Source organism: Ovis canadensis, chromosome 15 (assembly GCF_042477335.2).
Source record: "Ovis canadensis isolate MfBH-ARS-UI-01 breed Bighorn chromosome 15, ARS-UI_OviCan_v2, whole genome shotgun sequence".
Classification (NCBI taxonomy): Eukaryota; Metazoa; Chordata; class Mammalia; order Artiodactyla; family Bovidae; genus Ovis; species Ovis canadensis.
Genome location: NC_091259.1, coordinates 87,393,177 through 87,465,265, shown reverse-complemented (window position 1 = coordinate 87,465,265; position 72,089 = coordinate 87,393,177). Strand labels below are relative to the sequence as shown.

Below are 72,089 nucleotides of genomic sequence, written 5' to 3'. Positions count from 1 at the left end.
TGTGATTGGAGAAAGGCTTACTGCAGTGGTTTTTCAAGTCAGGAGCTGAATTGCTAACTTGCCCTTTGAATCCTAGTTATTGTCCACCCTGATAAACACTGTCTCAAAGAGAGAGGTCAATCTTTCAGAGAAGCAGTAGTTTTAGTGAATTTAAGTTCATCAGCAGCAACTTAGGAGAAGAGCTTGCAAGCAATCCTTCACAGAGACCTTATAGGCACTTTGTGATTTATGTTCTAACTTGACTCAAAATCCTTTTCATTTCAGTTGCTGGCAAGTTCATCAAGTGAAGTCCTTCAATCTGAGCAGAGAACCACTTACAACAGTGGTGTTGAGCTTATATGTGGCCAGTCCCACATTAGCAGCCAAGGTCTAGAATATCCAGCTTTAACTTAACTGGCAGGAAGAAAGCAGTGATTCTCCCTTTTGTGTTTGAGAACATCATCACTGAGGCAGGAAAGAGAATCTTCTACCTCTAGCAACAGAGACTAGTCAACCATCATTTGGATGTATTAATACTTTTGGATGTGCTTAGTACTCTTGCCTGGAAAATCCCATGGACAGAGGAGCCTGGTAGGCTGTAGTCCATGGGGTCGCGAAGAGTCAGGCACAACTGAGTGACTTCACTTTCACTTTTCACTTTCATGCATTGGAGAAGGAAATGGCAACCCACTCCGGTGTTCTTGCCTGGAGAATCCCAGGGACGGGGCAGCCTGGTGGGCTGCTGTCTATGGGGTCGCACAGAGTCAGACACGACTGAAGCGACTTAGCAGCAGCAGTGGCAATCAAGTCTGGCCCCAGGAGGAAAAGCAGGTCCCAGGCTCAGTTGCAGCCAGTGGCCAAGAAGGTTTCAGGGATCTTCTGAATGCTAGCCAGGGCTGAAAGGGAAATATTTGAATAGGGATAGGTAGGGATGAGTTATAGAGATGGAGCCAAAAGATATTTCCTATCATTGTTTTAGCATTTCACTTTTAATTGTCCCCTCATGGATGAGGAAGTACAGGTTACATACGTGAGTACAGCATTAATCTCAGCTGAATTGCTAGAATTCTGTGCTTATTTCAGGGACACCTGAAATCAGCCAAGGTGCTGATCCTGGCTAACCCGGGATGAAGTCAAGTAGCTAGTGATAGATATTCCCATGCCAGGGACTGAGAGAGACATGGTGTGTAGTCTGTGCTAGTTTCTTAATGTTGGTCATAAGAACAAACAAACAAAAAAGAAAAAAAAAACAAAAAACAAAAAACAAAAAACGCTTGCTTGCCTGGTGGCTCAGAGGTTAACAATCCACCTGCCAGTGCAGGACACACATGTTCAATGAACCTCAACTTTTGAGCCTCTGCTTTAGAGCTTCTGAGCCACACAAAGAGAAGCCACCGCAATGAGAAGCCCACTTACCACAACTAGAGAGTGGCTCCCACTTGCTGCAACTAGAGGAGAGCCTGCATAGCAATGAAGACCCACAGCCAAAAGTAAATGAAGTTATTCAACAAACAGACAAACAATGAAACTGAGGATGATTCACACCCAGTTTCTATAATTGTACCCAAACAGGAACCTATGTGTCCTTCCAGGGACTGGCTTTCCCTTATGTTATGCACTTCATCATCTCTCCAGAAGTGTCTTTTTATAGATAACAGTATCAGATGGGCTTTACCTGACTTGTTTTACAGATGGGAAAGCCCCTACCAAATAGAAGATTTTAACTACTTGATGACCATGAGCACATAGCCCCAGGGCCTTCTTGAGCTTAAGAACTGATAGAGTTAACCTCTGGGACATCACCCTGCTAGCTCCCATCAGCCAGTTGGAGAACAGTGCATGAGCTGATCAACACAACCTACCCTGCGACCTGCCCCATCCCACACCTGACATTTGAAAATGCCTGGCCAAGCCCTTCAGGGAACTCAGGGCTTTTTAGGTCATGAGCCACCTGTCTCCTTGAGTGACTCTGCAATAAACTTTTCTCTGCTCCAAAATCCAATGTTTTGGTTTGTTTGGCTTCTCCGTGCATCAGACACATGAACTGGGTCTCACATTAGGTGTTCTTGGTTTCTTCTGTTGCTCTTGGTCTCTTGGTCAGGCGGCCTAATTTTGGCCACCCAGCCTTCCCTGGACATTAATGTGGCTTCCCTAAGTCCAGGACGTGTAAGCATCTGGTAATTCGTGATTAAAAATACAAAGAGCATCCTATGCCCCTGAGGGAGGAACTTGGGAGCTGTGTCTCAAAGTCCTGGACCTCACCGATATTTGTCTGTGCTGTCTCTTTCCTCGTTTGTTGGAGTCTCGTTTCAGTGATTCAGCACTGTGTGACTGATGCTTTATGCTAGTTTTGTATTCACTTTGGAATAAGATACAGTTATAAGTCTATACACATTGTCAGCTCCTGTCTCAAGCAAATCTCAGGTGTCACTGGATGAGGTCAGAGGAGCAGCTGACAGCCTTGAATACGTGATTTTCGGCCCTCCTCTTCCTCCTCTCTCCTCACCCCCCTCAGACTAGAATTCCCTCATCTTTTCCCTTAGCATTCTTTCTTCAGATCTGTCTGTGTTTTGAACTGTTCCTGGTTGCTTTGTTCAGTCGCTCAGTCATGCCCGACTCTTTGCGACCCCATGGACTGCTGCACCCCAGGCTTCCCTGTCCTTCAGCAACTCCCGGAGTTTGCTCAAACTCATGTCTATCAAGCTGGTGATGCCACGTAACCATCTCATCCTCTGTCGTCAGCTCCTTCTTCTGCCTTCAATCTTTCCTAGCATCAGGGTCTTTACCAATGAGTTGGCTCTTCACATCATGTGACCAAAATATTGGAGCTTCATCTGCAGCATCAATCCTTCCAATGAATATTCAGGACTGATTTCCTTTAGGACTGACTGATTTGATTTGTTTGTATTCCAAGGGTCTCTCAAGAGTATTCTTCAACACCACAGTTCAAAGGCATCAGTTCTTTGGCACTCAGCCTTCCTTATGGCCTAAGTCTCACATCCGTACATGACTACTGGAAACAATCATGGCTTTGGCTAGATGAACCTTTGTCTGCAAAGTAATGTCTTTGCTTTCTAATATGCTGTCTGTCTTTGTCGTGGCTTTTCTACCAAGAAGCGAGTGTTTTTTAATTTCATGGTTGTAGTAACCATCTTCAGTGACTTTTGAGCCCATGGAAAGACAGTCTGTCACCGTTTCCATTGTTTCCCCATATATTTACCATGAAGCGATGGGACAGTATGCTATGATCTTAGCTTTTTGAATGTTGAGTTTTAAGCCAGCTTTTTCACTCTCCTCTTTCACTTTCGTCAAGAGGCTCTTTAGTTCCTCTTCACTTTCCACCAATAAGGGTGGTGTCATCTGTGTATCTGAGGTTATTGATATTTCTCCTTGACATACTCTTTCCCCAATCTTGAACCAGTCAGTTATTCCATGTCCAATTCTAACTGTTCCTGAAAACATTCCTAATTTTCCCCTACCCTGTCCCTACTAAATAAAACTAGTTTCCAGTATCTGCATAGCAAGAGCATGTCTTCACAAAACTCCTATGACTCATCACATTGTATTATATCCTTTTTTCTCCCAATAGACTAAAATTTGTGAACACAGCAATTCTTTTTATTCATTTGCATGATTCCACCAACTTTTAGCAAGTCTCTTAAAGAAGTATGTACCCATTAAATACATGACCAAATAAACTAATGAATTAACAAATATCTCGTTAGAGAGAAAAGAGTTCCTTCACTTTGAAGAGTTGCTGAGTGCTTACAGACTCATAAGAATCTCCCAGGTATATTTGCATTCCAAATGTAGTAGGTGAATAAAACCTTAAGCAAATTGATGCTGTTTAAATCATGCCATATCAGATATCGCAGGTGTGTAGGTGAGTCAAGCGAGCAGGTGTGGGCATATATTCTTAAGTGGGGGCACCAGGAACTTTCACCGAGATGTCAAATAATGTCCTGTGGTTGATTGTGACTGTGAATACACTTTGGAACCTGGAATGATCAGTGAACATTAATCTGGCTTAACTCGGCGTCAATTCTACCCTTGATAAAATCTCAGTCTTATTTCTCTTGAGATCATTTATCATGGAACTAATCTCCCATTTGTCAACCTGCAGCTTTGCCACCAAATGGTTACAAGACCACATGTCATATGACTTTTGTGAAACCTTCATTTGTTTATTTGCAAAATAAAGTTTTCTATAATCTCTGGAGTGCCCTTTAGGTAAATATTTTTTCTGACCATGGCTAACGCATTACCCATATTCACTTGACTAGAAAGGCAAATATTTTGTGTGAAATCAGTGAGATAATAATCTTTCACTATCTTGACAAATGAAAGAAAGTAGCTGTGTCATGTAGGATTAACAGGTCACAATTGGGAAGGGAAAAACAAAAAAAAGACAAACGTGATTGTAACAGATTTTTAGTTTTCAACTTATTTATCCTAAACTATATTATACCCAATTTGCTTCTCTTTGGAATCAACTTTACTAATTGATACCATCCAATTATATGATCGCCCATATGGCTCGGAAAGAGACTACCTGGCAAGTTAATAACCATCACTAAATCTATGATGTACTCAGGTGACCATTTATTTCCACCCCTGCAGAGAATGGAGATAAGAGTACATGTGTAAGTCAGCTGGGATATTCACCAAAACAGACTCATTAATGTTTGAAAGTTTAGTCCATGGACTTAAAGTACCATGAGAGAAAGATGAGGAATTGCCCAAAATTCTTACAAAAATATTTATTTCAGACACTACTGAATCTATGTTGTCAAGTACAGAATATTCATGTTAAGGAAAATTGGATTGATGGTTTTCACTTGAACTAAACAATATCACAGGACAATGATATCTAAAAGCCTCCCCAAACTCACCAAAGGATAATACATGAAAGTAGAGTTTATGATTTTATTACTCATTTATGATTTTATCATCAGATATGTATGTTGGCCACCTGATTCAAGCTGCCAACTAATTGGAAATATACAGGCAGGAGGAGAAGGGGATGACAGAGTATGAGATGACTGGATGAGCAAACTCTAGGAGAGAGTGAAAATCAGGGAAGCCTGGAATGCTGCAGTCCTTGGAACTGCAAGAGTCAAACATGATTGACTGAACAACAAATGTAGCTTCTATAGATAATGAAACACATGACCTCATTCATTCAGGCCCCCTGAAGAATATCTACACATTTGTGTGTGGGGGGTATATGCTAGCTTTGAGCTTGCCTGGTGGATATGGAAATGGGTAAAGGAGGGGAGGCTAAAGTTTGATTATTTAGTGGCATCTGATTAAGCTGCCTTAAGAATGATAATCCAGAGTTCTTTACTCCATATTACACGTTTGCAATGGAACTTTCACCTATAGCCTGATTTTAGAAGGTTAAGTGTGTGTGTGTGGTTGTGTTACTGGTCAACTCCTCTTCTAACGAATGTACTCTCTCTTTAGATAAAGCAATAATTTAATCGTATTTTTGTCCAATGTAACAGGTTGGGCTTTTCAAAAGTGACTGGATATTTTCTTGTCCTCAATTATTTTCCACTCACTTATATTTTTACTCTCACAATGGGCAACCCTAATTTCCTTCTATTGCAAATACATTAATTTTTGGAGGAGAGGATTTCTGGAGGTGCAATTGAGGAGCTGTAATGATATCCCAAGGGGCTTTCCATGTGGCAGAGTGGTAACAAAATCCAATTGCCATTGCAAGAGATGCAAGAGATGGGAGTTCTATCCGTAGGTAGGGAAGTACCCTGGAATAGGAAATGCAATATATTTAGTATTCTTGCCTGGAAAATTCTGTTGATTAAAAAATATAGTTACAACCTGAAAGTAAAGAGTCATTTCATTTGGTGGGAATGTATAGGACTCTGGACCCAGTAGACAGCACCTCAGCAACTCTGAGAAAACTGCTCCACGGAGGCGAAGTCAGGGTATATAGTAGTTTGCAACAAAGGGAACAGGCGATGTGAACATCAAAGATTGTGCATCAAGTTAAAAAAAAATAGCATTCTGTGTATGGGGAGATGCAAGCTTTCTGGACTCACTGAATTCATTCCTTTCATATGCACCTCAAAATTCTCCAAGTCAGGCTTCAACAGTAGGTGAACTGTGAGCTTCCAGATGTTCCACTTGGATTTAGAAAACTCAGAGGAACCAGAGATCAATTTGTCAACATCCACTGGATAATAGAAAAAGCAAGAGAATTACAGAAAAACATCTACTTTTGCTTATTGACTATGCCAAAGAGTTTGACTGTGTGGATCACAACAAACTGTAAAATTCTTCAAGAAATGGAAATACCAGACCACCTTAACCTGCCTTCTGAGAAATCTGTATACAGGTCAAGAAGCAAAAGTTAGAACTGGACATAGAACAACAGACTTATTCCAAATGGGGAAAGGAATATGTCAAGGCTGTGGGATCACTGCTCTCTTCTCCTGGGTCCTGGTGCACACAAGGTTTTTTGTGCCCTCCACGGGTCTGTTTCTGCAGTCCTGTGTAAGTTCTGTAAGCAAGTCCCACCATCTTCCAAAGTCAAATTTGGAACAGTATGAAAAGGCAAAAAGATACGACACTGAAAGATAAATTCCCCAGGTCAGAAGGTGCCCAATATGCTACTGGATGAGAGTGCAGAAATAACTCCAGAAAGAATGACGAGATGGAGACAAAACAAAAAGAAACAAACAAACAAAACCCACCCAATTGCAGATGTGACTAACAATGGAAGTAAAGTCCAATGCTTTAAGAACAATACTGTATAGAAGCCTGGAATATTAGGTCCATGAATCAAGGTAAATTGAAAGTGGTCAAACAGGAGATGGTAAGAGTGAACATTGACATTTTAGGAATTAGTAAACTAAACTGGACTGGAATAGGTGAATTTCATTCAGATGACCATTACACCTACTACTACAGGCAAGAATCCCTTAGAAGAAATGGAGTAGCCCTCAGAGTCAACAAAAGAGTCCGAAATGCAGTACTTGGGTGCAATCTCAAAAACAACACAATGATCTCTGTTCGTTTCCAAGGTAAACCATTCAATAACACAATAATCCAAGTCTATACCCCAACGACTAATGGCAAAAAAGCTGAAAGGTTGTGTAAAGACCTAAGACACCTTCTAGACCTAACACACACACACACAAAAAGATGACCTTTACATCATAGGGGACGGGAATGCAAAAGGAAGAAGTTAAGAGATACATGGAGTAACAGGCAAATTTGGCGTTGGAATACAAAATGCCAGGCAAAGACCAATAGAGTCTTCCCAAGAGAACACACTGGTCATAGCAAGCATCTTTTTCCAACAACACAAGAGAAGATTCTACATGTGGACATCATCAGTTGGTCAACACCGAAATCAGATTGATTATATTCTTTGCAGACAAAAATGGGGAGCTCTAAACAATCAGCAAAAACAAGACTGGAGGCTGACTATGGCTCTGCTCATGAACACTTAATTGTAAAATTCAGACTTAAATTGAAGAAAGTAGGGAAAACCACTGGACCATTCAGGTATGACCTAAATCAAACCCCTTAATACTATACAGTGGAAGTGGGAAATAGATTTAAGGGACTAGATCTGATAGACAGAGTGCCTGATGAACTATGGACGGAGGTTCGTGACATTGTACACGAGACAGGGAGCAAGACCATCCCCAAGAAAGAGAAATGCAAAAAAGCAAAAATGGCTCTCTGAGGAGGCCTTACAAAAAGCTGTGAAAAGAAGAGAAGCAAAAAGCAAAGGAGAAGAGGGAAGATATATCCATTTGAATGCAGAGTTCCAAAGAATAGCAAGGAGAGATAAGGAAGCCTTCCTCACCAATCAGTGCAAAGAAAGAAAGGAAAACAATAGAATGGGAAAGATTGGATATCTCTTCAAGAAAATTAGAGATACCAAGGGAACATTTCATGCAAAGATGGGCTCAATAAAGGATAGAAGTGGTATGGACCTAACAGAAGCAGAAGGTATTAAGAAGAGGTGGCAAGACTACACAGAAGAACTGTACAAAAAAAGCTCTTCATGACCCAGGTAATTACGATTGTGTGATTACTCACCTAGAGCCAGGCATCCTGGAATGTGAATTTAAGTGAGCCTTAGGAAGCATCACCATGAACAAAGCTAGTGGAGGTGATGGAATTCCAGTTGAGCTATTTCAAATTCTAAAATATGATATTGTGAGAGTCGTGCAATCAATATATCAGCAAATTTGAAAAACTCAGCAGTGGCCACAGGACTGGAAAAGGTCAGTTTTCATTCTAATCCCAGAGAAAAGCAATGCCAAAGAATGCTCAAACTACTGCACAATTGCACACATCTCACATGCTAGTAAAGTAAAGTTCAAAACTCTCCAAGCCAGGCTTCAACAATATGTGAATTGTGAACTTCCAGAGGTTCAAGCTAGTTTTAGAAAAGGCACAGGAACCAGAGATCAAATTGTCAACCTGCTGGGTCATCATAAAAAGCAAGAAAGTTCCAGAAACACATCTATTCTTGCTTTATTGACTATGCCAAAGCTTTTGACTGTTTGGATCACAAAAAACTGTGGACAAATTTGAAAGAGATGGGAATACCACACCCCTGACCTGCCTCTTGAGAAATCTGTAAGCAGATCAGGAAGCAACAGTTAGAATGGGGCATGGAAAAATGGACTGGTTCCAAATAGGAAAAGGAGTAAGTCAAAGCTGTATATTGTCATCCTGCTTATTTAACTTATGTGCAGAGTACATCATAAGAAACACTGAGCTAGATGAAGCACAAGCTGGAATCAAGGTTGCAAGGAGAAATATCAATAACCTCAGATATGCAGATGACACCATCCTTATGGTAGAAAGTGACGAAGAAATAAAGAGCCTCTTGATGAAAGTGAAAGAGGAGACTGAAAGAGTTGGCTTTAAGCTCAACATTCAGAAAACTAAGATCATGGCATCCTGTCTCATCACTTCATGGCAAATAGATGGAGAAACAGTGGAATCAGTGACAGATTTTATTTTTGGGGGCTCCAAAATATCTGCAGATGGTGACTCCAGCCATTAAATTAAAAGACTCTTACTCCTTGGGGGAAAAGTTATGACCAAACTAGAGAGCATATTAAAAGACATTATTTTTTTTTTAAAAAAAGTCCATTTAGTCAAGACTATGATCTTTCTAGTAGTCATGTATGGATATGATAGTTGGATTATAAAGAGAGCTGAGCACCGAGGTAGTGATGATTTTGAATTATGGTGTTAGAGAAGAGAGAGTCCCTTGGACTGCAAGGAGATCCAAACAATCAATCCTAAAGGAAATCAGTCCTGAATATTCATTAGAAGGACTGATGTTGAAGCTGAAATTCCAATACATTGGCCACCTGATGGAAAGAGCTGACTCATTTGCAAAGACCCTCATCTTGGGAAGGTTTGAAGTCAGGAGGAGAAGGGGAAGACAGGAGATGAGATGGTTGGATGGCATCACCGCCTCAATGAGTAAAGTCCTGAAGCTGGTGTGGACAGTGAGGCCTGGTGTGCCGAGGTTTATGGGGTCACAAAGAGTTGGACACGGTTGAGTGCCTGAATTGAACTGAACCAATATATATTTGACTGACTCGATGGACATGGGTTTGGGTGGACTCTGGGAGTTGGTGATGGACAGGGAGGCCTGGCATGCTGTGGTTCATGGGGTCGCAAGGAGTCGGACATGACTGAGTGACTGAACTGAATGGAACTAATATATATTTTATTTTTTCTGCTGATCCATGGAATTGGACTTTTATTTTTTTATTTTTTTATTTTTTTACTTTAACAAATTTCTTTCTTTTTTTTTTTTTTTACATTTTAAAATCTTTAATTCTTACATGCATTCCCAAACATGAACCCCCCTCCCACCACCCTCCCCATAACATCTTTCTGGGTCATCCCCATGCACCAGCCCCAAGCATGCTGCATCCTGCGTCAGACAAAGACTGGCGATTCAATTCACATGATAGTATACATGTTAGAATGTCATTCTCCCAAATCATCGCACCCTCTCCCTCTCCCTCTGAGTCCAAAAGTCCGTTATACACATCTGTGTCTCTTTCTCTGTCTTGCATACAGGGTCGTCATTGCCATCTTCCTAAATTCCATATATATGTGTTAGTATACTGTATTGGTGTTTTTCTTTCTGGCTTACTTCACTCTGTATAATCGGCTCCAGTTTCATCCATCTCATCAGAACTGATTCAAATGAATTCTTTTTAACGGCTGAGTAATACTCCATTGTGTATATGTACCACAGCTTTCTTATCCATTCATCTGCTGATGGACATCTACGTTGTTTCCATGTCCTGGCTATTATAAACAGTGCTGCGATGAACATTGGGGTACATGTGTCTCTTTCAATTCTGGTTTCCTCGGTGTGTATGCCCAGAAGTGGGATTGCTGGGTCATAAGGTAGTTCTATTTGCAATTTTTTAAGGAATCTCCACACTGTTCTCCATAGTGGCTGTACTAGTTTGCATTCCCACCAACAGTGTAGGAGGGTTCCCTTTTCTCCACACCCTCTCCAGCATTTATTGCTTGCAGATTTTTGGATCGCAGCCATTCTGACTGGTGTGAAGTGGTACCTCATTGTGGTTTTGATTTGCATTTCTCTAATAATGAGTGATGTTGAGCATCTTTTCATGTGTTTGTTAGCCATCCGTATGTCTTCTTTGGAGAAATGTCTATTCAGTTCTTTGGCCCATTTTTTGATTGGGTCATTTATTTTTCTGGAGTTGAGCTGCATAAGTTGCTTGTATATTTTTGAGATTAGTTGTTTGTCAGTTGCTTCCTTTGCTATTATTTTCTCCCATTCAGAAGGCTGTCTTTTCACCTTGCTTATATTTTCCTTTGTTGTGCAGAAGCTTTTAATTTTAATTAGATCCCATTTGTTTATTTTTGCTTTTATTTCCAGAATTCTGGGAGGTGGATCATAGAGGATCCTGCTGTGATTTATGTCGGAGAGTGTTTTGCCTATGTTCTCCTCTAGGAGTTTTATAGTTTCTGATCTTACATTTAGATCTTTAATCCATTTTGGGTTTATTTTTGTGTGCGGTGTTAGAAAGTGATCTAGTTTCATTCTTTTACAGGTGGTTGACCAGTTTTCCCAGCACCACTTGTTAAAGAGATTGTCGTTAGTCCATTGTATATTCTTGCCTCCTTTGTCAAAGATAAGGTGTCCATATGTGTGTGGATTTATCTCTGGGCTTTCTATTTTGTTCCATTGATCTATATGTCTGTCTTTGTGCCAGTACCATACTGTCTTGATGACTGTGGCTTTGTAAAACTCTCACTGTTTGCAGATGACATGATCCTCTACATGGAAAACCCTAAAGACTCCACCAGAAAATTACTAGAGCCAATCAATGAATATAGTAAAGTTGCAGGATATAAAATCAACACACAGAAATCCCTTGCATTCCTATACACGAATAATGAGAAAGTAGAAAAAGAAATTAAGGAAACAATTCCATTCACCATTGCAACGAAAAGAATAAAATACTTAGGAATATATCTACCTAAAGAAACTAAAGACCTATATATAGAAAACTATAAAACACTGATGAAAGAAATCAAAGAGGACACTAATAGATGGAGAAATATACCATGTTCATGGATTGGAAGAATCAATATAGTGAAAATGAGTATACTACCCAAAGCAATTTACAAATTCAATGCAATCCCTATCAAGCTACCAGCCACATTTTTCACAGAACTAGAACAAATAATTTCAAGATTTGTATGGAAATACAAAAAACCTCGAATAGCCAAAGCAATCTTGAGAAAGAAGAATGGAACTGGAGGAATCAACTTGCCTGACTTCAGGCTCTACTACAAAGCCACAATCATCAAGACAGTTAGGTACAGGTTTTAGTTTCAAATGATGAAATAATAATTCTGGAGTTGGATGGCAGTAGTGGTTGTATGACGGTGTTATTTACTTAATGTCACTTATACATTGTCAATTATGTATAATGTTAATTATACATTGAATCATTATATACATGTTTATATTATTTTACTAAGATTTTTAAATGAAGTTGATTGACAGGATTTGTACTGAATAAGGGTGTATGTTCTGCCTTAAAGAAGTATCCAGGTCTCTACCTTTTCTCTAAAAAAATAAAAGAAAATTAAAAACGAGAACCTCAAAATGATTTTTAAATGGCTTTTATGAATTTCATCCTTAAAAGTACAAGCTTTGGGCTCAGATGCACCTGGCTATAGATGGTATGATCAACTACTAAAATAATCATTATTCTCTGTTGAATATTTAAGCCCAATGAACTGTAACATTATATCCTATGTATAAAACTATTTTTCAGATATTACCAGTCTTAAACAAGTGTTTATAAACCATGAAAATATTATTCTCTGGCTAAATATGTAGTAAAAAAATAAAACATTATAGATATTTTCAAAACACTAAACAAGGGGGAAAGTTTTAAAACAAGGAAGATCAGAAATGAACCACCTAACTTGTAGCAGTTATATTTGTGTGATGAGATCATTGAAAAAAAATGATGTTTCTGTGTTGTTTAAGCTTTTTTAATGAGTATGTCTCTATAACGTCTACTTAAAAAGGATCCTAGAATATCCTTAAGAATGTCCACTTAATTCTTTACTGTTCTTTTCAAGGATAGTAACTCTCCTTTTATTTATTTTTAACTGAAATTTGGATTTGAAAATAAGCCTGTTTAACATACTTATTATTCAGTATCAGTCAACAGCAGTGCTTTAAGCATTCCCTTGATAATTTATAGCCTTCCGATTTTTAATTTACTATTTACTGGTATAAAAGACACATACACCATTCTCATCTCATACTTTGATTTACCTGGTTTTAAACTTGAAGCCTCTGTGGCATGGGTTTTTCCCTTGAGGTACTTCTAAGGGCTTTTAGGAGATTCTGGGCTTTTGGACCCTTTGGTGGGAAAACAAACAAACAAACAATGGGAATAGAAGAGAGGACTGGGGAAGTTAAATGACTATAATCTTTGCATAGTTTTACTTGTAAAATTGAGATGAAACTGAGAGGGTGACAGGCAGGAAGGCCAGGGGTCTCCAAACAGAGGAAATAGCCTGCAAGTGTCAGACATTTCTATCTCTCTTAAGGGGCAGGAGGAAACAAACTCGTGATATTTTTTTCTTCTCTATACAAATTTAATAGGAGGTTTCTCTTAAAATACTGTGTTGCCATAATGACACCTGGTTTCACTTGAAATTAACCAATGCCTTTTTCTTATGGAAATGTTTATCTTAAGCTATGCTAATGTACTATGCATTTACCTCAAACTCTGTCTTCATGTTGGTTTGGCCTCTTGGCTCAGAACCTACTTGACAAACCAGTATGATATACTCAGATATTGTTCCTTCAATCTATGTAAATGAAACTATTTGTATGGTGACCTGCCCTTCTTCAAGATTCAAGTTAATCATTTTATGGCCCAGGATGAACCATTTGGTGCCAAGATTATCCCAAAATGCATCTTATGGGTGAGGGGCCTGGTGCCATTCTGAGTTTTAAGCCATTCCTTTCTTTCATTAACAGGCTGCTTGTGACTATATAACATCCATCTGAAGATTAGCAGGGGGGTACTCTTTCTGCCCCCTTCTGATGCCTATGCCTGAAGCTTTCTCTATCTCCTTTATACTTTAATAAAACTTTACTACACAAAAGCTCTCAGTGATCAAGCCTCATCTCTGGCCCCAGATTGAATTCTTCTCCTCCGGGGGCCAAGAATCCTGGTGTCAAGATTCAACAACAACCTTTCAAAACTAATACTCTTGCAAATGTGTAAGAGTTTATGTGGTAAGCCTGAGAGCACATGGACTGTTGACAATGTTAACAATACAGAACCGGTGATCTTGTCCCAGTAAGATTAAGAAGATATTGGTTTGGGAAGCTTACCAGATAGGAAGTCAAAGGGGAGAGTATCAGACTGAACTTTGTTGTTAATTTTTCTTTAACCTCCAGAAGCTACCTTGCTTCTAGGAGGGCTTGATTTTTCACATTTATAAAATAGAATTACAACCATTTCTGAGCAACAAAATAGGGCTTATTTACTAAAGTTAAAATACTATCATTTGTTGGCCTTTACTGTTGCTATTAATAAAAATAACCAGGAAAATATAGTTTCTATCCTTAGGAAAGTCTCAATCAAATAATGCACGGTTAAAGTATAATGACCAAAACCTATGACAGAATTGTTAATAGTCATGAGAAGGAGACACAGGGTTTGATGAAGACTCAAAGGAAGGAAGGGAAGAAGGAAGGAATTCTCACTGTGTGTTAGACTAGGCAGTAAATAGTCGTTGTGGACGAGGTGCCCTTTGAGATGGGCCTGAAGGTAGGGTTTGGATGTCCAGCTGTGATGAGAGGATAGCAGGTGACGGGAATGACCCGAGGAGGGGCCTGATGACGTGACAAAATAGGAGTCACGTTTAGCTGAGATTATGGGAACGGTGAAGTCGCGTGGTGTGGGATGTGAGTAGAAAAATAGACGGAGTCGTATCTAATTGGTTTAGTGAGTTGGAACATTATTCTCTAGAAAGAGGCTAATTTTTGTCACGTTAGGGCTACCCTGTTGGAAAGGTGGCTTAGTGTAGGATGGTCAGAGCGTCTAGAGGGGATGCGACCAGGTAGAAGCTAGTGCAACAGCCTGGGAGAGAAGAGTAGTGATGGTTAAGCAGGAAGGAGACGTAATATTTATTGAGCGCTTGCTCTCCTCTAGGCACATTATGTACACTACCCCATGTGACTCCTGACTGTGGGCACCACTAGCTTGCAGCTACGCTTGAAGAAACAGAAACTCGGGGGTTTTAAGTAACTTGCTGGAGATCAAGAGCTGGTGTTCCAACCTAAAGTGTCCTCCTGCGGCACACACACTGTTTTGTTTTTGTTTTTAATTAAGTTTTTATTTTGAGATAACTGTAGATGAAATAGTGAGAAATAACTCTGAGGAATATGAGACAGAAGTATGAGGAATAATACAGAGAGAGCCCGTGCACTTTTTTCTTAGTTTTTCTAATGTGACGTCTCTGCGCTTCACCTACTTTATGTATCTACCCTCCTCCAAACCCCGGACAATCAGTGATCTTTCTCCGTCTGTACATTTCTGCCTTTTCTATAGTGTCATGTAATGGGAATAACAAAATATGTAGCTTTTGAAGACTAGGACCCATGTTCCCCAACTAGCAAAGAGTTTGAATTACAGCCTTTTCTATATCTTCTGATTTTTATAAAGGAATTGAATCTTCCACCTTTGCCAGTTTTTGCTAAATGGGAATAAATTTTTCATTTGTTTTGTAAGGCAAACAATCTAACTTCAAGAAACTAGGATAACAATCAATAAACTTCCAGTGCTAGAAAGAACTAGTCTGCACCTTACATTAATTTACAAAGACATTGTGATTCCCCCGGGGTCAGTTCTTTACTGCCTCACTGTATCAGGCATCAAGAGCTACATTTCAGAGTTGAACAGCAATTATCAACCAAGAAGTTTTTTTATTTACAACTGTCTTCATTAATTAGTTCCTCTGAAACTTGTTTAGGAGTGAGGCAAATCATTTATTCCAATGTTAGTAATCGCCCATCTCTGGACACTCAATCAGTCTTAATAATGCCCAAAGCATCTTGTTAGAGAGAAGATTAATTAATATATTGGGTCTTGGAGTCTGTCTCACACTGGGATAAAAAACTTAAGTTAGTTTTTTGCTGTAATAGCTTCTCCGAAGATTAAACTACTGATTGCTCAGGTTTGAAACTCATTCAAAGTTTTTCTGAATCCCAGAAATGTTAGAAGTGAAAACTGCCTTAGCGATAATCAGGGCTGATCCTTCTGTTTGTGAGATGAGGGAACTAATAAATAAAGAACTGACTGTCTCAGGTCATGGAGGTAGAAGTGCAATATTAAGAACCTGGTCCTCCTGATGGTTAGGGAGGTTACACCTTGCAGGGTCCCATGATATTATAAAAAACAGAGGAAAGAAGCAAGGAGGGAGGAAAATAAAGCTCAAATAACGAATCACACTGAAAGAGAATATTAAACATTTTATGATTAACTCATGACTATTCCCAAAGGACATTCTATTAAAAAAGATAATCATATTCTGGTGGAATTTCAGAAATATGTGATAGAGAAGCAAAGAATTTTTAAAAAAGAAAGTCAGTGCTTCCTGGTACTTTTTGACAGAGGCCGTAAGGGGAAAGAAATAGTCTTGAAATTCAGGGAAATAAAGACCCTTGCTCTCAACTAAATCAAATCAACTTTGCTTTGTTTTCTGGCCAGCTTTTTTTTTTTTTAATGAATCTTTTCTCTGAGAGATAGTTGACTGATATAATCAGCTGAATGGGTATAACAAACATATGCAAATATACTTTATATAGTTTCAATACATGTAAACTTTGTATGTGTATCAGTTCAGTTCAGTCACTGTACTGTATCAGCTCAGTTCAGTTCAGTCACTCAGTTGTGTCCGACTCTTTGCAACCCCATGAATCCCAGCATGCCACGCCTCCCTGTCAATCACCAACTCCCGGAGTTCACTCAAACTCACATCCATGGAGTCGGTGATGCCATCCAGCCATCTCATCCTCTGTCTTCCCCTTCTCCTCCTGCCCCCAATCCCTCCCAGCATCAGAGTCTTTTCCAATGAGTCAACTCTTCGCATGAGGTGCCCAAAGTAGTGGAGTTTTAGCTTTAGCATCAGTCCTTCCAAAGAACACCCAGGGCTGATCTCCTTTAGAATGGACTGGTTGGATCTCCTTGCAGTCCAAGGGACTCTCAAGAGTCTTCTCCAACACCATAGTTCAAAAGCATCAATTCTTTGGCGCATAGCCTTCCTCACAGTCCAACTTTCACATCCATACATGACCACAGGAAAAACCATGGCCTTGACTAGAGGGACCTTAGTCGGCAAAGTAATGTCTCTGCTTTTGAATCTAGGTTGGTCATAGCTTTCCTTCCAAGGAGCAAGCCTCTTTTAATTTCATGGCTGTAGTCACCATCTGCAGTGATTTTGAAGCCCCCAAAAATAAAGTCTGCCACTGTTTCCACTGTTTCCCCATCTATTTCCCTTAAAGTGATGGGACTAGATGCCATAACCTTAGTTTTCTGAATGTTGACCTTTAAGCCAAATTTTTCACTCTCTTTCACTTTCATCAAGAGGCTTTTTAGTTCCCCCTACTTTCTACCATAAGGGTGGTGTCATCTGCATATCTGAGGTTATTGATATTTCTCCCGGCAATCTTGATTCCAGATTCTACTTCTTCCAGATCAGCGTTTCTCATGATGTACTCTGTATATAAGTTAATTAAGCAGGGTGCCAATATACAGTCTTGACATACACCTTGTCCTATTTGGAACGAGTCTGTTGTTCCATATCCAGTTCTAGCTGTTGCTTTCTGACCTGCATATAGGTTTCTCAAGAGGCAGGTCAGGTGGTCTGGTATTTCCATCTCTTTCACAATTTCCCACAGTTTGTTGTGATCCACATAGTCAAAGGCTTTGGCATATACTGTATACACACACATAAACACACTCAGAGAAAATGTATGACCGGGGAAGTCCTGAATTGATGAAGTAATTTTGAATAGGTATTACAAGGCATAACAATGCTGTTTTAAGATAAAAGTGAGAGGACTGCAATAAAAAGCCATGAGTAATTATGCAAAAGAGAAATATGGGTGGGCCCCTGCTGTTACAGCACACGCAATAGTCAACCCCAAATAGATTAGAGACTTAAATGTAACACTTTATACTGTAAAAACTAGAAGGAAACATAGAGGGAAATATCCTTGACATTGGCGATGATTTTTTGAATGTGGCACCAAAAGCCCAGAAATCAAAAGCAAACATATACAAGTGGACTTTATCAAAATGCTTCTGCACAGCAAAGAAAACTATCATCATCATGGAAAGACAACTTGTACTTGGAAAAATACTTGCAAATCATGGATGTGATAAGGAGTTAATGTCCAAAACATGTGAGGATCTCAAACATCCTAGTAGAAGAAAATATCAAAGTAGTTGATTTAAAAAATGGGAAAAGGACTTGAATAGGCTTTTTTTTTTTCCAAGGAAGACATACAAATGACCATTAGGTATATAAAAATATACTCCACATCACTGGTCATCAGGAAAGCGGAAATGAAAACCATAATGAGGTATGGACTCAGACTTGTTGGAATGACTATTGTCAAAAAGACAAAAGATAACAAGTGCAGTGAAAGATGTAGAGAAAAAGGACCCTCATGCATGTTGGGGAAGGAACATTGCCATAGGCTTTATGGAATAGAGTTTGGAGGTTTCTCTAAAAACAGAAGTACCATATGATTCAGTAATTTCATTTCTGAATATGTAACCAAAGAAAATGAAATTAATACGTTGGATATTCTAAACGTCCATTGACGAATGAACGGGTAAAGAAACTGCACCACATCTTTATCTGTCCCTATAATTTTAGAATGAAGGGAGCCTGGGTTTTGCAACAACATGGGCGGATCTGGAGGATAGCGTGCTCGGTCCCCGAGCACAGTTGTGTCCGATGCATTGCGACCCCGTCAGCCATAGCCCCCCAGGCTCCCCTGACCAGGGGATTTCCCAGGTGAGAATCCTGGAGTGGGCTCCTCCTTCAGGCGCCTCCCGTCCCAGAGCCTGAGCCCGCATATCTTGTGTCTCCTGTTTTGCAAGCGGATTCTTTATCGCAGTTGCCACCTGGTAAGCCCCTGGAGGACATTATCCGAAGCGAATGAGCCAGGCACAAAAAGACAAACACTGCAGGATCCCACTTACATGTGAAATCTCAAAAAGCCAAATTCATAGAAATAGTGAGTAGAGCAGGGACAGGGAGGTGTGGGAAACAGGGAGATATTGGTCGAAGTGTGTGAAGTTTCAGTTATGAAGGATGGATGAGTTTGAGAAACCCAAAGTGCTGCATGGTGGTCACGGTTAACGGTTATATTATATTGGAAGCTTGCTAAGAGAGTAGACCTCAGGCGACCTCCACACACACACACACACACACACACACACACACACACATGCACACACGCATACACACACGCACACACGCACACACACACACACACGATGATGTGAGAGGGCGGATGTGCTATTAGCGTGGATATAGTGCTCATTGCACTGTGTGTGTGTGTGAAACACTGTGCTTTACTTCACGCCGGCTCAGTCATGTCTGACTCAGGGCAAAAATCACCCAGTGTTCCTGGGGTTTGTGGTTTAGAGAACAGACAAGAAAATAAACAACTGCAAATATATGTAAATTATTCAGCATTATAAATACTACAAAGTGAGGATTCTAGATTATGGATACTTGGAAGGGTATGGATTCTATTAGTGACTAGGGCAGGAGAGCCTGGCTAAAGGACAGTGCTTCTTGTTGAGCACATGTGTGAATACTTTAAGCACAGTATTATTTTTAGACACCACAAGGTGGCAAGATTTATCCAACAAAAGCATCTTTTCTTGTTATGCTGAAGTCGGACTGCTTTTTTTATGACTTTACACATATGCACACAAATAATTATATAGGAAAAAAATTTAAATCATTCATAAACAATGTCATCAATTATATTTAATATGTTTATAGATGGAAATAATTCTTTTAAATTTCTATTAGAAGGCTGTATTAATTCATGTCTGTTACTAAAAAGAGTCAAAATCCCTTAAGTATATAGAAGGAAAATAAAAACTCCATTCAATGTACTCCTTTATGTTTAACCTGCTTCAGGTTCAACTGATGACCCAGAGGGATGGGATGAGGAGGGAGATGGGAGGGGGGGTTCAGGATGGGGAACACATGTACACACATGACTGATTCATGTCAATGTATGGCAAAAACCACTACAATAGTGTAAAATAATTAGCCTCCAATTAAAATAAATACATTAAAAAACATAACAAACAAACAAAAAAACCCAATCACCTTCTTTCATCTTTTTAAATAGACTAATATTTTTTTAAGGTTAAGTTTAATTTCAGGACAAAATTTCTTGGAAAGTACAGAAGATAAATCCTTTTAACAATTTTTTTTTCTTTTAAATTTGCCTGCAAAAGAGAGAGTACTATAATGTTGTTGTTCAGTCACTCAGCCGTGTCTGATTCTTTAGTGACCTCACAGCGAGCCTGCCAGGCTCCTCTGTCTATGGGATTGTCCAGGCAAGAATTCTGGGGTGAGTTGCCATTTCCCCTCCAGGGGATCTTCTGATCAAGGGATTGAACCCGTGTCTTCTGCATTGGCAGGCAGATTCTTTACCACTGAGCCACTTGGGAAGCCTGGTGTTACAATATTTGCTTACAGTTACATTTCCGTGATTGATTACGTTATCTTATTGAAGGCAGGGACTACACGTTTGTTTGCTTTTGATTTTTAAAATCAGCAATGGCTATTTGTCTTACCATTCATACATCTCTAATATTCTTGTCAGAGCACTACTTGATAAAATTTATGGAATTAGATAGGAATTTCACATGACCAGAAAAGCTGCAATTTCTGTGATTTTATGCCATCTTCCCTAAAGGATAGGAAAAGCACCTCAGTGTTCAAAATAAAGAAATCAAACAGTATTAACATTAATTCTAAAATTATATATCATCTATTTTAAACAAGGTTCTAAACACTTTATGTGTTTTAACTTATTTTGCAAATTATTCATAGAATGCTTAAATATAGTTGCTATTTGCTATTTTTAAAAACAATTTTACTTCTTAGAGAAATGTATATCTTATACACTTTTTATTTTAGTTATCTGAGGTTTAAGCAAGTTTCCCACTGCTCTAGGCAGGTTTTTATCTCTTTCAATTGTTTGAGGTTTGAGTGAGATAATATCCATAAAATTCTCAACCCTGTGCCTGGAATTCAGCAAGAACGTGCCATAGTAACCATTCTTTTTATTAAGTATTGAGAGTGGAGGACAGATGTGGAGGGAATCCTGAGTTCTTGGTGTTGACGGTGCTTTGCACATGTGCCTTTTTGAATCATGGTTTTCTCAGTTATATGTTCAGTAGTGGTGATTCTATTTTTAGAGGTTTTTTTTTAAGGAATCTCCATACTGTTCTCCAAGTGGCTGTATCAACTTACATTCCCATCAACAATGCAAGAGAACTCCTGTTTCTCCACACCCTCTCCAGCATCTATTGTTTGTAGGTTTTTTGATGATGGCCATTCTGATCAGGGTAGATTGGCACCTCATTGTAGCTTTGATTTGCCTTTCTCCTGTATGGATGTGAGAGTTGGACTATAAAGAACGTTGAGTGCAGAAGATTTGATGCTTTTGAACTGAAGAAGACTCTTGAGAGTCCCTTGGACTGCAAGAAGATCCACCCAGTCCATCCTAAAGGAGATCAGTCCTGGGTGTGTTCATTGGAAGTGCTGATGTTGAAGCTGAAACTCCAATATTTTGGCCACCTGATACGAAGGACCAACTCATTTGAAAAGACCCTGATGCTGGGAAAGATTGAAGGCAGGAGGAGAAGGGGATGACAGAGAATGAGATGGTGGATGGCATCACCGACTCAATGGACATGAGTTTAAGTAAACTCCGGGAGTTGGTGATAGACAGGGAAGCCTGGTGTGCTGCAGCCTATGGGTTCACAAAGAGTTGGACATGACTGAACGACTGAACGGAACTGAATTGAACTGAACTGAACTGAACAATTAGTGATGCTGAGCATCTTTTCCTGTGTCTCTTGGCCATCTGTGTGTCTTAGAATTTCGGACAATTTTTTGATTGGTTGTTTGTTTTTAGATAGTGAGTTTCATGAGTTCTTTGTATATATTGGAAATGAATCCTTGTCAGTACCCTGTACGGAAGTGTACCTCGTTGGGGATCACCATTACAAAGAACAGTGAGTGATTCATACTGTTTTTGCAAGTGGGGGAATGCCAAATGTCTTAGGCTAATTTTTGACTTGAATTATGTGGTGTGACTAGAAGCATGCAAGGTGAAGTAGCTTGCAAAAATATTGCAAGCTCAAGGAACAGCATGCTCAAATCCAAGGAGAGGTGCTCATAGTGGTGGCTTTTCCAGGTAATAAGACAGAGTTCTGGGGGTCTGCATCATTGAAAGCATGGTGGTGATGACTCGCAGAAGAGGTGACTGGGCAGGAAGGCCATAATTTATGAGCCTTTTTGTGTCATGTAGGGAAGTGTGAACTGTTATCTTGTCAAGTTCCAATACTGGTCTGAAGTTACTTAGAGGGACTGGGGTTTACAGTCTGTTCATAAACAGAAACATTTTTCTTTAATTGAGGTTCTGTCTATAGAAGCGCAAATGACTCAGTCTTAATTTGCCCAGCCTTGCGCGGGGGATCTCCTCTATTATGCAGCTCGGTTGGTAAAGAATCCACCTGCAATGCAGGAGACGCAGGTTCGAGTTCTGGGTCAGGAAGACCCGCTGGAGAAGGGACAGGCTACCCACTCCAGTATTCTCAGGCCTCCGTTGTGGCTCAGCTGGTGAAGAATTTGCCTGCTATGTGGGAGAGCTGGGTTCAATCCCTGGGTTGGGAGGATCCCCTGGAGAAGGGAAAGGCTACCCACTCCAGTGTTCTGGCCTAGAGAGTTCCATGGACTAGTCTATAGGGTCACAAAGAGTCTGACACGGCTGAGCCACTTTCACTTTCCTCTATTATGCAGGAGAATTTCATAAATTTAAGAACACAGTCAGTTATTATGACCTTGTTCCTTTTTCTTCTCCTTCCAAAAATGGCCCCTGTGCCTGACATAGTTACACTTAAGCAGCTTTGCCCTCTTGCATTCTCTGAGTATATTAATGTAACTTGCTTAGTTGTGTCTGACTCTGTGATTGTAGCCCAACAGGCTCCTCTGTCCATGGAATTCTCCAGGCAAGAACACTGGAGCTGGTTGCCATTTCCTTCTCCAGGGGATCTTCCTAATCCATGGATAGAACCTGGATCTCCTGCATTGGCAGGCAGATTCTTCATCATCTGAGCCACCAGGGAAGCCTTATTCTCTGAGTGGTCCTTAGGGATTCTAGGCGCACAGTGACGTTTTCTGCCCCTTTGCCTTAGTTCCCCTCCATCCTTTGCTTCAAGATTGGGAATGTGTGGATGGCACTGAGGGGGTGTTTAGATAGAGGAGGGCTCTCCTATCCCACCTGTAGTGGTGAAAGCCTCCAAATCACAGGATAGGAGTGACTCATAGGTTTTGCAGAGACTCTAACAGCACGTTGCCTGACCAAGTATTATTTCCTCCTTTTTCTTTCCAGGACTCAGATATGAATACTTGAATACATCATCAAAAGGCATTTTTTAAAAAATTGACAAAAAGTTTTTATATATTTAAGATGTACGACATGATACTTTGATATACATATACACTGGAAAATGATCATCACAATTCAGCTAATTAACACATCCATTACTTCATATAGTTATTTTTTATGAGTGATAAGAGCACTGAAGATTTATTCTCTTAGCAAATTTCAAGTATATGATATACTTGTTTTCTACAGTACTTTTTAAAAATTATTTTTAATTGGAGGATGATTGCTTTACAGTGTTGTTTGTTTCTGCCATAAATGGACATGAAGCAGCCGTAGATATGCCTAAGTCCCCCGACTCTTGCACCTCCCTCTCACTTCCCCACACCATTCCACCTCCCTACCCTATCACGCCTCCTCACCCCATACCAGCCCATCCCTGTAGGTTGTCACAGAGCCCCACACCCCTTTAGCTTGTCACAGAGCGCTGGGTTGAGCTGCCAACGACATACAGCAGGTTCCCACTGGCTATCTATTTTACATATGGTAATGCATATGGTAATGTGCTTCCGTACTCCCCTCTCAATTCACCCCGTCTCTCCTGCCCCCACAGTATCCACAGGTCTGTTCTCTGTGTCTCTGCTGCTGCCTGAAGAGATGCAGAGGAGCCTGGCGGGCTCCAGTCCATGGAGTCACAAAAAGCTGGACACGGCTGAGCATCTGAGCACATAGGTTCATCAGCACTATTTCTCTAGAGCCCATCAGTTCAGTCACTCAGTCATGTCCGACTCTGCAACCCCATGAATCGCAGCACGCCAGGCCTCCTTGTCCATCACCATCCCCCGGAGTTCACTCAGACTCGCATCCATCGAGTCCGTGATGCCATCCAGCCATCTCATCCTTTGTCGTCCCCTTCTCCTCCTGACCCCAATCCCTGCCAGCATCAGAGTCTTTTCCAATGAGTCAACTCTTTGCGTTAGGTAGCAAAAGTATTGGAGTTTCAGCTTCAACATCAGTCCTTCCAATGAACACCCAGGGCTGATCTCCTTTAGAAGGTACTGATTGGATCTCCTTGCAGTCCAAGGGACTCTCAACAGTCTTCTCCAACACTAGAGTTCAAAAGCATGAGTTTTTCGGCACTCAGCTTTCTTCACAGTCCAACTCTCACATCCATAAATGACCACTAGAAAAACCATAGCTTTGATTAGATGGACCTTTGTTGGCAAAGTAATGTCTCTGCTTTTGAATATGCTATCTAGGTTGGTCATAATTTCCTTCCAAGGAGTAAGATCTTTTAATTTCATGGCTGCAATCACCATCTGCAGTGATCTTGGAGCCCCCCAAAATAAAGTCTGACACTCTTTCCACGGTTTCCCCATCTATTTCCCATGAAGTGATGGGACCAGATGCCATGATCTTCATTTCCTGAATGTTGAGCTTTAAGCCAACTTTTTCACTCTCCACTTTCACTTTCATCAAGAGGCTTTTAGTTCCTCTTCACTTTCTGCCATAAGAGTGGTGTCATCTGCATATCTGAGGTTATTGATATTTCTTCCGACAATCTTGATTTCAGCTTGTGCTTCTTCCTGCCCAGCATTTCTCATGATGTACTCTGCATATAAGTTAAATAAGCAGGGTGACAATATACAGCCTTGACATACACCTTTTCCTATTTGGAATGAGTATGTTGTTCCATGTCCAGCTCTAACTGTTGCTCTCTGACCTGCATACAGATTTCTCAAGAGGCAGGTCAGGTGTTCTTGGTATTCCCATGCTTTTCAGAATTTTCCACAGTTTATAGTGGTCCACACAGGCTTTGGCATAGTCCATAAAGCAGAAATAGATGTTTTTCTGGAACTCTCTTGCATTTTCCATGATCCGGCGGATGTTGGCAATTTGATCTCTGGTTCCTCTGCCTTTTCTAAAACCAGCTTGAACATCTGGAAGTTCATGGTTCACGTAGTGCTGAAGCCTGGCTTGGAGAATTTTGACCATTTCTTTACTAGCATGTGAGATGAGTGCAATTGTGCAGTAGTTTGAGCATTTGTTGTCATTGCCTTTCTTTGGGATTGAAATGAAAACTGACCTTTTCCAGTCCTGTGGCCACTGCTGAGTTTTCCAAACTTGCTGGCACATTGAGTGCAGCAGCATCATCTTTCAGGATTTGAAGTAGCTCAACTGGAATCCCATCACCTCCACTAGCTTTGTTCATAGTGATGCTTTCTAAGGCCCACTTGACTTCACATTCCAGGCTGTCTGGCTCTAGATTAGTGATCACACCATCGTGATTATCTGGGTCCTGAAGATCTTTTTTGCACAGTTCTTCTGTGTATTCTTGCCACCTCTTCTTAATATCTTCTGATTCTGTCCGGTCTATACTATTTCTGTCCTTTATCGAGCCCATCTTTGCATGAAATGTTCCCTTGGTGTCTCTAGTTTTCTTGAAGAGATCTCTGGTCTTTCCCATTCTGTTGTTTTCCTCTATTTCTTTGCATTGATCACTGAGGAAGGCTTTCTTATCTCTCTTTGCTAGTCTTTGGAACTGTGCATTCAGATGGTTATATCCTTCCTTTTCTTCTTCGCTTTTCACATCTCTTCTTTTCAAAGCTATTTGTAAGGCCTCTTCAGACAGTCATTTTGCTTTTTTGCATTTCCTTTCCATGGGGATAGTCTTGCTCACTGTCTCCTGTAGAATGTCATGAACCTCATTCCATAGTTCATCAGGCACTCTGTCTATCAGATCAAGTCCGTTAAATCTATTTCTCACTTCCACTGTATAATCATAAGGGGTTTGATTTAGGTCATACCTGAATGGTCTAGCAGTTTTCCCTACTTTCTTCAATTTAAGTCTGAATTTGGCAATAAGGAGTTCATGATCTGAGCCACATTCAGCTCCTGGTCTTGTTTTTGCTGACTGTATAGAGCTTCTCCATCTTTGGCTGCAAAGAATATACTCAATACGCATGCATTAATATACAATGCTTGTTTTCCCCTTCTGACTTACTTCACTCTGTATAGCAGGCTGTAGGTTCATTTCCCTCCCTAGAACTGACTCAAATGTGTTCCTTTTAGTGACTGAATAATATTCCATTGTGTATATATACCATAGCTTCTTTACCCATTCACCTGTTGATGGGCATCTAGGTTGCTTCCATGTCCTGGCTATTGTAAATAGTGCTGCAATGAACACTGGGCTATGTGTGTGCTTGCACTATTATTTATCACAGCCATCATGCTGTACATTGGATCCTCACAGCTTCTGGGTCTTTACACTGAAATCTGTGCTCTTGTACCAAAGTCCTCCCATGTGCAGCACTGCCCAGTCCATAGCAACCACCCTTGAATCCCACTGTCTGGATTTAACACACAAGTGAGATTCTGCAGTACTTTTTTCTGCATCTGGGTCTTGTAATATGCCCTCCAGGTTTATCCAGATAGCAAGGTTCCCCTCTTGCTTATGGCTGAATAATAATAGACTTGATCCAGAAGGTTCTACAAATCACCTCTGACTGCTCCCACGCTCTGGGATCAGATTTGCACAATTAAGCTCTTTTTCCCTCCAAGGTTGAGTGTTGTCCAAGGACACTCTCTAGTTCTCTGTGTAAATTTGCATTTATGTGCCCACATTTGTGTTATCCTTATACTTTGTGAGATAGCAAGAATTAAATTAGACACACAGCCTAAGCTTACCCATAGTAATACCTGTTTCAATTCTGGAGGAAATGAGGCAACAATGTGATATGTTTTAAAGCATTGGAGTGAAAATATGACCCAAGATTCTAGAGAATTATTAGAGCAGCTGTGTGAAGAGGAAGGATTCAAAGCAGGGGGAGTCAGGAGCCAGAAGTTTAGTGCCAGCACAGCAGTCTAAGCATGAAGCAGGCGGCAGCCAGACGGGAAGGGTGTTTTTGAGATAATGGGTTGCAGTAGGTTTAACAAGAGGTGTAGAAACTGAAAACTGAAAGAAAAAATAGATATAAGAGAGAATTCTGGGGGAAAATAAAAAAAAACCCTGCTATTTTCATGTAAATAGTCTACTTGGATTTTGATATAAGATATTGTATAAGCTAGAAAACAACAGCCCTTCCCCTTCAGTTGGGGAAGTAGAAGTAAAAGCAGTTCCATTTATAAATTTTTAATATATTATTAAAGCTGTTATGAAATTATGGAAGCAATCTCCAGCAAGATTTTTTTTTAATTTGGAACGTCTACAGACAGTGTGCACGTGTGTGCTCAGTCATGGCTAACTCTTTTTAGACAAAGACTAACAGACAGTGTCCATGGACTGTGCCCGCCAGGCTCCCCTGTCCATGGGATTCTCCAGGCAAGCACACTGGAGTGGGTTGCCATTCCCTTCTCCAGGGATCTTCCCAACTCAGGGACTGAACTTGTGTCTCTTACATTGGTATGCAGATCTTGAGACCAATGTGGTCTTTTTAAAAAAATCTATTTATTTTAATTGGAGGCTAATTACTTTATAATATTGTAGTGATTTTTCCCATACATTGACATGAATCCACATATTTGAGGCTTTGTGTCTCTGAGGTGCTGAATTAAGGCTGTTTCAACCAAGGTAGGAAAAGCTGCAAGCTGTAACCAAATGCAAAACTACTGGAATACAATTGCTAATTAAATGGAGAAGCATTTCTGAGGTGACACTGACAGGGACAGGGAGGGAAAACAGAAAGGAACAAGCCTCTTACCCTCTTCTAGCTAGCTAGCCTCCTCCACCCTCTGTTCAGCTCCCGCAGTATAACTTGCAGGTAAACTTCCCAGGTCTTGCATGAAAATTTGCATCATCCCACCGCTCTTCAGGTGTATCCCAGAGTAGTCCTTGTACTGTCCCTCTGAGTTCTGCTTGGATATTATCTCTCGTACTTGGAAGCAAAGAAAACTGTTGTATGGTCTCTATTTCATTATTGTAATTGTTCTTCAGTAGCTAATTTGTGTGCAACTCCTTGCAACCCCATGGACTGAGGCAGCCAGGCTTCCCTTTCCTTCGCTCTCTCCTGGAGTTTGCTCAGACTCATGCCCAATGAGTTGGTGATGCCGTCCAGCTGTCACGTCCTCTGTCATTGTGGTGGTGGTTGAGTCGCTAAGTCGTGTCTGACTCTTGCGACCCCATGGACTGTAGCCCGCCAGGCTCCTCTGTCCATGGGATTCTCCAGGCAAGAATACCAGAGTGAGTTGCCATGCCCTTCTCCAGGGGATCTTCCCAACCCAGGAACCGAACCCGGGTCTCCTACATTGCAGGCAGTTTCTTTACCGACTGAGCTGTGGACTACAAATTATTCTTGAGCGTTGGTTGTGTGCTGACTATTCTTTTGGTACTCCTTTCTGCCAAACTCTCTTTTATCACAAATGCAGGCATGGAAGTCACAAAGCGGAAGGGTTTTACGGATCAACTGGGCCAATTATATTCATGATGAGAGTTCTCTTCCTACTTCATCCCGGAAAGATAACTGGCATTAAAATTGTTCACTTGGCACCAGGATAGCACGTGGCATGTTCTTTGCTTTTAGCAGCAAATCCCAAAGGGATTCTCAGGCTTATATTTTATCCCGGTATTGTTACCTTTGGAAACAGGATTCCTGTGGAGTGAATAGAATGCACTTTTGATTCTAAGGTAATCTGAAAAAATGTGGGCTTTAGTTGAAATTCAAGTGAGGAAACTATTTATAATTCACAAAACAACTACCTTGTTGAATTGACCAGGCAAAAAAGGTGAGTAAATCACCATACGGTCAAAACCAAAACACTTTACAATATAATCAAATCATAATATATTTCCACTTCATGAAATACAGTAAGGTTTTCTTTCCTATAGTTATAATTGATGAAGAAAGTGGAAAGAAAGAAGTGAAGTTGCACAGTTGTGTCCGACTTTTTGCAATCTCATGGACTGTAGCCTGCCAGGCTCTCCATCCATGGGATTTTCCAGGCAAGAATACTGGAGTGGGTTGCCATTTCCTTCCGAGGGCATCTTCCAGACCCAGGGATCAAACCCTAGTCTCCCACACTGCAGGCAGACTGAAATGCCTTCAAATGTCGTTTCTTTCATTCTTGTTCTCCTTTTCAGTGAAACAGATAATTAGATGTATACTTTGTGGATGTTTTCATTCTCATAAACCCTGAGTAGTTGCATGTAGCTCTCTGTGGCCCAGTGTCTCCTTTTATCTTGTAGTGAGTTGATCCACCCTTAACATCAGTAAGAGTATAGAAATACTAATATTGGTCAATATTTTCATGACTTTGAAATGTTTCTTTTTATATGGTGTGAAGTTCATGAGATAGAAGCTCTTTAAGAGAAAGAGCAAAATTTTATATGTCTATCAATCTAGCTCTATGTATATCTATATTTATATCTATTTCCATATATAATATATCCATCTATATTTATAGTTCTATATATATTTCACTTTTTAACGTCTAAGATTTATGTATAAAATATAGACGTAGATGAATATATTTAGGCATTTCTTTAAGATCATATTGTGCTATTATAACTACAACTCAAGAAGTACCTGATTAAATTATCAAACTGAATGACATAGATTGCAAACACATTAACCCTGAAGAGGGCTGAGAGATCACAAAGACCTCAGCAACCTAGATGTTCATCAGCAGATGAATGGATAAGAAAGCTGTGGTACATATACACAATGGAGTATTACTCAGCCATTAAAAAGAATACATTTGAATTAGTTCTAATGAGGTGGATGAAACTGGAGCCAATTATACAGAGTGAAGTAAGCCAGAAAGAAAAACAGAAATACAGTATACTAATGCATATATATGGAATTTAGAAAGATGGTAACAGTAACCCTGTATGTGAGACAGCAAAAGAGACACAGATGCATAGAACAGTCTTTTGGACTCTGTGGGAGAGGGAGAGGGTGGGATGATTTGGGAGAATGGCATTGAAACATGTATAATACCATATAAGAAATGAAAAAAAAAAAAGAATGAAGGGCAAAAGAAGAGCTGCTGTATGAAACAGAAATGGAGAAGGAGATAAAGATAGATAATTAGAGAGGTGAAAAGATTTCTAAAGCTTTACATCCAAGAGAGGATTTGGAGCTTGTCAAGGCTGCCGTATCAAAATACCAGAGACTGCCTGTCATAGACAATTGAAATGTGTTTCTCCCAGCTCCGGAGGCTGGAAGGCCAAGATCAGTGACCCAGCATGGCTGACTTGTTCTGACGTCTTTTTCCTTGGCTGGCACTTGGTGACTTTCTTACTTTCTCCTGACTTGGATCTGTGTGTGTGTGTGTGTGTGTGTGTGTGTGCGCAAAAGCATCCCTGGCATCTCTTTTCCTGTTTCCATTTTTGTTTGTTTTTAGAAAGATACCAGTCAGATTGCATTAAGTTTCATTCTAACCATCTCAGTTTAACTGAATTTCCTTTATAAAGGCTCTGTCTCAAAATTCAGTCACATTTGAAGTTACTGGAGGTTACATCTTCAATATATGAATTTTAGAGGGTTGCGATCCAAGCCATGGCCTCAAGAATGGATAGTGTTTCCTGATGAATGAGGCAAGGAAGTGTAGCCTGGATAGACAGTGAGACATAAGAGAGGGAAAAACACTATGAATCACATGATAACATCTAGAAAAGTCCAGTTAGTATAATTTGGAGAGGTTTTTGTTTGTTTGTTTGTTTTTTTCTTTTTATCACACACATGCTGTGTGTGCTAAGTCAATTCAGCCGTGTCCAACTCTGCAACCCTATGGACCATAGCCTGCCAGGCGCCTCTGTCCGTGCGATGCTCCAGGCAAGAAGACTGTGGGCTGCCATGCCCCTCTCCAGGCAATCTTCCCAACCCAGGGATTGAAACTGGGCCTCCTAGGCCTCCTGCATTGGCAGCCAGGTTCTTTACCCTGGTGCCACCTGGGAAGCCCCCACACACAGTCACACATGGGTATGATTACATTTGACATATTCATTCTGAGAGTGGACTTTTAATGAAATGCTCCTCATTTTACCATACCCTAACTCATATATTATCCCCATGCTCCAAAGGAGCTCCAATTGTGTCTTTGGAGAGGGAGGCACATATTTCTGGGATGCTCTGTGGAAGAGGTCCCAAAGGACTATTGAGGAAACACCTATATTAGATCTAACAAAGTTCCCCAAAGCATCAGAGGAGAGGGAAGAGGGTGTCACTTCCAGGAGCGTCCTTCCTGATCAAGGGTAAGAAACTAGGGTCAGGGGCAGGTAAGTGGTCTGGCTTTTCTGTGACCTCAGACAGCATCTGGCCTGGCTCTCAAAGGGTCATTCTCATGCCAAACACACACACACAATCTTCTAACTAGAGTTTTGTTCGTGTTATATGTAACCCTCATTTAGAGTTCTAATTCAATCTGGTAGCTATGCTAGGTCATCATATATTCACATACACAGTAGAGAAAATAAGAGGCGAAAAATAAAAAAGACATGCTTTTTTGACTCTAGTGGTTCTGAAAATGCTGTGCTCTTTAAATGGCTAGTGTGTGATATTTTCCTTCTTGGTCCTCATTTTCTGGCCCTAGAAGAATGCATTCTTCACTCGAATTTTAAGTGCTCCAGTGCAGGGAGAAAGGGACAGAGCTGCTTCAGGGATCACACACCATATGAAGTCCTTGTATATGGGAGCCTCAGCAGGACTGACTCTGACGTTTTCTTTGTTGCTTATTTTATTCACTTTTTAATTGCAATTTATCTCAAATTCAGAAATTATTTTAGTCCATCTTGGTGGTTATGAATCTTCTCTTTATTTACTCTTCCTTTTCATTAGTGACATAATACACTGACCACTTGAGGGAAGATGTGTCCTGGGGAGTCTGAGCAAGGTTAGAAAGGAGACACCTTTAAGTTTTAAAGGGAATTACTCATTAATTAATTTTAGAAATATTTATTAAGCACCGATCAGATGCCAAGAACTGTTCTATACTTTGGAGTACAGCAGTAAACAAAACAGAAAAGTCTTTCTGACCTGTGTTGTTACATTCTGGTGAAGAAAGACAGACAATAAACTTAAGCAAAAGGAGAGGACTGCAGTTGTTGTCCAGTCACTGATTGACTCTGACAGTAAGTGACCGCGTTGACTGCAGCACTCCAGACTCCCAGGTCCCCCCCGTCTCCGGAGTTTGCTCAAATCCATGTCCATTGAGCCAATGATGCTATCTAGCCATTTCAACCTCTGCCGTCCCCTTTACCTTTTGGCTTTCAGTCTTTCCCAGCATCAGAATCTTATGTCTGGGGAAAAAGGGCAGGATCTGAACAGAATAAGAAGGATGGGGATTGTTGATGGGAAGGGAATATAAAATTTAAGATAGACTGATGAGGATGGGCAGAAATGCCAGAAAGTGTCATTTGATAGAAACTTAAAGAAGGTGAGAGAGTGAGTCTTGCAAACATCTGGGGAATAGTGCTCACACTGAGGAACAGATAGATCCAATATATCTGATGCTGGGCTGGGGCTGCTATTAAGAAATAGCAATAAAGGAGGACTGAGTCTTGGAAGGTGAGGATCTGCAGGTAATGGAGGGTCTGCTTGTGAAGGACATTCGGGCCACTGCACAGACTTGGACTTTACATAAATTAGTAAATTTGCAGGTTTTTTTTTTCTTTTTTAAGAACAAGAGTTACATGAATTCCCTTGTTTTTGTAAACAACAATACTGACTGATACATTGAAAATAAACTATAGAGGAACAAATGTGTAGACCAGTTTGAAGGATTTTGTAATATTTTTGGCAAAAATTGTAGTAGTTTGACCAAGATTCCACCAGTGGAGGTGGTGAGAAGGGCTCAGATTCAGGGAATGTCTTGAAGGCAGGGACATGAGGATTCCTTGGAATTTTTAACAGGAGGCAGGAGAGAGGGAGAGTAGGTTGATTCCAAATGTGTAGCTTCAGTAGAATTTACTAATAATAAGAGAAATGAGCAGTTCAATCTGTTTGGTGGAGTGAGGGCTAGGGATTCAGCTGTAAACATGTGAAGTTCAAAGTATTTATCACTCATCTCATGATTATAAAATATTAGCATTGCAAAGAACTTAGGAATCTTTCAGGAGTTGTTTTTAACCTAAGAATCATAACTACTGAATCAACGAATAAATATCTAGTGATTTGTCTTCTCTCAGAACTTTTGATTGTTCCAGTTCAATTCATTCTCTTGGTTGTGTCTGACTCTCTGAGACCTCATGGACTGCAGCACGCTAGGCTTCCCCAGCCACCACCAACTCCTGAAGCTTGCTCAAACTTGTATCCATAAAATCAGTGATGCCATCCAACCATCTCATCCTCTGTCTTCTCCTTCTCCTCCTGCCTTCAATCTTTCCCAGCACAAGGGTCTTTTCCAATCAGTCAGTTTTTCACATAAAGTAGCCAAAGTATTAGAGTTTCAGCTTCAATATCAGCCCTTCCAAGGAATATTCAAGACTAATTTCCTTTAGGAGGGACTGGTTGGGTCTCCTTGCAGTCCAAGGGACTCTCAAGAGTCTTCTCCAACACCACAGTTCAAAGGCATCAGTTCTTTAGAGCTTGGCTTTCTTTATATTCCAACTCTCACATCCATACATGACTACTGGAAAAACCATAGCTTTGACTCTATGGACTTTTGTTGGCAAAGCAATGTCTCTGCTTTTTAGCTTGCTATCCAGGTTAGCCATAGCTTTTCTTCAAAGAAGCAAGTGTCTTTCAATTTCATGGCTGCAGTCACTGTCTGCAGTGAATTTGGAGCCCCGCCTCCACCACAAAAAAAAACAGTCTCTCATTGATTTCATTGTTTCCCCATCTATTTGCCATGAAGGGATGGCCATTATTTCAGTTTTCTGAATGTTGAGTTCTAAGCCAGCTTTTCACTCTCCCGTTTCACTTTCATCAAGAGGTGCTTTAGTTCTTCTCTTTCTGCCATAAGGGTGGTGTCATCTGCATACCTGAGGTTACTGATATTTCCCCCAGCAATCTTGATTCCCTTGTGCACTTCATTCATTCCAGCATTTCACATGATATACTCTGCATATTTGTTGAATAAGCAGAGTAACAATACACATCCTTGGCATACTCCTTTCCCAGTTTGAAACCAGTCTTTTTGTTGTTGTTGTTCATTTTCAGTTCTCGCTATTACTTTCTTGACCTGCATACAGATTTCTCAAGAAGCAGGTGAATTGGTATGGTATTCCCATCTCTTTAAGAATTTTTTTACAGTTTGTTGTGATCCACAGAGTCAAAGGCTTTGGCAAAGTCAATAAAGCAAAAGTAGATGTTTTTCTGGAACTCTCTTGCTTTTTTGATGATCCAGGGGATGTTGGCGTTTTGATCTCTGTTTCCTATGCCTTTTCTAAATCCAATTTGAACATCTGGAACTTCACAGTTCATGTACTGTTGAAGCCTGGCTTGGAAAATTGTGAGCATTACTTTGATAGCATTGTGAGATGAGTGCAATTGGGTGATAGTTTGAACTTCCATTGGCATTGCCTTTCTTAGGGATTGGAATGAAAACTGACCTTTTCCAGTTATGTGGCCACTGCTGAGTTTTCCAAATTTCCTAGCATAATGAGTGCAGCACTTTCACAGCATCATCTTTTAGGATTTGAAATAGCTCAACTGGAATGCCATCACCTCCACTAGCTTTGTTCATACTGATGTTTCCTAAGGCCCATTTAACTTCACATTCCATGATGTCTGGCCCTAGATGAGTGATCACACCATCGTGATTATCTGGGTCATGAAGCTCTTTTTTGTGCAGTTCTGTGTATTCTTGCCGCCTCTTCTTAGTATCTTCTGATTCTGTTAGGTCCATACCATTTCTGTCCTTTATGTGACCATCTTTGCATGAAATATTCCCTTGGTATCTCTAATTTTCTTGAAGAGATCTCTAGTCTTTCCCATTCTATTGTTTTCCTCTATTTTTTTTGCATTGGTTACTGAGGAAGGCTTTCTTATCTCTCCTTGCTATTCTTTGGAACTCTGCATTCACATGGGAATATATTTTCTTTTCCCCATTGCCTTTTGCTTCTCTTCTTTTCTCAGCTGTTTGTAAGGCCTCCTCAGACAACCAATTTATCTTTTTGCATTTCTTTTTCTTGGGGATGGTCTTGATCACTGCCTCCTGTACAATGTCAGCAACCTCTGCCCATAGTTCTTCAGGTACTCTGTCTATCAGATCGAATCCCTTGAATCTATTTGTCATTTCCACTGTATAATCATAAGACATTTGATTCAGGTCACACCTGAATGGTCTAGTGGTTTCCCCTATTTTCTTCAATTTAAGTCTGAATTTGGCAATAAGAACTTCATGGTCTGAGCCACAGTCAGCTCCCAGTTGTTGTTTATTTAAACACAGGAAATTGTGGATGCTGGGAAGAAGATAATAGTCCTTTTAGTGTGTTCTTAAAGAGATCGATGAGTCCACAAATTTAATCCAAGTCAGGTAAAGAACCAGGAAGTGGTAATTAGAATAAACAAGCTCACATGATTGATTTTTAGGGAAACAAGAATGTGAGAATCTTAAAGTGAAAAGAAGAGTGCCCTTCTGTGGTGCATCGCATCTCTCTTCAATCCAGATGGTGAGAATGGCCCACGTATCCAAAACTACATGCATATTTAAGGATTGTTAATCTGTTCTTCTGGAGAAGGGAATGGCAACCCATTCTAGTATTTTTGCCTGGAGAATTCCATGAACAGAGGAACCTGGTGGGCTACTGTCCATGGGGTCACAAAAGAGTTGGACATGACTGAGGACTAACACTAATCTATTCTTTTTTTTTTATTAAAAAAATTTAGATCTGTTCTTATACATGATGTTGTAGACAACCTTTCTACTCTTATCTTTATGATAGATTCTATGAGGGATGTTGATAAATGGTATCTTAGGAACTGAATGCTGTAAAAAGATCAACTAATTTTTCCTGACATGAAATTGTGCTCCAGGGTGGACACTGGCATTCTTAACAGCACACATGTTTTTATCTCTTGATTCCACAATCCTAATAGGTAAGCAAAAGGATTCACTGTACAGAACAGGGAATTATGTCTTCTAATAACCTTGAAATATAGGCAGAGAGATAACTGAATCACTGTGCTATACACCTGAAATGAACACACTATCGCAAATCAACTCCAGCTCCATAAAAAAAGAAACAAAAAGGAAAAACACACACACAGACACATACATAGGTGATTAGCATCAGGCTCTGCCCCTATCAATTCAAGGCACTAAAATGTGCATTTCAAAGCCTGCCAATCCTTTGCTGAGTGCATGCGAGTAGGCAAATACACACACACACACACACACACACACACACACACACACATATATATATATATATATATATATATAACTTTTCTGCGTTTTAGAAAGATTATGGGGGACATCACTATTCTGGCTTAAATGTTTTCCTTGTGGAAACTTAGCCACATTGCTTTTTCTTGAGGTCAGATTTAAAAGATAAGTCAAGCATTACTCATTTTTCTCGGAATGAAAATAGCTGTTACTGTATGATATTTTCTGGTGACATTTTTATGTACATATCACTGATATTTTTCTCATTTCTTAAATATGAAAAAGTGTAGGTTGGAGGTTGTTAAAAGACTTGCTCACGATTACAGACCCATCAAGGGACCCAAGCAGGATTTGAACTCAAGTGCCATTCCAACTGTGCAGCTGTGTACGGCCGACTATGCCAGCCCTGTCTGTTCCCAGCTAGGCTTGCTGATGGTCTCTGCTCAGCTGTTCTGTTAGCGAGGGCTAGGTGAGGAAGAATGGACTAGCTCATATGACGGGGGTCCAGCTTGCTGTGAGAAAGGAGGTCCAAAAGAGAATGTAACCAGATGTCTCACCTTTCAGCAGTCTAACTGAGGCTTATTTATATTGTGGAGTCAGAATTTCAAAAGTGAGAATAGAAGCAGGTAATGTTTCTTATATGTGTGTTAGTTTCTCAGTCATGTCTGACTCTCTGTGACCCCATGGACTGTAGCTTGCCAGCCTCTTCTGTCCATGGAACTCTTCAGGCAAGAATGATGGAGTGGGAAGTCTTCCCTTCTCCAGGGGATCTTCCTGACCCAGGGATCGGACCTGGGTCTCCTGCATAGCAGGTGGATGCTTTACTGTCTGAGCCGCTAGGGAAGCCCAGTGTTTCTTGACATCCGTGCTTAATAGCTACCTGGTGCTGACAATGTGGCAAACTATTTGTCAGTGCAAACCACAAGATCATTCCAGATCAAAGGGCAGAATACTAGCATCTACTCTTGATTTCATGAAATGTTAAAAAAAAAAAGTAATTTGAAAACATTAATCACATAGATCATTGGTTTGTGGTTAATTTACCTCTCTATTTTAGAGACTGACTCCGGGTCTCCCACATTGAAGGTGAGTTCTTTACTATCTGAACCACCAGGGAAGCCCATTAGAGAGTTCATTTGCTGGGCTACAGTCCATAGCATCGCAAAGGGTCAGACTGAAGTGACTTAGCACACTGCACACATGCACAATGTATAATATGATTAATCTGTGATCTCAGAATGATGACTACTTGATTTGGTCTTTTAATAGAATGTTCTAAAAGTTTCACCAAATTTATTTATTCACTCTTTCCAAGATTTTGGAGCTTCTTGTGTAAAAATATAGAAAAGATGCTTCCACTGTTAACTAAAACTTGAAAAGATCTTGTCTTTAAGACTTTCCTAGTCTTTGGAGGTTAAATTGCTGTATAAATACACATTCCTGGTTAGAAAAGGAATTGAAACTGAGAGTCTTTGGGTTTGTTTGTTACTGTAAGTTCCCAGCTTATGCAAGCTGTAGTAATTTTCCCAAGACTTCTGAGTGCCTCTTTCCTACCTTTATGGGAGGATAACCTCAGCAGGTAATAAACAATGAAGGATTTCAGAGATATTTCTGTTGGAGGGAACTTTTCCTCTCTTTCAGTCCATTCTCTGATTTGCAGTCAAAATGAACCTTGAAAATATGCATCTGACCATGTTACTTCCTCATGATGGCAGTGTTCCCGTTTGTGTTGGTTTCAAGACCCCAATTCCCAATATGGCTTCCAGTAAGCTTAGCGAATGAATAACTCTTACGACTCATGCCTGATTCCTCTCTCCACCCCTTTCTTAAGTTAACCATTCTTAGTTTCTTAGCTCACCAGACTCTCATGTTAAGGATCTGATATGTCTTTTCTTCTTGTCATGAAAATCCTCTCCTCTCTCACATTACCCTTGACAAGGGGCCAGAACTGGATTCATTTTACAGGGTCATATAAATATCTCTTCTTCTGGGAACACTTTCGGCATAGACCAGAACTTTCTTTTCTTTTTTTTAATTATATTCCTCTTTAGAAGGCAGTTATAGAAGAGTAGTAATTAGTTTGTGAAGATATTTTAGTTTTGTTCCCCAAATTATATTCTATTAAAAATGAATATTATGTTTATGGTGGTACATGTAGACTATTATTCAATCATAAAAATAATAAAATAATAGCATTTGCAGCCACATGGATGGATCTAGGCGCTTCCCAGGTGCTGCTAGTGGTAAAGAACCCTCCTGCCAAAGCAGGAGATATAAGAGACTTGGGTTTGATCCCTGGGTAGGGAAGATCCCTTGAAGGAGGAAATGGCAAACCAGTCCAGTATTCTTGCTGAAAATCCCATGGACAGAGGAGTCTGGTGGGCTATAGTTCATAGGGTCACAGAGAACTGGACAGGACTGAGCATGCATGCACACCATACTACACATAAAATCTATAAATAATAAGAACATGTTGTATAGCACAGGAAACCCTAGTCAATTCTCTACAATGGCCTATGGGAAAGGAATCTAAGAAAGAGTGGAGATATATATATAATGAATTTTTTTTTTTACTGTACATCTGAAACTAATACAACATTGTAAATGAATTGTACTTTGATATAAACTTTTTTAAATGAGCTTAATGAGCCTCAGATATTTTCTATTCTTTAGTCAGGTGATAATGTAGCAGAGAAAATTTATAGTAACTATTGAGATGGTGTCTATAGCCTTCTTATTCATTTATTTTTTGCATTGTGTTACTTTTTCTTCTTTTAACATTTATGTTTATTAATTTTTTTCACTGCATCAAGTCTTAGTTTCGTTGCGAGACGTCTCTGCTGCTCGTTGTAGTGTGAAGCATCTGTTAGTCGCAGCATGCCAGCTCTTAGTTGCAGCACATGGGATCTAGTTTCCTGAACAGGGATTGAACCTGGGCCTCTTGCATTGGGAGAGTGGAGTCTTAGCCACTGGACCTAAAGGGAAGAACCTATAATGCACCCTTTTATACAGTATCAATGTAAAGAAAACTGAGCACCAAAGAATTGATGCTTTTGAACTGTGGTGTTGGAGAAGACTCTTGAGAGTCCCTTGGACTGCAAGGAAATCCAACCAGTCCATCCTAGAGGAAATCAGTCCAGAATATTCATTGGAAGGACTGATGCTGAAGCTGAAACTCCAGTACTTTGACCTGATGTTGAAGAACTGACTCATTTGAAAAGACTGTGATGTTGGGAAAGATTGAATGCAGAAGGAGAAGGGGATGACAGAGGATGAGATGGTTCGATGGCACCACCGACTCTATGGACATGAGTTTGCGTAAACTCCGAGAGTTGGTGATGGACAGGGAGGCCTGGCATGCTGCAGTCCATGGGGTCACAAAGAGTTGGACACGACTGAGCAACTGAACTGAATATAATAACCAAAATCTCCACCCAAGATAATTCTATTAAGTTTGAGTATATTAGGAAGTTGTATTGTACAACTGAATAACAATGGCACTGTAACCAATACACTTTGGTTGAAGTTCTAATAGATGAAGAGAAGTGGTAAGAGGGAGGATTATAATAATTTAAGTTAAAACAAGTTTACAGAACCTAGGATATATTGCTAAAGCATCTGTGCTTTGGGTATTAATGAGAAGAAATCCATTATATACTGAAAAGAAATGGAATGGCCTTCAGGACTCCAAAGTTGCTTTTACCATCATGTCATCAGTCAAGCCACATCCTCTCTGAACCCTCAGCCACATTGGAAAGGTTAGGATAACAAGTCATTGAAAGATTAAGCTGCTTCACTAAGTAACAAGTGGAACCAATATATCTTGAGGTAGAAAATTCAGATTTGCATTCTAGATACAGAATTGTCTCTGGTTTGCCTCAAAGATGAATATTTTGACATTAAAGTAAATCACAGTTCTCTTAGTTTTAGCTTGCTCTCACTGCCTCTATGGGGGTTTCACAGGTGGAGCTAGTGGTTAAGAATCTGCCTGTCAATGCAGGAGATGTAAGAGATGAAAGTCCAATCTCTGAGAGCTCTGGAAGTTCAAGATATAAACCTGGAATGATTCATAATTTTTCAATGGTGCTTTGACACCAACAAATTGGTTCTTTGTAATATTCAACATTACTGAATCCAAATATGCTTCAACTATGTATATAAATCTCACACGAACTAGAGAAAAGTGCAGAATACTTTTCTCAGTTTGAAGGTACAGAAATTCAAGTTGTTAGAGAATTATAGGATTGCCTTAGCTGGAAGAAGAAGATAAAAGTATATTTACTTATAAGAGAGGTCAATGGCTTCACAATTGAGAACATGAGGTCTCGGTACAGAAAATTCTATGTTCAACCACTATCTCTGTTGTTGATCAGTTCTAGGTCCTTGGAAACATTTCTTAAACTACATGAAGATTATAATAGTATCTTAAAATGTGTGGAAAGTATTAAGTGGGTTAAGTATAGGATTTAGGACACTGTCCAAACAAAGTGAAGTGTGTGTGTGTGTGTGTGTGTGTGTGTATTTCTATGTGTGCTAATAGTGACAGGAGCAGTACAGTGTATTAATATTTGTTGAACTATCAGATCATGCTAGACACATAGATTCTCAATAACACATGCAGAATACTCAAAGTTTTGACCTCTCATCCTGTACCAGACATTTGGCTGACCTTTTCCTGTGTATCTGCTTAACTCAGTCATTCAACCTGTCAGTATCATCATTTTGTTCATCCATTTGATGAGACTCAGATACTAACCCTGCATTAAGCAAATAGCAAGTGCAAGCCTTAACTCTGAAGTCAATTATTTTCCCCAATTCTAGTGGTCTTCCCAAGTGATAGATTGAAGATGTGATATTTTAGTGACTTTGTAAGGGATTAATATGCCTCCTAGAAGTTGTTGAGTTAATTGATACCTCTATTTCTTTATTCCAAAAGAAAAATCAGCAATTTTTTCTCGTTATCTTATCAGGCTTTCTCCCAGTGGACATGGATGTTGGAAATCGCACCATCCTGACTGAATTCATCTTACTGGGTCTCTCAACAGACCCCCAGTGGCAACTAATACTATTTGGGATATTTCTGACTGTCTATTTGGTTACCTTGTCAGGGAACATGACCCTGGTTATCTTAATCCGTATTGATTCCCACCTGCACACACCTATGTATTTTTTCATTGGCAATCTGTCTTTCTTGGATTTCTGGTACACCTCTGTGTACACTCCCAGAATCCTGGCGACTTGTGTCTCAGAAGATAAGCGCCTTTCCCTGGCTGAATGTGGAGCCCAGCTATTCTTTTCTTGCGTTGTAGCCTACACTGAGTGCTTTCTCCTGGCAGCCATGGCGTATGACCGCCACATGGCAATCTGTAACCCCCTACTTTATTCGAGTTCTATGCCCCCTTCTCTCTGTACCAGACTTGTTGCTGGCTCCTATATAGGAGGCTTCTTGAATGCCATAGCCCATACTGCCAACACTTTTCGCCTGAGTTTCTGTGGCAAAAATATCATCGACCACTTCTTCTGTGATGCACCGCCGCTGGTGAAGATGTCATGTACAGACACCAAGGTCTATGAGGAGGTCCTCCTGGGTCTCGTGGGCTTCACAGTCCTCTTGAGCATTCTTGTCATCATCATTTCCTATTTCCACATCCTTCTCGCTATTCTGAGGATCCGCACGGCTTCGGGAAGGCGCAAGGCCTTCTCCACCTGCGCCTCACACCTGGTCTCGGTCATGCTCTTCTATGGATCCTTGCTCTTCATGTACTCAAGGCCAAGTTCCGCCTACTTCCTGAAAAGAGACAAAACGGCTGCCCTGTTCTACACTGTGATCAACCCACTGCTCAACCCTCTCATCTATAGCATGCGAAACAAAGACGTCAAAGAGGCCTTCTGGAAAGCAGCAAAGACCATAAGACCTCAGAGATGAAGGTTATCTTTTCTGCAGAATGTTCTCGTTGCATTTTCTATTGGCTTATTAACATGTTTGTAAACATTACCATATTTCAAGTAAATGCAGCATGTTATACTTAAAAAAGGAACACTGATTAAACCATATGTTTTTATTACTCCCTTTTTGTGATTAAATGATTTTAAATATACGATATTAGTATGTTTGATGTTTTAAGATACTGTGGTATGCTTGATTCTGTAGTTGTGGTTTAGATGCTTAGTCATGCTGGACTGTTGCAACTCCGTGAACTGTAGCCTGCCAGGATCCTCTGTCCTTGGGTTTCTCCAGATGAGAATGTTAGAGTGGTTTGCCATTTCTTTCTGCAGGGGATCTTCCTGACCCAGGTATCAGACCCACATCTCCTAAACTGCAAGTGGATTCTTTACCACTGAGCCACTGTGGGAAACTTATTATGCTTCTTAGTGATACTATATTTTCCATAACATTTATCTGCCTGATTAACTTTGGAAAGTCTTACAGACAAAAAGGAATTTGATGGATTTTTGTATAAAATTTGATTTTGAAACAGTGCACAAACTTCATTCTGTGGGTAAAATATTTGGAGTGGCTAAATTTTTGGAAATTGACTCAAGATTTTATACACGTTTATTTTTAGGAAGTAATTCCACCATATTTATTCAAGAGCTCTAAATGAGTACATAGACAATATCATTGTAAATTTGTCTTTGTAAAATTGATATATCCTACATTAATTTAATATAAGGCCAAATATTTGGCAAAATATTAAATTGATGTAGATGAAATGCTAGGTCCATGAGTCAAGGCAAATTGGAAGTGATCAAACAGGAGATGACAAGAGTGAACATCGACATTCTAGGAATCAGCGAACTAAGATGGACTGGAACGGGTGAACTTAACTCAGATGACCATTATCTACTACTGTGGGCAGGAATCCCTTAGAAGAAATGGAGTGGCCATCATACTCAACAAAAAAGCCCCAAATGCAGTACTTGAATTCAATTTCAAAAATGACAGAATGATCTCTGTTTGTTTCCAAGGCAAACCACTCAATATTACAGTAATCCAAATCTGTGCCCTGATCAGTGATGCTCAAGAAGCTGAAGTTGAATGGTTCTATGAAGACCTAGAAGATGTTCTAGAACTAACACCCAAAAAAGATGTCCTTTTCATTATAGGGGACTGGAACACAAAAGTAGGAAGTCAAGAAATACCTGGAGTAACAAGCAAATTTGGCCTTGGAGTACAGAATGAAGCAGGGCAAAGACTACTAGAGTTTTACCAAGAGAACGCCCTGGTCATAGCAAACACTCTCTTCCAACAACACAAGAGAAGACTCTACACATGGACATCACCAGATGATCAATACCAAAATCAGATTGATTATATTCCTTGCAGCCAAAGAGGGAGAAGCTCTATACAGTCAAAAAAAAACAAGACCAGCAGCTGACTCTGGCTCAGATCATGAACTCCTTATTGCCAAATTCAGACTTAAATGGAAGAAAGTAGGAAAAACAACCAGACCATTCAGGTCTGACCTCAATCAAACCACCTATGATTATACAGTGACAGTGAAAAATAGATTCAAGGGATTAGATCTGATAGACAGAGTGCCTGAAGAACTATGGATGGAGGTTCATGACATTGTACAGGAGGCAGGGATCAAGACCATCCCCAAGAAAAAGCAATGCAAAAAAGCAAAATGGTTGTCTGACGAGGCCTCACAAATGGCTGGGAAAAGAAGAGAAGCTAAAGGCAAAGGAGAAAAGGAATGATATGCCCATTTGAATGCAGAGTTCCAAAGAATAGCAAGGAGAGACAAGAGTCTTCCTCAGTGATAAATGCAGAGAAATAGAGGAAAATAATAGAATTAGAAAGACTAGAATGCCTGTCTCAGAATCATTTAAATCAGCTTCTGCACCCCCAGGATTGTAGATTCCTGCAAACCCTTAGTATTTAATTGCAATTAAATAAAACTGTTTTTTGAGAAATTGGGAATTAGTAAGATGGAGAAGGGGACGACAGAGGATGAGATGGTTGGATGGCATCACTGACTCGATGAGTTTTATATAGAGTTTGAGGAAGCTCCAGGACTTGGTGATGGATACAGAAGCCTGGTGTGCTGCAGTCCATGGGGTCACAAAGAGTTGGACATAACTGAGTGACTGAACTGAAGATAGAGAATTTTTTTTCTGAGACTAAGTTTTCCTAGTGAGAATTTTCATTCTCATTTTTCTTTAGTTATGTAGAAGCCAAATTAAACTTATGTGTATACATATGCTTACCATATATATATATATATATGTCCAGAACATACATATATATGCATATGTTATTAAAATCATGTGCATATTAAAGTCACATGTTCATTAATATTATTTTGTAAACATTTTAATTTATCTATTTTTAGTTGAGGGAGAGTTTCTTTCCAGTATTGTGTTGGTTTCTGCCATACAGCAACATGAATCAGCCATAGATATATATATGTGTCTCTCTCTCTTGAACCGCCCTTCCACTTCCCTGCCCACCCCACATCTCTAGGTTTGTCACAGAGCCCCACTTTGGGCCCCTGAGCCACACAGCACATTCCCACCGGCTATCTGTTTTACATATGGTAATGTGCGTGTTCCCGGGCTACTCCTTCCTTTTGGCCCATGGTCTCCTTCCAAGCCTTCTTTTTTTTTTTTTTTTTTTTTAGTATTTGTTTATTATTTTTTTTTCTTTATGAGTATTAACATTTTATTTTATTTATTTTTTTTAAATTTTAAAATCTTTAATTCTTACATGCATTCCCAAACATGAACCCCCCTCCCACCTCCCTCCCCATAACATCTTTCTGGGTCATCCCCATGCATGCCATTCTAACATGTATACTATCATGTGAATTGAATCGCCAGTCTATGTCTGACGCAGGATGCAGCATGCTTGGGGCTGGTCCTTCCACGCCTTCTATCCCAAGTCTGTTCTCCATGTCTTTGTCTCCATTGCTGCCTTTGTTACAAGTTGAATACCTTTCCTCTGTTCTTCCAAATGCATGCTCCATCCTTTTAATCTCATCTCTGCTCCACGATGCTCCGCTGTACTAACTGCATCCGTGGGCTCATTTGTTCTCTGCGTACTTAGTGTGTTTAGCCAGTGGTTGTGGCTAGAAGGGAAGAGAGTAGGGTCAGAGTGTTTTTTCCCAGCCTCCTTTCTTGCAAAAATGTCATAGCTAGCTTCATCCCTGGACCTAAACCATAGATCCTGCTGGATGGCCCATTTCAAAGCTTCCCCTTCAGTGCTCATAGCCTCTTTCTTTTCATATATTGATTCCTCCAGGAACAGAGGAGGTAACAGCTCTCAGAAGTTATTAGTTCTAGATTTATCACATTAGTCTGGAAATTATGCAAGCCTTAGACATTCTTTTATATTAATACCTTTATTAAACCCTCACCAAATTAACCAGTTTGTGTGACCTTCCACTACCTGCCAGGTTCATAAATGATATTGGTGTTAGAGCAGTCTCAGGAGGCAAACATTCAAATATAATTGAATTGTTCACATATTTGGAGATTAGACATTTAAACTCATCCTGGTGGGAAATGGCACAGTGGTAACATATAGCATCTTGCAGTGGTTTACCGTACCCTTCTCCAGTGGATCTTCCTGACCCAGGGATTGAACCCATGTCTCTTATGTCTCCTGCCCTGGCAGGTGGGTTCTTTACCACTAGCACCACCTGAGAAGCCCCTGCAGTAGTGATCACCAGTGGCATCATGGAGTGAAAGCTAGGTGGAAACAAAGCACCGAGGGGTCGCTTCCTGTAGCAGAGAAGCTTTCAGATGGAGACTATAAACATTATGGGGGGAGTTGGCTTCCGCTGCAGTTTAAACCTGAGACTAACCAACTGATAAAACAGACAGGTGGCAGCAAGCATAAACTATGGATCTGAAGAAATCTCTCACTTCCTCTGGTCCTTGGGAAACTATATTTGAGGACAGATGCTATGACCATATTGTAGCAGTGCAGAGTTACCTCCCCAAATAAATTCGTTTGGTATTTAAGGAAAGATAAGAATATGACCAGAAAGGAGTGAGGTTCTGAGGCAGGGGATAGGGGCATTTGGGCAGAAAAGTAAAAATCTGAGAATTTTCATCTCAAGTCCTTAAGTCTCATTTCAAAAACCAATAATTTCCCCCTTTATCTAGAGAATAAGAACTTTCACAGCACTGTCTTGTTTATGATTGCACCTGGAGGGTTGAACACATGCAAAAATAAGCCTCCCTTACACTCAACCCCATCATCCTCCTTTTCCTTTGTGTTTGGTGTGAAATTTCAAAACCCACATAGCCCAGACAGTGAAATGCCAAATCCGATCTGCTAATAATTGCCGGACATCACTAATTGAGGTTGGCAAGAGTCTGGAGAATATATATAGGAATGGATCCTGAGAGCGTGAGACCAAGGACAATGGAACTCTGAGTTTAGTATGGCTAACTCTGTGTTTAGTATGACACAGGAACACTAAGCAAGGGTGTGGGATTTGAAATAAGAGGGTCAGACCAACTTGGCTTGGTATTGAAGATGGATGACAGAAATATTGTAAATAACCTATTAGGTGTGATCTACTCCATGGCTGCCTAAAAGTCACCCTCCTCACCTCTCACCTGGCTTCTCCAAGGGCTTTGAGAACATTTACTTTTCCAAGGTATTCATCAGAAGGTCTGATGCTGAAGCTGAAACTGCAATACTTTGGCCACCTGATGGGAAGAACTGACTCATTTGAAAAGACTCCAATGCTGGGAATGCTTGAAGGCAGGAGGAGAAGGGGATGACAGAGGATGAGATGGTTGGATGGCATCACTGACTCAATGGATGTGAGTTTGAGTAAACTCCGGGAGTTGGTGATGACAGGGAGGCCTGGTGTGTTGCAGTCCATGGGGTCACAAAGAGTCAGCCATGTCTTAACGACTGAACTGAACTGAAGAAACACATTGTTTAGGGAGTCATTAGCACCCTTGTGAAGTTCGGCAGGAGCTACCATCAGTATGCTATGGGTGATGGCAAGAGAAGCTGCTGTAGGATTGGACTCCAAAACATTAGAAGCCAGGCTGCAGGTTTCTCTAAAGAGTTAGCTACCAACTGCTGAGGGTCAAGGCACATGTACCCACATATTTGTTTACTTACAGAGATGTTATATATAAAAACTACCTTAGGGGTGAATGGGCTGAGTCCTTGTCAGAGGAAGGAACTAGCAAATATAGTGGAAAACTGATGTGCTCAAGGTAACATAGGTAAAAGCACAGCTTTGTCAAGAACCTGATCTTCCTGATAGATTCTAGGGGACCATGATATCTGTTCATAGCAAAAGGACAAAAAGAAAGACAGAAGGGAGAAATGAAGGAGAAAAAGCTCCAAAAGCTATCACATTGAAAGGGAATATTCAGCATTTTAATAATCCATTCACTCATGATCATTCCCCAAAGACCTTCCATTAAAGGCAAAAGAAGGTAATTGCATTTTTTGTGGGATTTTAGAAATCACAATAAAGTAGCATAGGAATTTAACCCTTTAGTTACTTATTTTTAAAGAGAGTCAGTGTTTTCTGATGCTTCCTGAAGAAGCTGTAAAGGGAAGGAAATAGTGTTGAGCACTCAGGGAAATAATGACACTTGGTCTCCTTTACCTTTACTTTGTCCTCTTTTCTTTCTTTTTAAAGAGCTTGTTTTTTTTGGAAGCGGACTCTTTAAAGTTCTTAGTGAACTTGTTGCAATATTGCTTCTGTTTCATGTTTTGTTTTTTTGGCTATGAGGTATGTGGGATCTTAGCTCTCTCACCAGGGACTGAACCCACATCCCCTGCACTGGAAGACGAAGTCTTAACCACTGGGCAATCAGGGAAGTCCCTGGAAGGTGCTTCTTGTTGAGTACATACCTCTATAAACAGATGGTGTTGCTTTCACACACATTTGGTAAAAATTCTTCAAGAAAGATAACTTTCCTTACTAAGCTCACTTTGGAATATATTGTTTGGCTGTCCACATATGGATAAATGGTAATTTAAAAATGCAAAAGTTCTAAGTGTATTATAAAAATGTCAATATTTATATAAAATATATTTATAAACACTGGCAAAACCACATTAAACATTTTTAAAGTTCTATTACATAGACGTGAAATAAAATTCATATTTTATTATGACACAAGAAAAATTTAGAGATAAAAAAAGGGTTTTGATGTCCTTTGATCTCCTCTCTCCTCCGTGCTGTGCATCGTGTATCAGCATCATGCATTGACCCATCAACAGAAATGCGTGCTCAATCGTAAAGACCAACCCTTTCCCAGCGTCAACAGCTCCTTAAAAGAAAACCTTGCTTCTTGATGCTGTAAGGGGCCACGGGCATATTTAGATTTGGATTGTGTAACTGTCAACGGGCTTCCCTGATTGCTCAGTTGGTAAATAATCCACCTGCAACGTGGGAGACCTGGGCTCAGTCCCTGGGTTGGGAAGATCCCCTGGAGAAGGGAAAGAGTTCCCACTCCAGTATTCTGGCCTGGACAATCCCATGGACTCTATAGTCCATGAGGTCACAAAGAATCAGACATGACTGAGTGACTTTAACTTTTTTCAACCTGTCAATAATCCATTATTTAATATACATCTCTCTGTCTCAAAAAAACTTTTATAACTGTGCCTTGACTTCTTGCTGCAGTTAATGGGGTTGCAAAGAGTCAAACACAACTTAGCAACTGAACAACAAACAACGACAACTTGACTTCTAAAGTGCAGAAGCCTTCTCAGAGTTTTCTGAGATGTTATAATTCTCAATTTGGCTTAAATAAAAGTTTTCCATTTCTTTCTCAGACTCACTAATTTTTCATTGACATAGGTAATATATTAATTCATGCCTGCTTGCTACCAAAAGGAATTAAGTCATGCTGAAATATAAAGACAAAAAAATGATGAAAACCCCCTTTAATCTTTTACTTTGTAATCTTCAAATACACCTTTCTTCTCATGAGATAACAATCTTACCTCTTAACTTTTTAAATAGACTCTTTTGTTTTTTAAGGAATTTTTGTTTCCCAGCACAATTGAGTGGAAAGACTTGAAATAAATTATTAGCCCCAAAATGGAATCTCTTTTGCCTCAGGTGCTTGTCAGTAAAACTGAACTTTTATGTTCAGGTAAATGTTTCCCTTGACTAGAAGCTATTTTTCTTTTTTAAAATTATTATTTTAATTGGAGGCTAATTACTTTACAATATGGTAGTGGTTTATGCCATAATGTGAAATGAATCAGCCATGGGTGGACATGTGTTTCCCATCCTGAACCCCCTTCCCACCTCCTTCCCTATTTCATCCCTCAGGGTAGTCCCAGGGCACCAGCCCTGAACACCCTGTCTCATGCATCGAACCTGGACTGGTGATCTATTTCACATATGATAATATACACAGTTCAGTGCTATTCTCCCAAATCATCCCACCCTCACTTTCTCCCATAGAGTCCAAAAGTCTGCTCTTTACATCTGTGTCTCTTTTACTATCTTGCATATAAGGTCATTGTTACCATCTTTCTAAATTCCATGCATATATGTTAGTATACTGTATTGGTGTTTTTCTTTCTGAGTTACTTCACTCTGTATAATAAGCTACAGTTTCATCCACCTCATTAGAACTCATTCAAATGCATTCTTTTTAATAGCTGAGTAATATTCCATTGTGTATATGTACCACTGCTTTCTTATCCATTCATCTGCTGATGGACATCTAGATTGCTTCCATGTCCTGGCTATAGTAAACAGTGCTACAATGAACACTGGTGTACATGTGTCTCTTTCAATTCTGGTTTCCTCAGTGTGTCTGCCCAGCAGTGGGATTGCTGGGTCTTATGACAGTTCTATTTCCAGTTTTTTAAGGAATCTCCACACTGTTCTCTATAGTAGCTGTACTAGCTTGCATTCCCACCAACAGTGCAAGAGAGTTCCTTTTTCTCCACACCTTCTCCAGCATTTATTGTTTGTAGACTTTTGGATAACAGCAATTGTGACCGGCGTGAGACGGTACCTCATTGTGGTTTTGATTTGCATTTCTCTGATAATGAGTGATGCTGAGCATTTTTTCACGTGTTTGTTAGCCATCTGTATGTCTTCTTTGGAGAAATGTCTGTTTAGTTCTTTGGCCCATTTTTTGATTGGGTCGTTTATTTTTCTGGAATTGAGCTGCTGGAGCTGCTTGCATATTTTTGAGATTAATTTTTTGTCAGGTTCTTCATTTGCTATTATTTTCTCCCAGTCTGAAGCCTGTCTTTTCACCTTTTTTTTTTTTAATAGTTTCCTTCATTGTGTAAAAACTTTTAGGTTTAATTATGCCCCATTTGTTTATTTTTGCTTTTATTTCCATTACTCTGGGAGGTGGGTCATAGAGGATCCTGCTGTGAGTTATGTAAAAGAGTGTTTGCCTATATATCCCTCTAGGATGTTCAAGCTGGTTTTAGAAAAGGAAGAGGAACCAGAGATCAAGTTGCCAACATCCACTGGATCATGGAAAAAGCAAGAGAGTTCCAGAAAAACATCTATTTCTGCTTTATTGACTATTCCAAACCCTTTGACTGTGTGGATCACAATAAACTGTGGAAAATTTGGAAAGAGATGGGAATACCAGACCACCTGACCTGCCTCTTGAGAAACGTATGTGCAGGTCAGGAAGCAGCAGTAAGAACTGGACATGGAACAACAGACTGGTTCCAAATAGGAAAAGAAGTACGTCAAGGCTGCATATTGTCACCCTGCTTATTGAACTTATATGCAGAGTACATCATGAGATAAGCTGGGCTGGAGGAGGCACAAGCTGGATTCAAGATGCTGGGAGAAATATCAATAACCTCAGATATGCAGATGATACCACCCTTATGGCAGAAAGTGAAGAGGAGCTAAAAAGCCTCTTGATGAAAGTGAAAGAGGAGAGTGAAAAAGTTGGCTTAAAGCTCAACATTCAGAAAACTAAGATCATGGCATCTGGTCCCATCACTTTATGGGAAATAGATGGGGAAACAGTGGAAACAGTGTCAGATTTTGTTTTGGGGGGCTCCAAAATCACTGCAGATGATGATTGCAGCCATGAAATTAAAAGACCCTTACTCCCTGGAAGGAAAGTTATGACCAACCTAGATAGCATATTCAAAAGCAGAGACATAACTTTGCCAACAAAGGTCCATCTAGTCAAGGCTATGGTTTTTCCAGTAGTCATGTATGGATGTGAAAGTTGGACTGTGAAGAAAGCTGAGTGCCGAAGAATTGATGCTTTTGAACTGTGGTGTTGGAGAAGACTCTTGGGAGTCCCTTGGACTGCAAGGAGATCCAACCAATCCATTCTGAAGGAGATCAGCCCTGGGATTTCTTTGGAAGGAATGATGCTAAAGCTGAAGCTTCAGTACTTTGGCCACCTCACGTGAAGAGTTGACTCATTGGAAAAGACTCTGATGCTGGGAGGGATTGGGGGCAGGAGGAGAAGGGGATGACAGAGGATGAGATGGCTGGATGGCATCACGGACTCGATGGACATGAGTCTGAGTGAATTCCGGGAGTTGGTGATGGACAGGGAGGCCTGGTGTGCTGCGATTCATGGGATCGCAAAGAGTTGGACACGACTGAGTGACTGAACTCAACTGAACTGAGGAGTTTTATCGTTTCTGGTCTTACATTTAGATCTTTAATCCATTTTGAGTTTATTTTTGTGTATGGTGTTAGAAAATGTTCCAGTTTCATTCTTTTACAAGCGGTTGACAAGTTTTCCCAGCACCATTTGTTAAAGAGATTATGTTTCCTCCATTGTATATTCTTGCTTCCTTTGTCAAAGATAAGGTTTCCATAGGTGCCTGATTAATCTCTGCGCTTTCAGTTTTGTTCCATTGATCTGTTTTTCTGTCTTTGTGCCAGTACCATACTGTCTTGATGACTGTGGCTTTGCAACATAGTTGAAGTCAGGCAGGTTGATTCCTCCGGTTCCGTTCCTCTTTCTCAAGATTGCTTTGGCTATTCGAGGTTTTCTGTCTTTCCATACGAATAATGAAATTATTTGTTCTAGTTCTGTGAAAAATACTGTTGGTAGCTTGATAGGGATTGCATTGAATCTATAAATTGCTTTGAGTAGTATACTCATTTTCACTATATTGATTCTTCCAATCCATGAACATGGTATATTTCTCCATCTATTTGTTTCATCTTTGATTTCTTTCATCACTGTTTTATAATTTTCAATATATATGTCTTTTGTTTCTTTAGGTAGATTTCAGTTCAGTTCAGTTCAGTTACTCAGTCGTGTCCAAGTCTTTGAGACCACATGAACCACAGCACACCAGGCCTCCCTGTTATCACCAACTCCTGGAGTCCACCCAAACCCATGTCCATTGAGTCAGTGATGCCATCCAACCATCTCATCCTCTGTTGTCCCCTTCTTCTCCTGGCCTCAATCTTTTCCAGCATCAGGAATTCCCCAGTGAATCAGCTCTTCACATCAGGTGGCTAAAGTATTGGAGTTTCAGCTTCAACGTCAGTCCTTTCAATGAACACCCAGGACTTATCTCCTTTAGGATGGACTGGATGGATCTCCTTGCAGTCCAAGGGACTCTCAAGAATCTTCTCCAGCACGATAGTCCAAAAGCATAAATTCTTCCATGCTCAACTTTCTTTGTAGTCCAACTCTCACATTCATACATGACCACTGGAAAAGCCATAGCCTTGACTACATGGGCCTTGGTTGGCAAAGTTATGTCTCTGCTTTTGAGTATGCTATCTAAGTCGGTCATAACTTTCCTTCCAAGGAGTAAGCGTCTTTTAATTTCGTGGCTGCAATCACCATCTGCAGTGATTTTTGAGCCCCCCCCCCCAAATAAAGTCTATCACTATTTCCACTGTTTCCCCATCTATTTGCCATGAAGTGATGGGACTGGATGTGATGATCTTCGTTTTCTGAAGGTTGAGCTTTAAACCAACTTTTTCACTCTCCTCTTTCACTTTCATCAAGAGGCTCTTTAGTTCTTCTTCTCTTTCTACCATAGGGGTGGTGTCATCTGCATAACTGAGGTTACTGATATTTCTCCCGGCAATCTTTATTCCAGTTTGTGCTTCTTTCAACCCAGCTTATCTCATGATGTACTCTGCATAGAACTTAAATAAGCAGGGTGACAATATACAGCCTTGACGTACTCCTTTTCCTGTTTGGAACTGGTCTGTTGTTCCATGTCCAGTTCTAACTGTTGCTTCCTGAGCTGCATATAGGTTTCTCAAGAGGCAGGTCAGGTAGTCTAATATTCCCATCTTTTTAAGAATTTTCCACAGTTTATTGTGATCCACACAGTCAAAGGCTTTGGCATAGTCAATAAAGTAGAAACAGATGTTTTTCTGGAACTCACTTGCTTTTTTGATGATCCATCGGATGTTGGCAATTTGATCTCTGGTTCCTCCGCCTTTTCTAAAACCAGCTTGGACATCTGGAATTTCATGGTTCAAGTATTACTTAAGCCTGGTTTGGAGAATTTTAAGCATTAGTTTACTAGCATATGAGATGAGTGCAATTGTACGGTAGTTTGAGCATTTTTTGGCATATCATTTCTTTGGGGTTGGAATGAAAACTGACCTTTTTCCAGTCCTGTGGCCACTGCTGAGGTAGATTTATTCCTAAGTATTTTATTCTTTTCATTGCAATGGTGAATGGAATTGTTTCCTTAATTTCCTTTTCTATTCTCTCATTATTAGTGTATAGGAATGCAAGGGGTTTCTATGTGTTTATTTTATATCCTGCAACTTTACTATATTCATTGATTAGCTCTAATAATTTTCTGGTGGAGTTTTTAGGGTTTTCTGTGTAGAGGATCATGTCGTGTGCAAACAGTATGTGTTATACGTTTTCGTTTCCAATCTGGATTCCTTTTATATCTTTTTCTTCTCTGATTGCTGTGGCTAAAACTTCCAAAAATATGTTGAATAGTAGTGGTCAGAGTGGGTACCCTTATCTTGTTCCTGACTTTAGGGGAAATGCTTTCAAATTTTCACCATTGATGATAATGTTTGTTATGGGTGTATCATATATGGGTTTTATTATGTTGAGGTATGTTCCTTCTATGCCTACTTTCTGGAGAGTTTTTTTTTTTATCATAAATGCATGTTGAATTTGTCAAAGGCTTTCTCTGCATCTATTTGATTTTTATCTTTCAATTTGTTACTGTTTTGTATCACATTGATTGATTTGCGAATGTTGATGAATCCTTGCATTCCTGGGATAAACCCATTTGGTCATGATGTATGCTCTTTTAAATATGTTGTTGGATTGTGTTTGCTAGAATTTGTTAAGGATTTTTGCATCTATGTTCATCAGTGATATTGACCTGTAGTTTTCTTTTTGGTGTGTCATCTTTGGTTTTGGTGTTAGGGTGATGGTGGGCCTCATAGAATGAGTTCGGGAGTTTATCTTCCTATGCAATTTTCTGGAAGAGTTTGAGTAAGATAGTGTTAGCTCTTCTCTAAATTTTTTGTAGAATTAAGCTGTGAAACCGCTTGGTCCTGTGCTTTTGTTTGTTGGAAAATTTCTGATTACAGTTTCTTTTTTGTGCTTGTGACTGGTCTGTTAAGATCTTCTATTTCTTCCTGGTTCAGTTTTGGAACGTTATACTTTTCTAAGAATTTGTCCATTTCTTCCAAGTTGTCCATTTTATTTTCATATAGTTGCTGACAGTAGTCTCTTATGATCCTTTGTATTTCTGTGTTGTCTGTTGTTATTTCTCCACTTTCATTTCTAATTTTGTTTACTTGATTCTTCTCCCTTTTTTATTGGTGAGTCTGGCTAATGGTTTATCTATTTTATTTATTTTCTCAAAGAACCAACTTTCAGTTTTGCTGATTTTTGCTATGGCCTCCTTTGTTTCTTTTTCATTTATTTCTACCCTAATTTTTATGATTTTTTTTCCTTCTACTAACCCTGGGATTCTTCAATTCTTCTTTTTCTAGTTGCTTTAGGTGTAGAGTTAGGTTATTTATTTGATTTTTCTCTTGTTTCTTGAGGTAAGCTTGTATTGCTATGAACCTTCCCTTTCGTGGTGCTTTTACTGAATCCCATAGGTTTTGTGTTGTTGTGTTTCATTTTAATTAGTTTCTATGCATATTTTGATTTCTTGTTTGATTTCTTCTGTGATGTGTTGGTTATTCAGATCTGTGTTGTTTAGCCTCCATATGTTTGTATTTTTAATATATATATATTTTCCTGTAGTGGACATCTAATCTTACCACATTGTTATTAGAAAAAATGCTTGGATGATTTCGTCTTTTTTTAATTTACCAAGGCTAGATTTATGGCCCAGGATGTGATCTATCCTGGAGAATGTTCCATGTGCACTTGAGAAAAAGGTGAAATTCATTGTTTTGGGGTAAATGTCCTATAGATATCAATTAGGTCTAACTGGTACGTTGTATAATTTAAAGTTATTGTTTCCTTGCTAATTTTCTGTTTGATTGATCTATCCATAGGTGTGAGTATGGTATTAAAATCTCCCAATATGATTATGCTACTGTTAATTTCTCCTTTCATACTTGTTAGCATTTGCCTTATATTGCAGTGCTCCTATGTTGGGTGCATATATATTTGTAATTGTTATATCTTTTTCTTGGATTGATCCTTTGATCATTGTGTAGTGTCTTTCTTTGTCTCTTTTCACAGCCTTTATTTAAAAGTCTATTTTATCTGATATAAATATTGTTACTCTTGCTTTCTTTTGGTCTCCATTTGCATGAAATATCTTTTTCCAGCCCTTCACTTTCAGTCTGTATGTGTCCCTAGGTTTGAGGTGGATCTTTTTTAGACAGCATATATAAGGATCTTGTTTTTGCATCCATTCAGCCAGTCTTTGTCTTTTGGTTGGGGCATTCAACCCATTTACATGTAAAGCAATTATTGGTGAGAATGACCCCATTGTCATTTACTTTGTTGTTTTTGATTCGAGTTTATAAACCTTTTGTGTGTTTCCTGTCTAGAGAAGATTTTTTTTAGCATTTGTTGAAGAGCTGGTTTGGTGGTGCTAAATTCTCTCAGCTTTTGCTTGTCTGTAAAGCTTTTGATTTCTCCTTCATATTTGAATGAGATCCTTGCTGGGTACGGTAATCTGGGTTGTAGGTTTTTCTCTTTCATCACTTTTAGTATGTCCTGCCATTCCCTTCTGGCCTGAAGAGTTTCTATTGAAAGATCAGTTGTTATCCTTATGGAAATCCCCTTGTGTGTTATTTGTTGTTTTTCTCTTGCTGCTTTTAATATTTTTTCTTTGTGTTTGATCTTTGTCAATTTGATTAATATGTGTCTTAGGCTGTTCCACCTTGGGTTTATCCTGTTTGGGACTCTCTGGGTTTCTTGGACTTGGGTGATTATTTCCTTCCCCATTTTAGAAAGTTTTCAAGTATTATCTCAAATATTTTCTCATGGTCTTTCTTTTCATCTTCTTCTTCTGAAACTCCTATGATTTGAATGTTGCAGCATTTGACATTGTCCCAGAAGTCTCTGAGGTTGTCCTCATTTCTTTTAATTCTTTTTTTTCCCTTCTTTCTCTCTGCTTCATTTGTTTCCATCACTCTATCTTCCACCTCACTTATCCTATTTTCTGACTCAGTTATTCTACTGTTGGTTCCCTCCAGAGTGCTTTTGATCTCATTTATTCCATTATTCATTATTGTCTGACTCTTTTTTATTTCTTCTAGATCCTTGTTAATTGCATCTTCTCAATCCTTATCTCTAGACTATTTATCTATAATTCCATTTTGTTTTCAAGATTTTAGATCATTTTAACTATCATTATTCTGGATTCCTTTTTACGTAGACTCCCTATCTCTTCCTCTTTTGTTTGGTTTGTTGGGCATTTATCATGTTCCTTTACCTGCTGAATATTCCTCTGCCTTTTCGTCTTGTTCAGGTTGCTGAGTTTTGGGTGGCCTTTCTGTATGCTGGAAGTTTGTGATTCCTCTTATTGTGGAGGTTCCTCCCCGTGGGTGGGGTTGGACGAGTGGCTTGTCAAGGTTTTCTGTTTAGGGACGCTTGTGTCGGTGTTCTCGTGGGTGGAGCGGGATCTATTGTCTCTGGAGTGCAATGAAGTGTCCAGTAGTGAGTTTTGAGGTGTCTATGGGTTTGGTGTGACTTTTGACCACTTGTATCTTAAAGCTCAGGGTTATGTTCCTGCATTGTTGGAGAATTAGTTTGGTATAGAGGAAAAGAACAGAATGGGAAAGGCTAGAGATCTCTTCAAGAAAATTAGGGATACCAAGGGAACATTTCATGCAAAGATGGGCTGGATAAAGGACAGAAATGGTATGGACCTATCAGAAGAAGAAGATATTAAGAAGAGGTGGCAAGAATACACAGAAGAACTGTACAAAAAAGATCTTCACGACCCACATAATCATGATGATGTGATCACTAATCTAGAGTCAGACATCTTGGAGTGTGAAGTCAAGTGGGCCTTAGAAAGCATCACTACAAACAAAGCTAGTGGAGGAGATGGAATTCCAGTTGAGCTCTTTCAAATCCTGAAAGATGATGCTGTGAAAATCCTGCACTCAATATGCCAGCAAATTTGGGAAACTCAGCAGAGGCCACAGGACTGGAAAAGGTCAGTTTTCATTCCAATTCCAAAGAAAGGCAATGCCAAAGAATGCTCGAACTACCGCACAGTTGCACTCATCTCACATGCTAGTAAAGTACTGCTTAAAATTCTCCAAGCCAGGCTTCAGCCATATGTGAACTGTGAAATCCCTGATGTTCAAGGTGGTTTTAGAAAAGGCAGAGGAACTGGAGATCAAATTGCCAACCTCGGCTTGATCATGGAAAAAGCAAGAGAGTTCCAGAAAAACACCTATTTCTGCTTGATTGACTATGCCAAAACCTTTGACTGTGTGGATCACAATAAACTGTGGAAAATTCTGAAAGAGATGGGAATACCAGACCACCTGACCTGCCTCTTGAGAAATCTGTATGCAGGTCAGGAAGCAACAGTTAATACTGGACATGGAACAACAGACTGGTTCCAAATAGGAAAAGGAGTACGTCAAGGCTGTATATTGTCACTCTGATTATTTAACTTATATGCAGAGTACATCATAAGAAACACTGGACTGGAAGAAACACAAGCTGGAATCAAGATTGCTGGGAGAAATATCAATAACTTCAGATATGCAGATGGCACCATCCTTATGGCAGAAAGTGAAGAGAAGCTAAAAAGCCTCTTGAAGAAAGTGAAAGAAGCGAGTGAAAAAGTTGGCTTAAAGCTCAACAGTCAGAAAATGAAGATCATGGCATCCAGTCCCATCACTTCATGGGAAATAGATGGTTAAACAGTGGAAACAGTGTCAGACTTTATTTTTTTGGTCTCCAAAATCACTGCAGATGGTGACTGCAGCCATGAAATTAAAAGGTGCTTACTCCTTGGAAGAAAAGTTATGACCAACCTAGACAGTATATTCAAAAGCAGAGACATTACTTTGCTGACTAAGGTCCGTCTAGTCAAGGCTATGGTTTTTCCTGTGGTCATGTATAGATGTGAGAGTTGGACTGTGAAAAAGGCTGAGCACCGAAGAATTGATGCTTTTGAACTGTGGTGTTGGAGAAGACTCTTGAGAGTCCCTTCAATTGCAAGGAGATCCAACCAGTCCATTCTGAAGGAGATCAACCCTGGGATTTCTTTGGAAGGAATGATGCTAAAGCTGAAACTCCAGTACTTTGGCCACCTCATGTGAAGAGTTGACTCATTGGAAAAGACTCTGATGCTGGGAGGGATTGTGGACAGGAGGAGAAGGGGACGACCGAGGATGAGATGGCTGGATGGCATTACGGACTCGATGGACGTGAGTCTGTGTGAACTCCAGGAGATGGTGATGAACAGGGAGGCCTGGTATGCTGCAATTCATGGGGTTGCCAAGAGTCGGATATGACTGAGGATATGAACTGAACTGAACTGAACTGAACTGATGTCTTGCTCTGAAACTTGTTGGCTCTTGGGTGGAGCTTGGTTTCAGTGTAGGTATGGAGACTTTTGGAAGAGCTCTTGTTTATTAATGTTCCTTGGAGTCAGGAGTTTTCTGGAGTTCTCAAGTTTTGGATTTAAACCTCCTGTCTCTGGCTTTCAGTCTTATTCTTACAGTTGTCTCAAGACTTCTCCATCCATACAGCACCAATGATAAAATATCTAGGTTAATGGTGAAAAGATTCTCCACAGTGAGGGACATCCATAGAGGTTCACAGAGTTACATGGAGAAGAGAAGAAGATGGAAGGAGATAGAGGTGACCAGAAGGAGAAGCAGGGGAGTCAAAAGGAGTGAGACAGATCTTGCCAGTAATTTGTTCCCTAAGTGTTCTCCACAGCCCTGAATACCCAAACAGATTCACAGAGTTAGGTAGAGAGGAGAAGGGGAGGGAGGAGATAGAGGTGTCCTGGGGGAGAAAAAGGCGAATCAAAATGGGGAGAAAGCAATCAAGCCAGCAATCACACTCCTAAATAAAGATGGACACTGAAGATTGTATTCTTAAAGGCAAAAAATTGATAACAAATACCAAAAAGCAAAGATCAAAAATCTAGAGTAGAGGTTATACTCTCAAAAATACAATATTAACAAAACAAAACAAAATCACAAAAATTATAAAAAATGTATATATGAAATTTGCTTGAAAAATGAGGTCTTTTTTTGCAAGGTAATAGTAGGTTATAAAAATGAAAATTAAAGGAATAATGAACTTAAACATTAAAAAAAATAAAAAATGATAATAGTAAAATATATCTAGGAATTTCTCTGGAGCTGTTGAGGGCAGTGTGGGGTCAGTTCAGTTTCAGATAGTTCCTTGTTTTAGCTTATCCTTCTTCTCATGGTCTATAGGCACCTTCCAATGTAGTCAGTGCTAGCAGTAGGGTTTTAATCTGTTGCACCTGTCACTTCCAGAGCAGTTCCCTCTTCTTTGTTTATTCTGTTTGCAAGTCTCTTCAGTATCTAATTTCTACCTTGCACAAGGGGGCGAAGGTGGTCACTTATTTAGGCTAACTTGTTCAGTTGTGCTGTGGGAAGGGAGGAACACTGCAAAGAAATATCACTGGCGTGTGTGGGGAGTACTCACAGTGTCTGGGCCACACTGGGTTTGCCCCTGCTCATGGCATGTGTCCTTTCCCAGTCTACACTGCTCAGGCTCCAGGTTGCTCTGCAGGGAAACTCTCTTAAGTAGGTCCTGGGTTGTTGCGCACTTCCCGGGTCTAAGCCACTCAGGCTCAGGTTCTTGCATACTCCACAAAGGCACAGACTCGGTTGAGCCTGCATTTTGTGCCCTCCCAGGTTCGAGCAGCTCAGGCGACCAGGTGCTTGGAGAGTGTAGTCTCCCAGCTGGGCAGTGCCTCTTATCACTTTCTTGGTCCCAGACCTTTGGTTTCCTGGGTGTGCAGCAGGAGCACTGTCTCAGGTGTGCCATGTGTCTCCTCTGGGGAGCTGATCTCTGACTGCAACCCTCCTGGTGGATGTCAACCTTCCAGGATCCCAGGAAGACTTTGTTAGTAATTGGGAGACTGCTCACAGTTTGGTGGAGAATGCCATCTCTGTGGTCGAGACTGTGCCTCGCCTTTAGGCTCCGGCTGTTGCCCGCCTGGCTCTCAGCCTCTAGCGGGGTGTGTGTGGGGGGGTACTTGGGGTAGGAGCCAGTCCGCAGGTGGCTAGCTCTCCTCCGGTGTTCCCTCAACCCTTTGTTCTGTGAGCGGGCCAGGCTGTGGTAGGAAAGTTCTCTTTCTTTCTTTTTTTTTCCTCTCTTATGATCCCACAGTTTGGGTTGCTATCTCACATTTGCTCCCTCAGATTGTCCTCAGGACATTCAGGCCCTGTCCCCACCCTAAGCAATTCAAAATGCCTCCCTGTTCAACCCCGCGTGCTTCTGGTGGACTCAAACATCTGGGCTACCTCTCCGCTGGGAGTCGTGACTAGGCATGTAACCTGTGGGTCCTTTTTTTTTTTTCCCCCCTCCCAGTTATGTTGCCCTCTGAGATTCCAAAACTCCCCACAGACTCGCCAGTGAGGAGATATCCTGGTGCTTGGAAACTTCTCCTTCACAGCTCCCTCCCTGGGACTGATTCCCCGTCCTATTTCTCCACCATTTTGGGACCGACCCCAATAAGTATTATTTTTAAAAAAGACAGTCTTAGTAAGTCCTTAAAAATGCATACTAAAGGCAATGCCAAAGAATGCTCAAACTATCACACAATTGCACTCATCTCACATGCTAGTAAAGGAATGCTCAAAATTCTCCAAGCCAGGCTTCAGCAATACGTGAACCGTGAACTTCCTGATGTTCATGCTGGTTTTAGAAAAGGCAGAGGAACCAGAGATCAAATTGCCAACATCCGCTGGATCATGGAAAAAGCAAGAGAGTTCCAGAAAAACACCTATTTCTGCTTGATTGACTATGCCAAAGCCTTTGACTGTGTAGATCACAATAAACTGTGGAAAATTCTGAAAGAGATAGGAATACCAGACCACCTGACCTGCCTCTTGAGAAATCTGTATGCAGGTCAGGAAGCAGCAGTAAGAACTGGACATGGAACAACAGACTGGTTCCAAATAGGAAAAGGAGTACGTCAAGGCTGCATATTGTCACCCTGCTTATTTAAGTTCTATGCAGAGTACCTCATGAGAAACGCTGGGCTGGAAGAAGCACAAGCTGGAATTAAGATTGCCGGGAGAAATATCAATCACCTCAGATATGCAGATGACACCACCCTTATGGCAGAAAGTGAAGAGGAACTAAAAAGCCTCTTGATGAAAGTTAAAGTGGAGAGTGAAAAAGTTGGCCTAAAGTTCAACATTAAGAAAACGAAGATCATGGCATCCGGTCCCATCACTTCACGGGAAATAGATGGAGAAACAGTGGAAACAGTGTCAGACTTTATTTTTTTGGGCTCCAAATCACTGCAGATGGTGATTGCAGCCATGACATTAAAAGGCGCTTACTCCTTGGAAGAAAAGTTATGACCAACCTAGATAGCATATTCAAAAGCAGAGACATTACTTTGCTGACTAAGGTCCATCTAGTCAAGGCTATGGTTTTTCCTGTGGTCATGTATGGATGTGAAAGTTGGACTGTGAAGAAGGCTGAGCGCCAAAGAATTGATGCTTTTAAACTGTGGTGTTGGAGAAGACTCTTGAGAATCCCTTGGACTGCAAGGAGATCCAACCAGTCCATTCTGAAGGAGATCAGTCCTGGGATTTCTTTGGAAAGGAAAGATGCTAAAGCTGAAACTCCAGTACTTTGGCCACCTCATGTGAAGAGTTGACTCATTGGAAAAGACTCTGAGGCTGGGAGGGGTTGGGGGCAGGAGGAGAAGGGGACAACCGAGGATGAGATGGCTGGATGGCATTACGGACTCGATGGACGTGAGTCTGAGTGAACTCCGCGAGATGGTGATGGACAGGGAGGTCTGGCGTGCTGCGATTCATGGGGTCACAAAGAGTCAGACACGACTGAGCGACTGAACTGAACTGAACTGAATGTTTCATCAGTTGTCACAATGATTTATAATGTAAAATACTTAACTGTAAAATGAAGTTTGTAGAGGGCAGACACCAATAATATAGATCAGAGAAGAAAACTAAAAATTTAGACCTAAACCTGTACATATACACACACAGATCCCTTCTCATGAATTGTCTTCAGCTACTCTCAAGACTGAAGACTGATAGTTCTATAGGAGGTTTGTTTGTGATGTACGATGTATGAGAAGTCCTAACCAGTTGACTCCAGTGATTTTAAGTCATATGAACAAAATATAATTATGTGTACACTCATTTCCATTTCGTAACTACAATGGATCATCTCCAAGAAAAAGAAATGCAAAAAAGCAAAATGGCTTTCTGAGGAGGCCTTACAAATAGCTGTGAAAAGAAGAGACGTGAAAAGGAAGGATATACCAATTTGAAGGCAAAGTTCAAAAAAATAGCATGGAGAGATAAAAAAGCTCCTTCCTCAATGATCAGTGCAACGAAATAGAGGAAAACAATAGAATAGGAAAGACTAGAGATCTCTTCAAGAAAATTAGAGATGATGACTCAATGAACATGAGTTTTAGTATGCTCTGGGAGTTGGTGATGGACAGGGAGGCCTGGTGTGCTGCAGTCCATGTGCTCACAAAGAGTAGGGCACTACTGAGTGGCTGAATTGAACTGAGCTGAGTTGAACTACAAAGGAAAAAGTAACTGGAAATGAAATCTATCGGTTGGTCACTAAGCCATATTTTGCACGTGTTAGAGTTTTTTTTGATAATCAGAATTTTCAATTAAAATAGTTTTTGAGTGCTAACATTCACCTTTGTGCCTGCTATGTAGCTTCAGGAATGTCTGACTCTGTGTGGCCCCATGGACTGTAGCCTGCCAGGCTTCTCTGTCCACATGATTCTCGAGGCAAGAGGACTGGAGAAGGTTGCCATGCTCTCCTCCAGGGATCTTCCTAACCCAGGGATCAAGCCACATCTTGATCTCTTGCATTGGCAGGCAGGTACTTTACCACAATGCCACCTGGGAAGCCACAGGAAGAAGTGCAAACACCAAAACATAATATAAACTAGGATGAAGTAAAATCTTTCATTTTAATGAATTCATCACTGTGCCTTCGCCAGCAAGCAAAAATGAAAGAAAATATTTACTTGTATATTGAATAAGTAATACATTTGCTGCATGTTGTGGAGAGTAAAGCTATGACTAACCAAATTCTTTTCTCAAAGAGCTTACAATATATTTAGTGAGAGAGAAATATTATACACATACATTTTCTTTTAAAAATACCTCTTTAAATTAATCTTCACTTCCTTTCAATAAACATTTAAATGTGATTGCCCCAATTCTTTCATTACCACTCCGTGTTTCATGCACAGTGAAAGCATGGAGAGAGGCTCAGTGAGGGGATATATGTGTAATAAGTGATTCACTCTGTGGTACAGCAGAAACTAACACACACTTGTAAAGCTATTACACTCCAAAATAAATAAACAATAAATAAAAAATTTAAAAAATAGAATCAATATTTTCAGGGAGTCATCAAAATTATAAGATTTCATTCAGAATGTTAACTTGATGAATTCAATAACATTTCATGTCCAAAGAATTGCCAAATGAGCATTTTCCTACCTACAAATGCAGTCATCTTAGATTTCAATGATAAAAAGAATATTCAAGTTTATACATGTAAGTGTATACAGAAAGTCTCAAAAAATATAGGAAATGTCAGAAATATCACACATGTTCATAATATATACACACGAAACCTACATAATTATCAATCTAGAAGAACACATACTAAACACATCATAACTTCTAGTGCATTTCTATTTCCTTAAATTTTCAATATTTTTCAAATTTTTACAATATTTACATATTCCATTCAAAATCCAAAATTGTGAGATGGTGAGTGTTTCCTTAGCTGTTTGTGTGTTTGCCTTTTATTTGATTTTTATTGTATTATTTTTAAATTTTTATTTATTTTTTTAAATTGGAGGTTAATTACTTAACAGTATTCATAGAGCTAGAACAAATAATTTCGCAATTTGTATGGAAATACAAAAAACCTCGAATAGACAAATCAGTCTTGAGAAAGAAGAATGTGTGTTTGTCTTTTAAATCAACCTAAAATAACTCATAAAGCACAACTAAATATTCATTACGAAGAAGTTACTGTGTGTTGAAAATACTGGCGGGATATCAATATTCTATGATACTGGCCAACATTTATTAGTGCTGCCTTAAACACTTCGCATAGCTGAATTGATTTAATCTTTATAGTAACTATGTGTGTGAGTGCATGCATGCTCAGTCACTCAGTCCTGTCAGACTCTTTGCAGATCCATGGACTGTAGCCCACCAGGCTTCTCTGTCCATGGAATTTTCTAGAACACTGGAGTGGGTTGTCATTTCCTTCTCCAGGGATCTTCCAGACCCAGGGATCAAACACATGTTTCTTGCATTGATGATGGATTGTTTACCACTGAGCCCCTGGGAAGCCTCTTATAGTAACTATATGGGCCTGGAATTATTATTTATCTAGTGAAATTGAGGAAACTTGAGGCTTGAATTTTCAGAGATTTATGGGTTATACAAGTAATAGAGCAACAGACCTAGAATCTAAATTTTGGAATGTCTGGTTCCCAAGCAAGTGCTCATAATCACTCTGCTATAACGCTTCTCTATAAAGTAAAGGAAATGATTTCTTAAATTGGTATCATTGTTCCCATAACTGACCTTTTTTCCATCATAACATTCTCTGAAGTTGGATTATGTTTTGGAATATATACGACATATTTTAAAAGCTGACAACTATACTTTCTCATTTAGGAAATCAGTTTCACTTAAAAATGTATATAGTTAGACCGTGGTTTAACATGGTTCTGGTTTCCAATTATAATGTAGATTTCCAAAGGCATATTCTTAAAAATACCCAAGATTATATTTAGTTAGGCAAATGATGGCTCAACACAATAAACAAACAAACAAACGATTCTATTTATCTCTGAAGAGACAGTAAAGAAATACACTACAGGAATGGAAAAAAAAAAAGAGAGAGAGAGAGAGAGCTTTGAAACTTAACATCACTGTTATTTTAATTATTTGGAGTCCTTTCTCTTCTTCATGACCCTATTGAGTGCATTTTTTACTTCTTTGTTTCTAAGACTGTATATAAGTGGATTCAGCATGGGGATGACAATAGTATAAAAAACAGAAGCCACTTGATCCTTTCCCAAGGAGTAGGACTTACTTGGTTTTAAGTAAGTGAAAATCATAGTGCTGTAAAAGATGGTTACCCCCAGGAGATGGGAGGCACAGGTAGAGAAAGCTTTCTGCTTCCCTGAAGTGGAAGTGATTTTCAGGATAGTGGACAGGATGGACACATAGGACACGGATATTGTGATAAGAGACACCAGTAGGGTGGAACCGGCAGAAATGAATATGATGATTTCAATGTCGTGTGTGTCAGTGCAGGACAGGGCTAAAATTGCTGGTCCATCACAGAAAAAGTGATAAATTATCTTTGAGTTGCAGAAATGCAGTCTACTCAAGCACAGAACATTGACAGAGGTGTCCATAAAGCCAATCAAATAGGATCCAAAGACGAGAGAGCAGCAGCGCCTGGTGGACATAACCACCTGGTAACGCAGAGGGCTGCAGATGGCTGCATAGCGATCGCAGGCCATGGAAGAGAGAAGGAAACATTCAGTGGCCCCCAAGAAGACAAAGAAACACATCTGAGTGAAGCAGTTCAGGTACGAAATATTCTGCTTGGAAGTCAGTAAGTTGCCTAAGGTTTTAGGGGTGATGACACTTGAGTAACTGAGGTCAAGAAATGACAAGTGACTGAGGAAAAAGTACATGGGGCTGTGAAGCTGGGGGTCCAGGTGGATTATCAGGATCATCCCCACATTCCCCAGCACAATCATCAGGTATATCAGGAGGAAGAGGGTGAAGAGGACCAGCCGGATCTCTTCAGAGTCTGTCAGTCCCATGAGGATGAAGTCAGACACCTGTGTGATATTCCTTCTGCCCATAGTGTTCAAATGCTCCAAACTGTTGAGATCAAAGTTGATACTTGACATGAATTACTTCAAAAAGTTTGGGTTTTTATAAACAACATGATACATTCATATTCGATGTTATGGTTTGATGTTTCTAGAAAGTGAGAAGAGGGTTGTAGAGAGTATGAAAAGAAAACTCTTAATTTGACTATCAAATATAGAAAGAAGTATACCTATATATTGGGATATAATGTAGCAAAACCTAGTACAATTGAATAGTTAGAATGACTGATACTGTTTTAAAGCTTGTCATTATTAATGCATTTAATTACTATGAGATTATTATACCATAGTTAGTACCATTTGACACATTCTTCATATGAGAAAAAAGCACTGTGAATTTTGTTAACCCAGCCAGAGTCAGAGCTATTAAATATTGGATCTGATATTCTGCCAAGGTAGATTGACCTCAAAAGGAATACCCATAATACTATATTCTTATTTATGATTGATTTCAGCAAACCTTCAAAATTTTTAGATATATAATAACAAAAATTGTTTGAGGTATATATAATTGACAATTTGATATATAATATATATAAGTTGATATACATATAATTGTTTGATATATATAGTTTAATGCATCATGCACTGTTCTTTCTTTCCCAATATATTTACTATTATACTAATAAACATTCATTTCAACTTTAGTGAACTTCAGTAGCATATGCTAAATTATAGACCATATATTAGCATTAATCTTCAAACAATAGGATGCTTGTACAACTTGATAATTCAAAATTAAATTTCTTCCAAAATTATGTTTCTAAATATGCACATTGATTGCAGACTCTGATTATATCAACTCTGTATTTCTGGTTCTACAAATCTTGGTATTACTTAGGGAAAGGTTTAAATGATATGGGCTTCCCTGGTGGCTCAGAGGTTAAAGTGTCTTCCTGGAATGTGGGAGACCCAGGCTCGATCCCTTTGTTGGGAAGATCCCCTGGAGAAGGAAATGGCAACCCACTCCAGTACTCTTGCCTGGAGAAACCCATGGAGGGAGGAGCCTGGTAGGCTACAGTCCATATCAGTGTACATGTTCTGAAAATATCTCCATTTTATTTGATTCTACCTAAAACCTTTTACCTTTGAGAATAATACTTACCAGAGGCCAAGGTTGGTAAAATACACTTCTTTTAATATTATCTGTCTATGAAGTATGTTGGCCACAAATTTTGCTCACAAATAAAACATGAAGATCATGTAAGTTGAAAATTTCTGTAATAAACATGGTTCTTTTTTGAGATAAATTATTTTTAAATTTTAATGCAGTCATTTTGTTTTCTCCAGTAGGGAAAAGTAAATCAAACTAGAAACTTCATTCAGCTCCTAATCAAATGTAAAATTTGCCAGGAACTTATACCTGAACAGAATTTCAGGGCTCCACTCTATAGGTACATCAGCAGAGAAGAGCGTGCTTTTCATCTCATCCTAATATTTCCAGGGTAGTTCATATACTGCGAATTGTTGATAATGAAACATTTGCTCATCCCTGTGGATCAATTATCAAGAATGATTACTCCAGGGACAAAAGTGCAAGGACTAAAAGCAGCTACGATAAGGTTTGAGAAGCTAGTTGTCTTTTCCCTTAGGAGCCACAAAATGAAGAGCCTAATGGGTTGGTCCACCTTTGTGATGCTCTAAGTTATGCCCAGGGTGGTAGAGAAACTATTTCTAGAGAAATATCTACTCCATGACTAAAATCATCGGGGACAGAATGATACATTTTTGACAATAAAAGTTTTATATTTAAATACATAATACTATTTAGGGAGTAAATATGTTTGTTAAAAAGAAAACTAGAATATAACAAAATTCAAAGAATGATATGGAAAAAACACTGTTGTAATAATTTAATGAATTGCTCCCAATTATTTTTGTCACTTATCTGTATACCTCTAGATTTGCATAATCACTATCATACTGTATATTTAGTGTCCACTTTCATTTTATAACTAAGTGAAAGTCAAAGTGAAGTTGCTCAATTGTGTCCGACTCTTTGCGACCCCATGGACTGTAGCCCACCAGGCTCCTCCGTCCATGGGATTCTCCAGGCAAGAGTACTGGAGTGGGGTGCCATTTCCTTCTCCCGGGGGTCTTCCCGACCCAGGGACTGAACCCAGGTCTCCTGCATTGCAGGCAGATACTTTAACCTCTGAGCCACCAGGGAAGCCCTGCAGCCTCCTCAAAAACCATGATAAATGCAAAACTATGAGGAGAAAGCTTTCCCTACTTAACATTTTCTGACACTGAGACTCATTTTGTTCACTTTAGGGGTTTTCCTGACTTCAAACTGTTCTTGTACCATTCATTGTGTCATGTCAGAAGCCAAAGCATGATCAGAGATTTTTAAGATCTCTCTTAATTTGATGATGGTGTAGCTTCATTCCCTAATTCATTATAGTTTTATCTATCTACGTATCTATCTATCTATCTATCTAATCTATATACACATACACATATGGGCTTCCCTGGCAGCTCAGATGGTAAAGAATCTGTCTGAAAAGCTGGAGAATAGGGTTTGATCCCTGGGGTGGGAAGATCTCCTGGAGAAGGGAATGGCTATCCATGCCAGCCTTCTTGCTTGGAGAATTCAATGGACAGGGAGGCTGGAGGGCTACATTCCATGGTGTTGCAAAAAGTCAGACATGACTGAGTGCCTAACACTGTCACTTCTATATGTATACAGATAGATAGATAGATTATATATGTGTATACACACACATACATATATATATATACACACACACACACACACATATATATATATATATATGTGTATATATATATATATATTCCTTTTTCCTTTAATCTAGAATGATAGAAAGTACATCAGGGATAAATGCAAGGACATTTTGAAAAAATATATATGGACATTTAATCATAACTCTGAACAAATAAAATATATTTGTTTCTTATGCTTAACAAGAAAATCATGGCATGTTTTCTCTTAGAAAGAGAATAGCAAGGCAATATTAAAGCACAGAAATAAAAGTTAGATACCTGATTTTATTAGTATTAAATAAATACAAATCTTGAAATTATCTACAGAACAATATATGTTCAATACAAGTGAAAATTAAAACATATATACAATTAGAACCACAGTAAATATACAGAAGTTTCCACAGTGAGGATGTTTCATACAGTTATTAAAATCTGAGCATTGTAGTTATGATGCATGGATGAAAATCCCTGGTCAAGAAAGAAAGGGAAATATAACCAGTTTACTAATTTTCAATCATGATAATGAAATATCTTGAAGGCAACTAATCTGACTCAGACACTGCGCTTAGGAGAAAAAAATAAATGATGTTAAATTAATAAAGGGAATGAATGATGAGTTAAGACAGTATCCTCAATAAGTCCCTAAAGTAATAGATACTATGGTTCATCAATTATCACCTACAATACTTTATAATGTAAAATATTTTATTATAAAATGAAGTTTGCTGGCATCAGTCACCAGTAATACATATCTGAGAAGAAAATTAAAAATTTAAACCAAACATATATATGTGCACTCACAGATCCCTTCACATGAATTGTCTTCAATTATCCTAAAACTGAAGAGCAATTATCACTACAGGAAGTTTCTTTTTGATGTATGATGCAAAAGAAGTCCTAAAAACTTGACTCCAATGTTTTAAAAACGTACGAACAAATAAAGATCTCCGTACATTCATTTCCATATCCTAACCACTAAAGGAAAAAATCATTTTAAAAAGTCTGTTAATCTCTGCCACTTTTAATACACCAGCAAGCAATGTTTTTGAAAGAATTCTAGATAGAATTTTCAACTGAACTAATGTTTTGGAGTGCTAATATGCACAGGATGGTCCAAATTCCAAGGGAAGTTATGAACATGATTAAGGAAGAATCACTGATCTTAATAAATTCCTTACTTTGTTTCCACGAGCTAAAAAGAGCAAAGAACACATTTACTTATTGTAAATATCATAAATATTACATATGTGTTTGCTCCATGCTGTGGAGAGGAATAGTCAAACTATGACTAGACAGACTCTTCTCTCAAAAAGCTTATAATCTTGTCTGAAAGAGAGAAATATAAGCCCACATATTTTCTCCTAAAAGTACTTTATGGATTAATCTTCGGTTCTTTTCAATAAACATTTAAATAAGATTATCCAACTTCCATTACTTCTAAATGATTCATGCACAGTGAAGGCAGTACTGAGGATTTCATCTTTTCCAGGGATCATTTTGTATCAATGCTAAAGAGAGTATGTTAAAGAGGGTTTATGTTCAAGTCTCTTGTCAAGGAAAAATAAAAGGAAAACCCAGTTTCTCTTTCTGATACTATAGATTTAATGAAATTTTTCTTCCCAATCTGGAGAACTGAGAGTCTCTAAATATACCTCACAAATGTCACACTGATATTTTATACCTAGTACGTCATGATTGTACACGTACTCACAAACAGGCACATTGTTGTTGTTCAGTTGCCAAGTCGTGTCCGACTCTTTGCAACTGTGTGGATGGCAATAAAACAGCTTCCCTGTCTTCACTATCTCCTGGAGTTTGCTCAAACTCAAGTCCACTGAATTGGTGATGCCATCCAACCATCTCATCCTCTTTCACCCCCTTCTCGTCTTCAATCTTTCCCAGCATAAGGGTCTTTTCTAATGAGTTGGTTCTTCACATCAGGTGGCCAAAGTGTTGGAGCTTCAGCTTCAGCATCAGTCCTTCCAACGAATATTCAGTGTTGATTTCTTTTAGGAGTGACTGGTTTGATCTCCTTGCTGCCCAGGGGACTCTCAAGAGTCTTCTCTAGCACACAGTTTGGAAACATCATTTCTTTGGTGCTCATCATTCTTCATGGTTCAACCCTCACATCCATGCATGACTTCTGGAGAAACCATAGATTTGACTATACGGACATGTGTCCACAAAGTGATGTCTCTGCTTTTTAATATGCTGTCTATACTCTGGTTGCTCTTCAGATCATATACATCTTTCACCTTTTAATATGCTGAATGGGTTTGTCATAGATTTTCTTCCATGCCATAACTTTTCTTCCATGGTGCAAATGTCTTTTAA

The 72,089-nt window shown here is 39.6% G+C and overlaps 2 protein-coding genes across 2 annotated transcripts; one reads left to right on the top strand and one right to left on the bottom strand.

The window, feature by feature from the left end:
- The first annotated feature begins 41,495 nt into the window (after window positions 1-41,495).
- On the top strand, window positions 41,496-42,434 carry LOC138420734 (olfactory receptor 9G4). The gene has a single exon (XM_069554156.1). The coding sequence runs from the start codon at window positions 41,496-41,498 to the stop codon at window positions 42,432-42,434; it is 939 nt and encodes a 312-aa protein (XP_069410257.1).
- Window positions 42,435-66,059: 23,625 nt separating this feature from the next.
- LOC138420744 (olfactory receptor 8H1-like) lies at window positions 66,060-66,998 on the bottom strand. The gene has a single exon (XM_069554173.1). It carries the CDS (start codon window positions 66,996-66,998, stop codon window positions 66,060-66,062), a length of 939 nt encoding a protein of 312 aa, XP_069410274.1.
- Window positions 66,999-72,089: the final 5,091 nt, after the last annotated feature.

Coding starts and splice junctions, on each gene's coding strand:
- LOC138420734 (XM_069554156.1), top strand. CDS start 41,496: ATGGATGTTGGAAATCGCACCATCCTGACTGAATTCATCTTACTGGGT.
- LOC138420744 (XM_069554173.1), bottom strand. CDS start 66,998: ATGGGCAGAAGGAATATCACACAGGTGTCTGACTTCATCCTCATGGGA.